General features: G+C 38.7%; 3 protein-coding genes across 4 annotated transcripts in view; 1 reads left to right on the top strand and 2 right to left on the bottom strand.

The window, feature by feature from the left end:
- The window catches only part of KLHL42 (kelch like family member 42), a 15155-nt gene extending 1367 nt beyond the window's left edge, over positions 1-13788 (bottom strand). The window contains exons 1-3 of the mRNA XM_042890210.1: positions 12920-13788; positions 5593-5786; positions 1-3736 (exon numbers count right to left, since the gene is read on the bottom strand). The exon at positions 1-3736 is cut by the window's left edge and continues 1367 nt beyond it. Of these exons, the coding sequence (XP_042746144.1) occupies positions 3294-3736; positions 5593-5786; positions 12920-13788 (1506 nt within the window). The 3' untranslated portion in view covers positions 1-3293. The remainder of the gene's footprint in view (positions 3737-5592; positions 5787-12919) is intronic.
- An 11573-nt stretch (positions 13789-25361) lies between these two features.
- On the top strand, positions 25362-39552 carry MANSC4 (MANSC domain containing 4). 2 transcript variants are annotated; one of them, XM_042890174.1, is made up of 5 exons: positions 25362-25506; positions 26590-26728; positions 31979-32317; positions 36795-36929; positions 37775-39552. In XM_042890174.1, exons 3-5 carry the CDS (start codon positions 32089-32091, stop codon positions 38431-38433), a joined length of 1023 nt encoding a protein of 340 aa, XP_042746108.1. In that variant the 5' UTR covers positions 25362-25506; positions 26590-26728; positions 31979-32088; the 3' UTR covers positions 38434-39552. The 2 variants fall into 2 exon arrangements, with proteins under 2 accessions (XP_042746108.1, XP_042746109.1); XM_042890175.1 differs by having other exon boundaries at positions 31918-32317.
- Positions 39553-43735: 4183 nt separating this feature from the next.
- Positions 43736-61719, bottom strand: MRPS35 (mitochondrial ribosomal protein S35). The gene is made up of 8 exons (XM_042890249.1): positions 61561-61719; positions 60801-60844; positions 59574-59741; positions 59113-59173; positions 56771-56910; positions 53513-53622; positions 51059-51128; positions 43736-44234 (listed from the first exon to the last, which is right to left on the bottom strand). Exons 1-8 carry the CDS (start codon positions 61691-61693, stop codon positions 43956-43958), a joined length of 1005 nt encoding a protein of 334 aa, XP_042746183.1. The 5' UTR covers positions 61694-61719; the 3' UTR covers positions 43736-43955.
- Positions 61720-72089: the final 10370 nt, after the last annotated feature.

Raw genomic sequence — 72089 nt, 5'->3', positions numbered from 1 at the left:
GTGACAGAAACAGAAGAAACAGATAGGAAATAGCCATCAGCTCAAAATGAAGATAGTTAGCAGAGACCAAAATGAGGTTACTAGTTTTCTTCTGTCTTGCCACTTTCTATCAAACAATTTTAACAACCAAGTAAATAGTTACTACAAGCAGGATATTTGTTCTTCTTCACACCTTCAAGAGATCTCACCAACACTGCCACACCACAAAAACCAGGTGTCCCTATATGATCAGCATTCCTACTCGGGTGTTGTCTTGGGGAATGAAGACACAAGCAGGTAGAACAATCTCTCCAAGGCCACACGGTAAGTTAGAATGTGGATATCAGGATAACACTGAAGAATTTTGTAGCTGGTAAGATCAAGTATATCTTACCAGCAGATAAGTGTAGAGCAACTTACCTACACTTCAACTGTTGTTTTTCAGATGCTTTTCTGTCCATAAAATAGGATTTTTTCTCCCCACCAAGAAAGCAAACACAGCACACAAAATCACTGAACATTTCCAATGGCTAAAAAGCAGCTATTAAACTACTCACTGCTAGTAACTCTAAACCATTTTTTCCTTGCCCAGAAGGGCAGAAACTGTTCAGCAACGTCTTATGTGGAACATTACAATGTTGGAAAGAAAATAAAAAGGGCAAAGGACAGCCATTACAGGTAGGATTTTTTCTCTGATTTACAATATCCATTGCCTATTTTTCTGTAGTTATTTTTGCTTAAAAACCATATTCATTTCAGCATATAGTTATACAGTCCACTTAGCTTAATTAGTTTCATACTACTCAAGTCAACATCAGTTTTGATTTGCTACTGTAGCACAGTTAATTGCCATTATTGATAAATTTGCTCCACAGATTGACTGCACTGTCTGATTGCATTTACTTTTCTTTAGAAAAGTTTGCAACTGCATTTATGCAGTTTAGAAAACCGTATTTTCCTTCTCTACATTTGAGCAGGTTCTCCACATTTTTGCACGGTCACCTAATTATCAGAAGCTGAAACCAAACAAATACATAATTCTGATTTCAGATGGCCTCTCATGAAAAAGACCACGTTAAAAGCACCATATCACAGCTTTTATAATAATGCCTGCTCTACAAAATAGATGAGTTTGAAAGGATTAGACATACTAAACTGAAAGTCTGGAAATGGGAGTTCTTCACAGATAATTTGCCAGGTGAGAGAATGCCACAACTCAAATAAGATTTCCTCCACTATTATTAATCTGAATTTAATAATGGATTATAGTAGGGTAGCATACACGTAAATGAAAAGGGAGGAAGTAAAATAATGTGGATGAAATAATTTATAACCAGACAATAGAACAGTGCTTATATTTATTGTAAAACACTTATAAAAGTTAAAAACAAATCACTTAAGAATTTTAGGAAAGTCACCCTATTTCTTCATTGTAGAAAAGCCATTTTTTGGTCTGATGCAACTGTCATAACACAGCAGCAGCTCAGTGCATGAAGTTTTCAAAGGAATGAAAACTAACAAATAGACAAAGGCTAAAACTCGTGAAATTCATGCATACAGATGAATGGCAGACACTATTTGGGGCTTAAGCATAACATGCTCTGCCAGACTGCAAAAATACCACCCAGAAGGTTAATTCTGGATATTCAAAGTACCTTGGTTAGTGTCCACACTAGACAAACAGAGTTTCCTGGAATTTTCTATTTGGGTTGCTATACATGATCAGAAGCATCAAAGTTATGCACCTAAGCACAAAATGTGTGAGAGATAACTGTCTGATAGTTCTTTTAGCTTCAATTTATTTCAAGACCATGGAAAAGATGGGAGTTAAAAGAACCTTGAGGGAACCATTGCAGTCTTTCCCTTCTCTGCACAACAGGCATCCATTTTCAAAAGTCAATTCAGATTCCTGAATTTCAAAAGGGGAAAAAAATATCTCCCCTTGATAGGAACACATTCAAGTGAATAACATATCATCATTTCGAGAAAGAGCTGGCACAAAATCAACATCAGTGCAATCTGTTCAACATATACCTAATCCGGTTCTCTCTTTCCCAAAGGCTGCAGTTGTGAAACCTTCCCATGATAACAACCAAGGCCTTCAGGAGGAAGGAACCTGTCAGCTCCAAAAAGAAAAGAGTCTCAAGCAATACGGAGAATCTAGGAAACACAAATGAGAATCTATGGCGGCTATCCCCTTACGTTCTTTGGAGAAACTAACAAACTTCAGGTAGCAAACTGGTTATATCTATCAGGCTACTGGTAAAACAAGAAAATCAACATCCACATGCACCTGTTAGAGCTGGTGTCATAAGGAAGTTGTTTACAAAATGAACCCTGCCCATCAAGTGATTCAGTCTCTTCTTTTGCCCTAGGTGACTGTTATCAAGCAGTAAGTGCCTGGTGCAGATTCACGTCAGTGTGTACTCATGTATATCTTCCTACAATGCAGCTTGTTGCTAACACCTGTTTCTTTGTTTCTATAATTTGATTTTTAATATTCAGCACTGCAGAAAACAGGATAACTAAAACTGAATATCTTCTGGAAGATGAGCGAACTCCTTCATTTGAATTTGCAGACTTTTTACCTTTGTCATAATGGCAACCATAAATTCTGCTAACTGCCATTAAAGCAGTGTGTAAAATCCAGACAGAAACCTCAGTCTCCAGGTAATTCTTCCCAGTCCCTCATGAAGCATTTTATGAAAAAAAAAAAAAAAACAGGGGATGTTTCTTGGTGATATCTACTTGCTAGAACCCTTGAAACTCTCACTTGTGACTGTAGAAGAGAGAATAACATGAGAGTGTAAGCAATTTTTAACATTATGCGTTCAACAGAAAACAGTTTGTGTAAAAATTGTATTTAAAAAAAATTCCTTTTTTGATTTCTCTTATATAAAGTATTTTACCTAGCATTTATTTTATTTAATGATATTCACTTTCACCATGTCTACTCTCTCTTCTGCGTTGTCTATAATGATGGAGAATAAAACGAGAATAACCAGTTTTGCCTTTGGAACTATATCCTTCATTAGTTACCAACATAAAAATTTATGTTTAAGTTGTAAACAATATTTGGTGAAATTTAAATACAAAATAAAGGAAAATTAAACTGAAACCTTAGAACCATTTCTAGAGCTATTGCTCTTAATAATGGATTTTGAAACCTTTTAAGAGAAGAATCTGTATTTTATACCTATGTTATGCAATCACATAGGTATTACATTCTGAAACTGGAATTACACAGAGGGAGTAATATGTCTTCTGAGAATGATTAATGAGCTGCAAAGAAAAACCTGATGCCATTACACATCTCACACATCAGGCAAATACATAGAACAGATCAGTATGTTCTGTCCAAAGGCTGGAAAGCGTCTCAGTGACTCCCAACTGTCTGTAAATATATTGTACTTCAGAAAAACACGGTGCTCCAAGCTCGTAGATAGAGTAATATCCCTACTCAATATATAAACTCCATCGTTGTGTAGAGTGCAAGTCAAGTTAAGACCCGACTTTGATGCGTTCTCTTTGAGGTAGAGCCATTCTTTGGTAGCAGTGTTATAAGACTGCACAGTTAACACATCTTCACTTTGGCTGGACTTTTGGTTTGGTGCAAGTTCATGAATACAACCTCCTACTAGATAGATCGTTTCTTCAACAGAGACCATCTGTTGTTTCCGAACATGGACATCACAGAGTTCAAAGTTGGTCCAAGAATCAGAAGTAGGACAGTATTGCAAGATGTTCATATTCCTGTCTGAAACAGAGGAGAGAGATTTACAAATAAATAAATGGCACTTATGGAGGAGTATTCTTTCTGTTCATGAACTGTACTAGCCATTATTATGGACAGTGCAAAAGGGTAAGTGACAGGGAAGAAACAGATTACTGAGAACTGTGAGTCTTTGTCCCTAGTGATAAAGCTAGGACATTTTATTCTACCATAGCAGGAAAAATTCAGCTGCTGCTGTCCTATTGAATGATGCAAATGATCTGGTAAAGTACACTTTAGCAGCACAAATCCTAGCTATTACCTAATAATTGTGATTTTGCCTCTGATTGACATGCAAGATATTTTTAATGAAAAGGTAAATTTGAACAACACTCTGCTTGGTGATCACAGATAAATCAAATTATCATAATAATTGTATGCTTCATTAATAGCTGTCAAGTGGCGATTTATCATCCAAGCTGAACTTTGCATTTCAATCCACAAATCAAAGTTTTAGAGAATAACATTCATAAAGCCAGCTATATTCCATCAAGAGGCATGGATAACCTAAGGGCTCATTTTCAGTACCTCATAAAGAGAGAAATGCACTAGGTCAAACTCATTTAGAGACCAGGTAATCCATGCAACAGTACCAAATGAAAGTAGAGAGAGAAGCTGAAGTCCTATCTCTGCTTCAGCTACAACTCATTGGATGTGTTTGCAACACTGTTATCCTGCAAAATTGTTACACTACCTCCCTGATTTTACTGCAGGGTAGTCCAGGGCAGCATCCTCATTGAAGGCTTCACTAAATTAACAAAGAATGCACTTGAGCTTTTAGCTAGTAAATTCAGTTTCAACCTCCAGAGACCAGAACTTAAATACAAACCCAAGTGACAAGTGGTAACAGGCTTGCAGACTCCAGTTTGGTTTTTCAATAAAATCCGCTCTGTATTACAAGCTATTCTGCGCAATGACCTCCAGACGAACTCCAAAGTGGAACAGCAGATGGTGACACACTAACAAGTTATGTAAGAGCACAGGTATAGATAGCCATAAATATAACTGTCATAAATGAAGTTCATGAGCAGCATGGCTTTGCAGGTGCTGCTACAGCATTTTCTTGCACTGTAATGACCTTTGGTCATTGCTTATTACTCATCTTCCTGTACACTTAATCCACATTAAATAAAGAAAAAAATAGGAAACATATTAACAGTGCTATATAAAAATGCTGATCAAAAATCCACATATAAATGATCTTTGCCTATAAACAATGAATAATTCCCTGACTCATTAGGGTGGCAAAAAAAAATTCCAACATTCCTGGAAACATTAAGTTCCCATGTCTTTCCACAGCAGTAAACTTCTGAGGAAAAAATGGGATGCTACTATTTGAGACAAGGCACATGAAATGGAACTCTGTGATGTAGCCCTCATTTACTCAGTACATAGCCCAAGTTTTTTTTATATGCACAGGAAAACAAAAACAAAAAACAAAATGCTGTATGAACTGTAACAAATATTTAAAAGTCTATATTGTTTATATTGTGCTTTTCATATTTTTCCACAAAGGTCTACCTGTTGAGACCTTTCTTTCTACTCTATGACCAAAATCTAAGAGGAGGAGGACTAAGCTGCATTCTGCAGTACCAACTGGTCTATTTTATCAAAGAGCAGAGTTGCAGGTTCAAATACCAGTTAGTCATATGGGAAATTACAGACAGCTATCCAGTTTTCAAGTACCTATGTTTGGCATGCAGAATTACAGCTCCTAGGTACAGACTGTGAAAAAACCCACAACCTGATGCCAGTACAACAGAACTAATTTTTTTTTTATTTCATTTCACAGGTTTGTTCCATGACACTAGTTGAAAATAATAATAAAAAAAGCTTTCTACCTCGTGTGGTGTATCCTCCAATAACGTAAATCTTGCCCTTGCACTCACAAGCTGAGAATTCTGCAAGAGGATTTGGCATGGATGCTACAAAACTCCACCAGTCATTTTCTGGGTTATAGCACTCCACATTGGAAAGGGATTGACCACCAATGGCATAGAGTTTTCCATTTACAGCCAACAGCTTAAAATTTGACCTGAAAGACAAAGATCACAGCACTGAAATAGGTTAAACAAATGTACAGAAAAACAGAAGAAAGAAACTTCTTCCCAATCAGGCTCCAACACATTTATCATCACATTGTATCAATTAATATTTTACAGAATCTGAAGCGTCCAGTGCATGTCCAAAATTCTGTAATTACACTTTAATTTTTCAGGACAGCAAACAGTGACATTTTGATATAAGCGATGCTGATGCTGAGACTAATTAATATTTTATTTTGGATTTCAGTCTATGGCAGTTTGAGCTGTAAATGTTTCGTTAACTAATCTGTTTGGTAGATGACTCATTTTTAATACTGAAATACATTTTACTGAAGTACCTTTAGCACAGACAAATATATTATGTATACAAACACAGTCAAGAAGATTATTTCAGTTAAAATTACAGAAATTTCAAACAGGACTATCAAGCGTAGGAATGCATACACATTCTGTTATACAGTCTCTTTAATAACCTCAACAAATAAAAATGTAATGTGGTAAACACTGAATTGCATCCTGCAATAGAGAAAAGAGAAACTCCTGTACCTCATTTAGCACTAATTTAGACTGCTAAAGACACTTTCCATCCCAATGAAGGAAGATGTATCTGTAAATTAATGTTCCATTCATAGCTGAACAAAATACACTGCACTTCATAGACGATGATCTGTTTTTATTTCTTATTCTACTTAATTAGTTTGTTATCTTTTATCCATAACAAAGGGTAACAGCCCAGTTACTGAAGTGCAAGAAGCCTTACGTCTCACAGTTTTAAGTCAATATAGAAATAAGTAGTCTGTGGATAGCAGAATGCAAGCATGGAGGATCTGAAGTTCAATCTGTCCCTTTTGGCTGTGGAAGACGGTCTCATAAAGTCTTTCTTCAGAAACAGTCCTGCTCACAAGTCTATGCCATCGTCTAAGCAAGGTTATTCCTTCTGTACTGCCCATCTCAAGCCAAATCCACGAGATTTTACCACACAGTATCCTGATTAACTAAGTGCATGAAAGTCATTGGTGTGCAACAGATTAACACAAAAACAAATGGGGAACTGCATTATATCTGCAAATCTGTGGTGCTTTAGCACTGCACTGGCCTGCTGAGCTGTAAAGTAAATTTCATTCCCCATGAATCCAAGATCAAAAACTTACCACCAAGCAGTTTTGCAGGGTTTTATCTGGACAAAACAAACCTCTAGCTGCAGACTGTTCTGCAACTTCTTTTCATTAAATGTATTCGGGGAAAAAAAAAAAAAAAAAAAAAAATTGTTTCCAGATGGAATCATTCTGTTCCTGTCATCCTGAGAAAGCTTTGAAAACTAAAAAGATTCTTTGAAGGAATTAATTGCCCTTTTTTTTTTTTTTTTTTTTTTTTTTAATGGTGATCAATTGTGGGCACAAAATGAGGATAATCATTTCAAAAACATAATTATTTTTAAAGTAATCTATCTCTTGTAAGACTTATGATGGAGAAAAAAAGTCCATAAATTAGCAGAGACAAAAAAGAACAAACAAACCACCACCACCACCACCAACAACAACCCAAACCATAGTAAAACTTCATTTTCCAAACATCCTTTAAAATCAACATTAGAAAGTCTGCAACTTTGTGTCCATGATGGAGATGGTACAGGGTTTTTGGCTTACAAAATGAGTTCGTACACACAGAGACGGTGTTTCATTATTAAAATTTTCTAGTAACATTTAATATGCTAATTGCTGCAAAAGTAATGCCTCCTGTTTATTTCTGTAGAACTGCAATAGATTCAAAGAGAACAATAACACTATTTGACAGAGCAAATTCTCAGCTACTGAACACCTTTTTTCAACATGGTCACCACCACTAACTATGCGCTCTCCAGCAATGAAAAGGAGCATGCATGCTGCACGTATATGGATTTTTATCCACACCAACAGAAGTGACACACTGTTGCTGTCACCACTGCTGAAACACACCACTCACCACCTCACCGTGCTAACATCCATTGTTTGGTCTCCATACGTTCAGCAACCCTCAATGGATGTCAACTAGGTGCCATTTTTTCCTGTGTGGAGGAATTCAGTTTCACACCTCTGTTTCATAGGCACTTCCATGCCAGATGCCATTTTTTCAAACTGTTTCCTTGCTGCCATCTGTCACACGGCAACAAAATTTAATGGCCTATTATCAGGAAGGTTCAACCTGTATAATGTCTCTAATATGAGACATTACTTTCAGAGTAGCACTTGTACATGCTATAACTTCTAGAAGATAAGACATGAAAAACAAGTGTCCAAATACATAAGAATTCAGGTTTCCTAATTGACACTCACTTCTCTGGCAAGCCAATAATTTTAACTCCTGCTCGAGTGATTCAACCACTTCCAACATTCATTAAAATGGATGACAATCAGTGCAAGTATCTCAGATTTATGGGATATGTTACTCAAAAGCTGCAACAAGTACCTATTAGCACGCTTTACATGAATGTTTGGACAACAGCCCAATACGTTATGAAAAACAACTCCCATTCACCTTTCCTTGCCAGTAACAGCAGGTGTTTTTATGGAGAGAGAATATTAAGAAATACTTTGTGTGTTTTTACACTCTTAATGTGGTGGAGAAGCTGGAAACAACAACAACAAACATGGAGCCAGCTCTCTATAACAAGCTCTCCGTAACAAGTGTTCCATGGACTACAGCTTGGAAACAACCAAGCTTAAAAGTTTGTCAGATTCAGCCGTGGTAACTCCACTCACTTATGTGAGTTACCTAAACTCAGGAACATGAAATACTCTCTAGTGATTATCCCTTCTTGTTGGGACATGGCTACGTCTTCTAAAGATGTTCATTTCCTCTTGAAAGTTGTCCCAGGAACACAATCAAGACCAGGTTCTACAGCAGTTCAAATTACAACTTTTTTCATTCATTAAAAGAAGTGCAGAGTGCTTCATGCAGGAAGGAAAAAGAATCTAATGTACAAGGACCAAACAGTCGGAATGCATAACTTTCCAAACATTTTGTGAAAAGTGTAGGTTGCTCAGGATTGCATTAACAACCATATAACCTGTCTATAAGAGACCACTGGCTATGAAGAAGAGAGCAAGTCCTATTTTGTTCACTGACAGTGACTTTACTCATTTAGTATATAAGAAGTTAGCTTAGAAATTTGAGAGGATTTTCTGATCAGGGAGGTAGCTAAGTATGGAAATAAGTTACTTCCAAAGCACTTCACATTTATTGCATGAACTATTCTTTATACATCCTTTATATGACTGCAGAACACATTGCTTCCATACTTGAGCTTTGGAAGCACGGATGATATATTTGCGATAGATGTGACATGTATATTTTTTACCTGAAAATTTTTGGAAAAAACTATTTTCACCCCCAGCAAAGTGCAATTTTAAAGGGGAAAAAAATGATTAAAAAAACCCACACAAACAAAGAAAGAGGAAGTCTCCTAACCCATTACCAACCCCTAGGAACATTCTCTCTTGCATTCCTGTAAGAGTCCCCAGAGTGGCAGCAGTTCAGGCAGAGATGGCTCACAAAAACCATATTCAAAGTGCACGTATATAATCTCAGCCAGGGGCTTAAAAGGGTCTTCCAAGACTAGAAGATTTATCTGCCATGAGAGTGCTGAAAGAAAATAAACATGAAATACACAGCTGTGACTGGAACATGCAGTAGAAATCCTATATTATTTCTACATGGTCAATTTAAGCTACTAGCATAAGAAAGAAAAAAAAAGAAAAAAAAAAGAGTATGGAAAGGTACTGAAATACATGACTTGAACCTCAAATTTCCTTATTACCTTCCTATCCCCAAAGACCCCAAGTAGTCTTAGGCAACCTTTACATGAAGTTTCTTCCTCAAAGAAGTCCATGTAGTTCTCTGAAGACACTACTCCAAGCACAGCAACATCTCTAGAATGAAAAAAAAATTAGAGATCTAGAAACTATGGTCTGTTAGGGATTAGCTATGGCTGGCATCAGATTTAGCCTCAGATGATGAGAAATTCTTGGCTCAGACACCAGCTCCCCATGAACCTGGGCAAATTATTTTATCTAATTTTTGTACGTAAAAAAAGGACATAATATTTTCTCGAATTTACATGGGCATTGCAGGAATAATATATGGGAGCTACCTATTATAAACAAATTTAAAATGATTGTAGTAAAATCCCTATGCCTAGAAAGAACTAAAAGCTACAACACCAGCCAGAGTATTCAGAATACATCTGACAGTTTTTTTCTATATAGAGGTAAATTGGGAATATTTCACCTATGCATGCATAATGGATCCCAACATCCTCAGTTTCTACATTATAATAAAGCAAATAGTTAAAGAGTTAAAGAGTTAAAGTTAAATTTTAGGATTCACAAGTTCTTTGAGGGCAAAATACTTGATTCAAATGAAATAAACACAGTTATATCCATAACTATATCCATAACTCTTATTCTTCTCATTCTTCTCTTAAAGCCAACACATGGTTCCAGTCACAAAGGCCAAATCTAAATACTGCTAAAATGCTGTCTGAAGTCAAACCCACTTCAGTGAGAAGTAGAACTTTCTCTCAAGGTATGTAAAAGACACACCCACAATATGTAATTGTATCAGCTGACATCAACTAACTTGGTAGACAGCCAAACAAGCCAATCACCTAAGCAGTATACTAGGCAACTGCCCTGCTTGTTTTTACTGCAGCACAACAAACTAAAAATGCAATATCAAGCAAACTACATCTCATCTAATCAGCAGACTGGAATCAGTGCTGCTCCTGTTGAATGTAAACACTGAGTACAAAAATTCCTTTCCCCTTCTTATCTCCCATAGCACAAGCCATCCTTTTTTGGATTTTGGCCACAAGCTGCTCAGCTGGTCAATCTGGTAGTTTCAGAGAGTTGAAATGTTAGGTTAGAGAAGCTAAAAAAAGAAAAAAAAGACTTCAGGGTTGAGACTCCACAAAGATGTTGAAGTTAACAAGTTTTATGATGGGATTAGTAGAGTTTCCATGAAAAAGATTTCCCCTACTCTTTATCCATGAAGCTACATCCTCATTAGCTGCCATCCAGCCTAGAAGGCAATATGATGTTTGCCCCTTTTAGCCTGCAATTGCCACACTGAAATGTAAGACTGGTGACTATTTCAAAAAATCTATTTGCATGCTCCTTTTCCAACATAAATTGCCAATATGAAATCCCATGCTGAGTAACACCTGCCAGGTGTTATGGGCTTAAAGATTGTTGGCAAGGTAGTGCAGATGAAAATATTAATAAAAGGAGAAATCAATCATTTATTTCTTTCATGTAATGACTATATATCCTAGAAAAAATGGGAAAGTGTGAAAGCAAAAGGCTCATCTAGAATTTGAACAGTCAGGTAATAAAGTGGAAAAAAAAAAAAAAAAAAGGGGCCTTTAACAATACATTTTTAAAACCTCTCTCATTTGCCATGCTGCAGAGTTATTTCACATAGTAACACCTACCTTGTTATGGACACCATGCAAACCAATACCAAAATTCATAATTTGATCAAAACAGGGCTTCTACACGAGACACTGATTGATTTGATCTGTCATTCTTTTCTACTGAGTCTAACGTGCTTTCTGCAATTTTGGCAGGCAATGCTGTATAGACCAGGCCTACCAAAACAGCTCAGTCCCCAAAGGTGCCTCCAGAGATTACTGCACGAAATACACACACAGAAAGAGGTGTTCACAGCGTTTAAAAGCTAAGCACCTCATAGCAGTTATTTGTACAGTGTCTTCCCAACAAACCAGACACACCCTATGTTTCCAATCAATTCCAATGACTGACCAGGTAGGCAAAATTTCAGCGAATTTCTCACAATGATAAACACAGGCAGTGAAAGAAGCTTGAAGTAGGAAATTGTTCATTTTAGGTCGAACCTCTGTTTTTGAAGCATTTTAGCATGCAAGCTCAACTGGAAGAGAAATTACAGATTTACTACACTAATTCAAAGCATTCATGCCAATGGTTGGGGTCTCTGGCTGCTACTTCAATTTGCTGGACAGAAAAGAGAATTTTCATTCTTAAGCAAATTCTAGACTCCTTACTTACTTCAGCTCTGATTCTGATACAGAAGAAAAAAAAAAAATTAAACACTTTTTTTTCTAAAATGAAATACCTAGAAAATTTATTTTTGATGTTTTGTTTCAGTGAAGCAAAAGCCTGTATTTTGATGACTCTTCAACACAACTAAGACCGAGCAGCCACAGCCTTTCCTGGGGAGAAGGACTCTTCTTGGGTCTTCATCAACACTAGCTCCCTAAACAAGTTTCTGAATAGCAACTTCATCAGAAACATTAAAAGAAAAATAAATAAATAAATCAAGATGCTGAATGTTTACTAGGTCCAAATAATCTCATAAATTGAGAAATTTCTGACTATCTTCCTGCCATTTTTTTCTGGCAAACACTTCACAACAATGCAGACCTACGAAACAATGAGATTTTTATAAAAGTACAAACTAACAGCAATCTTTTTCAGCAATCCCTAGCTCTGATGGACTGAACACCTCTATTATGAGTAGTAAAACTTCTTACCACGTAGAGCACTGAAGCTAAAATTTACAAAAAACCAATAGATTTTTCTTTTGTGTTGTTTTGTTATTTTAAATAGAATTTCAACTACCAGTACTGATGGCTGTTTGGAGAGAACGGAGCTCCTAGAACACTATGATTTAAAGGAAAAATGGGAATCCACCATTACTTTACACAGAGGTGAAAGTGACCACATATGGCAGATGGCCACATCTCAGTCCTCAGCTGATGCCTAATTCCCATTTCCCCACAGCTGTGGCTTCAATCACCTGCATTTGCTCACAGTCCCATTCTCCTCACCCTTCCTATAGCAGCACCCTGTGCCACATTCTAGGGTCACCAAGAAGCAGAGAGGCTGCTCAGCTGTGCCACAGCTGGGGGGCTGCTGCCAGCAAAGCCAAAGCCTTTAGACTGCCATGCTACTGTGAAACCCTTCAGTCCTTCCCATCACACGGTGCAAGAGACAGCTCTGAATCACTACTTGTAAGGTTGCGTCTGTCCAACTCCAGGTGACTCAGCAGTCTCTGTTTTGAAAACAGACAGGGACGCATGTGCACACCAGGGTGCAGAGGTTACCTCTTCTGGTTCATTGAAGCCAGCTGACTCCACTCATTTAGGCAAGGGTTGTAACAATGGGCAGCTGAGATTTCCTGACTGGTGGTGATCCGGTACCCCCCAATGATGAAGAGATAGTTGTCCAGCATGGCCGACCCATAGCCTCGCACGTTCACCAGATCTGGAGGTAGGTTGTTAGCCAGGGGTAGCCACTGCTCTGCTTCCTCGTTGTACCTCAGCATGGACCACGGGGCCTCTGGCTGTGGATGACAGCCTGGGGACAGGCCCAGGGATGAAGTACCCATGAAGTCCCCAATGGCCACCAGAGTGGCAGTGCCTCTCATCCGCCTCTCCTTCAGGTGCTGTTGAAGAGCGTGAGGCAGATGGAGGTGGGTATCGGGCCTGCGCAGCACCTGGTGGTAATGGGAAGCCATGAAGTCCAAACAGGCATCGTGCAGGTCCTGCAGGCCATAGACCTGAGCCAAGTGGTGTAGCTCCAGACAGTTGCCCAGTCGCACCTGGGAGAGCAGCAAGCGCAGCAGGGGAGTGACCTGCAGGTAGGAGGCAGCCTCCACCAGCTCCTCCAGCAGAGGGGGCTCCTCCTCACCCTCCTGCTCCAGCCAGGCCAGGCAGGAAGTGTTGATGAAGTCCAGCACCAGCTCGAGTCCCAGCGCGCTCAGCCCTCCGCGCAACAGCTGCTCTTCCTGGCCCTGCCCTGCCTCCCGCATGCCCGAACGGTACAGGGCTCGGAAATAGTCGCTCTGTTCGATCAGCTTCCTCTTGCACACCGGGTAGCACTTGTCCCCCAACCGGATCTGAACCACTTCCTCCCCACCGCCGACTCCTTCCCCCTCCTCTTCCTCCATTCGCTGTCGCTCCGCAAGGGACATCGCGACCCCCTACAACCCAACCCGGCCGCTGCCGGCCCCAGCCGGCTCCACCTCTGCCCCGGGGATCGCTGCCGGGTAGGAGGAGCTGAGGCGGAAAAAAAAAAAAAAAAAAAAAAAAAAAGCCCTAAAAAGGGAACGCCGCTGTGCTCAGCCGCCTTGCTCCGCCCCCGTGAGCCCGCTGCTGGCCCTCTGAGAGCCCGCTGCAGGGTGGGGAGCAGCTGCTCGCCTCCTTCTCACACTGCCTGAATTGGGCTGGTCGCGCTGCCCCAACCCGCTGCCATAAATGTCCCTGTGGTGAAGCCCTACAGCGGGGGGAATGTTCTGGAACGTGGGATGAAATGCGTGTGACCCTGAACAGCTAAGGGGTGGCGGCAGCGTGATTCGCTGCTGTTCTGCGTAACAAACACAACGAAAAGAAACATCTTTCACTTCTAGTTCCAGGATTTAGTAACTCTTATTGTGCTCCTCTTGTACAGGTACCAGCTCCTCCTTTGGTGTATAGAGGCACTATAACCTTTTCTGCTATTCTGTCTTTTCTATTTAAGCTAAGTTCCAGGAATAGGAAATACGTGTTAGTCACCAGAATCATCCCCAAGCAGAGCCCTGATCTTGTTTGAATAAGTAACCAAGGAGTTAATAGCTGAGCATCTAGCTTCATGTTTAAAGTGGCTGCTCTGGTGCTGGCCTTGTGCATGAAGCACAACGGAAGTGGTTGTTTTTTCTTTTTCTTTTTTAAACTTCTGAAACAGGTGATGCTGTAATAAGTACTCTTACATAATGACAATTAATATAAAAGGCTTTAACAATCTATTCTCCTTTATATATATATATATATCTATCATTTTCATTCTATGCATTTCTAGTCTATAGAGTTGTTTTTTTCCTTTCAGCATTAACGTGACTTATCTCCAGTTACTGCAGATTCTGTAGATCTTAGGTAAATCCCTTCTTGCTCTGCTCATTTCTCCCAGTTGATAGAACTCTTCAGAATGTCTGGGTTTGGTTTGGTTGATTATTTGCTTGTTGTTTTTTCATTTGTTTTAGAAAAACAGTTGTTTGCTTTTTAGAATTTCCTCTGAGAAATGATCCTCTCTCACTTTTTTTTTTTTCTTCAGCTACTTTATCCTAGTCCATACAGGTGATATCAATGCCAAGCTCAAGGTTAAAGGTGTTATTTTCTGCCAACTTTCACAAAAGCATGTATGTGTTGAAGTAGGGTAGATTTCTCTTCATTTTTATTTTCCATCTCAGTTCAAAAGCAAGATGATGCAAGTGCTTTAAATGGCCTTTTTTGTGATATGAAATCCTTTCAGTCCCAAAGCAATTTCAGCAGTTTCAGTGATATCATTCACAACAAGCTGAGGTTCCTACCTCTTCAGAAGAAATCCAATCTATACATCCTATTGCACTATAATTCCCAGAGCCAGACGTTTCAAGTCATTGTAATGGTTAACATCCTACATGTAAACAGAGAGCTCATGCCTGTTAAGGCCATTAAGATTCCCTCTGGAATACAGTGTGATTGCCAACATGGTGGTATGTTTGCCATCTTTAGACATCTGGTTTGGAATCTCATATGTTTGATGTACTGGCAAGTTAGCTACTAATTGGTGAGTGATTTTTTCCATGTAGTGAGTTATGATAAGTTCTGTTCCCTTCAAGTAAGAACACCAGCACCTAGATAGTATATTTCTGCTGCTGCCTTAGTGTCTTCCTGTGTGCTTTCACCTGTCACTCTGCTAGGGATTTCAAGCTCACCTTCCATGAGGTTTTTATTAGACAGCATTGCTTCTGTAATGTACTAATAGATGTGAGTACTTTCTTCCCACCACTTCTGAGAGTGCTGACTTCTGTAGTTCTCATTGTAGGAGTTGCCATATGCACAGTGAGACAGCAGCACTCCTTACTAAGTAGCCACTTGTGCAGAAAGCCTAAATCTGTTTCCTCAATCTATGGTTTTTCCTAGACTGAATCTCAGCTACCTATGTTTTTATCCATGCTTTAGGACTCGGCAACTGTGTTAAGTCAGAGCACACTGACAGGGTAGATCTTCTGCTCTCTTACTATATTAATCTGCGTGCTGTGTTTACGTGGTGCTAATGCTGCAGTTGTATCAAGGTAATGACTGCCTTTTTGTTCCACATTTGTACACATAATTTGATCTGTCTCCCAGTCCACAGCTATACTGTAGTATATATAGGTATATATATATATATATATATACTATATATATACCTATACTTTTAGGTATATATATATACTATATATACTATAATGTAGTATATTGTATATACTACAATATATATATACCTATATGTAATATATATCCTGCTATACTAGAGTCAAAGAAAAGGTTTTGCTGTTTCACTAGCAGTCATCTTAGTTGATCTTAAGAGAGTAAGCAATGTATTTTTCACAGCTGAAAATGGAAATCTCTAGTGCTAGAGCTACAAAGTCAAAATCTGTAGGCAGTTATAAAAACAGGCGTGATCTTTGAAGCAAATATGAAAGACTATAGCTCTAACAAGTTGAAGCATAGAACAACATGAAAACAAGTTTGGTAGATATTAAACGTGTGTGTAAAAAGAACATGACCCAAAGAACAAGACATTTACACAGAGAGGAAGACAAGTGTAATTATTCTTAGCTTTTCAATGCCAAACGTTAGGATTTGAGCTTCTGGAGTGAAATCTTGAAGCTTGTTTTAGATGCTTCAGGTCTCCATCTACAGTGTCTGAGAGACAAATTAATTTCTAGAAAAAAAAAAAAAAAAATAACGCTCGTGTGCCAGTAAATAAAAAAGGAAGTTACCAGTAATGGTCAGTAAAGGGCTCTCACCCTTGAGATGTCCATTTCTGCTTTGCATTCGCAAGCTAGACACATCTGCTTGTGTGCAGTACCTAAGCTATTCTCTTTACTTAATGCCTAAATTGTTTCCAGGACTGAAAAAAAGATCACTCTTTTCTATTGGAAAGACTCAGAAATGGAAGAATCTCTTTTACACAGCAGCCTTTGTAACAGACCATTCAACCATGATATGGGAAAACTAAGCTTCTGATCCTAACTGTGCCTGGGCAAACATTCTTATAGTTCTCTGACTTTCCTAGCATAGCAAAAATAAGGAAAGAGAGAGTCAGGAGGAACTGCTGCTGCTACAAATCAAAACAAAGTAAAGGTAGAGATAACAGAGAAGTGGTACTTGTGCGTGGCTCCCTTGCTTTAATCCCTCACAGAGAGCATGGATGCACAGAACAGCTATAAGGCTGGTGCACGCCTTCTGTGTGTGCTAAGACTGAAGCCTGATTAAACTTTAGGGTCACTTTAGGTATTTAACACCGCTACAATTTACTTAGTAAGCTATGGTCACTTATTTTATCTCAGCAAACCACTTGATGATTTTCTGTGGCAAGCTGGATAGGTCCCCAGTCTTTTTTCCTATGATATCTCTACAAAGTACCAGCAACCGAAGTATCAGTCAGAGAATCAGATTGACAAATGCTTTTCTTCACAGGAAACTTGGTTTACATATACATGAAATACAGCCTGAGATGATGGACATGGTGAGAGTCCCTCTCCATTCTGCATTTGTGAGGTGCCATCTGGTGAATTGCATCCAGGTTTGGGGACCCCAACACAGGAAAAGATGTGGATCTTTTGGAGAAGTTCCAGTGGAAGGCTATGAAGATAATCAGAGGGCTCGAATACCTCTCCTATGAAGACAGGCTGAGGGAGCAGGGCTTGTTCAAGAAGGCTGTAGGGAGGCCTTATTATAGCTTTCCAATATTTAAAAGGGAGATTATAAACGGGAAGGAAATCAACTTTTTGCATAGGTAGATAGTGATTGAACAAGGGAGAATGGTTTTAAACTAAAGAAGGGATTAGATGTCATGGGGAAATTTTTTTTTACAGAGTGGGTGGTGCTTACACAGGCTGCCCAGAGAGACTGTGGATGCCCTGTCTATGGAGGTGTTCAAGGCCAGTCTGGAGGCAGCCCTGGTCAATCTGAATTGGTACTTGATATAGTGGTTAGCAACCTTGCCTGTGGCAGGGGGCAATTGGAACCTGATGGTCCTTGAGGTCCTTTCTAACCCAAACCATTCTATGATTCTGTGACCCTATGATTTCTTTGTGAGTCTAGCCCAAGACTGCATAAAAAGTCTGCAGCAGTAGAGAACTGCATTGTTTTGTGTATGTTTTAAGCAAACCTTATCTTGATTTAATACAGAGACACTGGGTGATACATGGGAATTAATAAGAAACATCAAGCTGATTGTTTTAAGGACCGGACATGAAGAGGGCAAAAAACCCCCCAAAAACAACAAGGTAAACTCTAAATTCCTTTTACCATGTCAGTCTGAAATGTGAGCTGGAATCAGGGGTTGTTTAAAATATTAATGCTATAATATAAAGTGCCACATTCTTCCCTCTAGATGCCAGGGAATTGTACTGTACTGCCAGGGAACTGTATATTGAAAAATAGTAAATTACTCAAGAAGGGAATTAGTCTTTGGAAACAACTCACAAGCTGTTGCCATTATTTAGTATTTTCCTTGTTACGAGATACAAAGTAAGTATCTGTGGAGCATAGGAAATATCCTGCACTATTTCAGCATTAAAAATGTCAGTGTTTTAAATTATATTTGCATTTCTAAGAAAACCTGACTGGAGCATAATTATGCTTCAACTGAAATCTTTATCATTTGTGAAGAATGAGCTGCTGCAGCATCTGATGCATGGACTCAGATGTGAACGATCCAAATCGTTTATTACAATTTCTCACATCATTTATGTACCTTCACAAGTTTTCTTTTTCTAGCTTTCCCATCCACCCTACAACTTTCCCATCCATCTTTACATGTCAACAGAGCATTCTGCAAAACAATCTTCAACCGTTCACGCAGGCGCTTATCCAGTCAGAGCCGTGAGACATTCTTTCTTCTTCTAGAAGTGTCCTTGGTTCTCATGATGTTTAGTTTATTTTGCTCCACTGCTTCTGCTCTGAACAGTTTTTCTTGTATTCCCACAAGCTGCTAACCAAAGGCTTTTTTTTTTTTCCTCTCCATATTTGTAGCCAAACAAAGCATTTCTTAGCACTTCTTATACAATTCCATTGACAATATTATTAAGGAAAAAAAAAACACCAAACACTCATTTTTAATTTCACATTTTGATTTTATTCCCTATTCTTTTGTTTTATTTTTTTCTGCACTGAATGTACAATTTAGTATTTATTGATTGTAACACAAATGTTTTATAATGGTATTGAAAAAATGCTTGCATGACATTTTTGGAATCAAATTTAATGAATGATTAAGACTAGACTGTATGTCACAGGCAACAGAGGCTGTTCTAATTGTTTGTGTACTGTTGTTTTACGTGGATTGTGGTAAGTTTCAGCCACCAGACAGCAGAGTTGAGGTAGGAGTGTGTAAATAGTTAAAATGCTATTTAGTTGCTTTGAACAAATTCATTGGGCATGCCCAGGCCAGAATTTTCTTGCATAACTTTGTCTAGAGGAGAGTAAAGTGGTAGCTGTTAAAACATCACACACGTTTCTATCCTCACATAAACAGATGGAACCAAGTTTTAGTACAAAACAAGTGGGTTAGATAAACAGTATTCTGCATGGAAGGTTTTCACTATGCATCCAGCAGTATGAATTTTTTCACAATATTGAAACTCCATCCATTTTGCCTAGCTCTCTGTTCTGTCATAAATAAATGTTCATCATACATTGGAAAGTTTGCTAAACATTGTGCCCTTTTGTCATAAACCTGGCTCAAGTTTATATGTAAGCTAGTAGACTTATATTTGTATAAACTAATCTGTCTAAGCCTTATGTTACTCTTTGTTTGAACACAAGGACTCCAGCTTTCATATTGAAGCTTTGCCAGAATTATTTTGAGGCTAAGTTCTGAGAGAATCTTAGGGCCTGGCAGCCCCTTGGAAACTATGTTTAAAATATGTTTTCTTTTTTTTTTTTTTTCCACAATCTCTCAAGGATAGAAAATGTAAAGGTTTACCTCTTTTTACCAGAGAAGAAATACAGAGAAATGTGTTTATAATCAGAGTCTTGGATCCAACTATCCCAAAATTTGGAGAAAACTCAATTTATTAAGAAGTCAGTATATTGTTCCAAACCAAAATCTGACTGCTAATAGTTGTTTTTAACAGAAGTTATCTCAAGAAATCTAGGGTTTATTTGTTTGTTTACTTAAAACACTTCACAGATATATTTTGATTTCAAGGAAATTTGAAAGAAGAAAGTGAACACAGTTTTTTCCAGTAGTGTCAGAGATATTTTGCATTTACATTTGTTTCAAAGTATTATATTTAATTATTTCATGATACATCTACAACTTTTGGACTGTAAGAGTCACAGTGATATATTCTGACATTATTGAAATATTCAGGCTTAGGTAAAATTTTCATCTTTTCACTTCTGTAGTAAAATAAAAAACACATGTATGTACTTAAGTCAAATGAGATGAAGATTTCAGTCTTGCATCTCGGCTGCAATTGTCCACTTTCAGCTGCTCTATCAGTCTATAACACAAATGGATTAAGTCAGGCATATCCAATCTGCAGGCTGTGTGCAGCATCACACAACTCACTATGCATCCCACCCTCTGTCCTGCACCATAATGGCTGTGTCTCTGCCACACCAAGTGACCCAGCCAGCCCCTAAGCCCTAATCAAACATTAGGGTTTATTGCTGTGCAACAGATGGCAGCCAAGGGGCAGTCTGACAAAATGGCATCTGACATGGGTATGAGACAAAGCTGTAGAAATGAATTCCTCTGTGCCAAAAAAATTGCACCCACTGATGTTTATCAACACTTGCTGAATATGTATATAGACACCAAATAGTGGATAGCAGCATAGTGAGGCAGTGGGTAGTGCATTTCAGCAGTGGAGACAGCAATAATCGGTCACCTCTGCTGATAGATTTTTACAAGCAGAGTATGCCGGCTTTTGTTCATCACTGGCCAAAACACATAGTTAATGGTGGTGACTATGTTGAAAAATAGCATTGTGTAGATGTGAGTTTTCTTTATCAAACAATGCGACTGTGCTCTTTGTGTCTGTTGTCATTTCTGTGGAAATAAGTAGGAGATATTACTTCTTAAGCGACCTATGTAAATGCAGCCCAAGACAATTCCTCTTCAATTAATGCAGCCCAGGCAAGACTAAAGGTTGGACACACATAGAATCATAGAATCACTAAGGTTGGAAAAGACCTAAAAGATCACCCAGTCCAACCGTTCACCTATTCCCAAGCTCCTATTAAACCATGTCCCTCAACACAACATCCAGTCTTTCCTTGAACACCCCCAGGCTCGGTGACTCCACCACCTCCCTGGGCAGTCCATTCCAGTGCCTGACCACCCCTTCTGAAAAGTAATACTTCCTCATGTCCAGCCTGAATCTCCCCTGCCGTAGCTTGAAATCATTCCCCCTGGTCCTATCACTAATGACACGAGACAAGAGGCCGACCCCCAGCTCACTACAACCTCCCTTCAGGAAGTTATAGAGAGCAATGAGGTCTCCCCTGAGCCTCCTCTTCTCCAGGCTGAACATTCCCAGCTCCTTCAGCCTCTCCTCATGTGGCCTGTGTTCCAGACCCCTCACCAGCTTTGTTGCCCTCCTTTGAACACGTTCCAGGGCCTCAATGTCTTTCTTGCAGTGAGGGGCCCAAAACTGAACACAGTACTCGAGGTGCGGCCTCACTAGTGCTGAATATAGGGGAACAATCACCTCTCTGCTCCTGCTTGCAACACTGTTTCTGATGCAAGCCAGGATGCCATTGGCCTTCTTGGCCACCTGGGCACACTGTCGGCTCATGTTCAGCCGAGCATCAATCAATACCCCCAGGTCCATTTCCTCTACGCAGTCCTCCAGCCACACCGCCCCAAGCCTGTAGCGTCGCCTGGGGTTGTTGTGGCCAAAGTGCAGGACCCGGCATTTGGCCTTGTTGAAACTCATCCCATTGGCTCCAGCCCAGCTCTCCAGCCTGTCCAGATCCCTTTGTAGGGCCTCGCTACCCCCAGGCAGATCCACACTTCCAGCCAATTTGGTGTCATCTGCGAATTTACTGAGGGTGCACTCGATGCCCTCATCGAGGTCATCAATAAAGATATTGAAGAGGACAGGCCCCAGCACCGACCCCTGCGGAACACCACTCACGACCGGTCGCCAGCTGGATTTAACTCCATTCACCACCACTCTCTGTGCCCGGCCCTCCAGCCAGCTCCTTACCCAGCCAAGAGTGTACCCATCCAAGCCTCTGGCTGCCAGCTTCTGCAGGAGAATGCTGTGGGAGACAGTGTCAAAGGCTTTGCTGAAGTCTAGGTAGACCACATCAACAGCCTTTCCTTCATCCACCAGATGGGTCACTAGATCATAGAAGGAGATCAGGTTGGTCAAACAGGACCTGCCCTTCATGAACCCATGCTGGCTAGGCCTGATCCCCCGGTCACCCCGCACATGCCGCATGATCTCCCTCAAGACGATCTGCTCCATAACCTTCCCTGGCACCGAGGTCAGGCTGACAGGCCTGTAGTTCCCCGGATCCTCCTTACGACCTTTCTTATAAATGGGAGTCACATTGGCAAGCCTCCAGTCTTCTGGGACCTCACCAGTCAACAAGGAGCGCTGACAGATGATGGAAAGCGGCTCGGCTATCACCTCCGCCAGTTCCCTCAGCACTCTCGGGTGGATCTCATCTGGCCCCATCGACTTGTGACAGTCCAGCTGGAGCAGTAGGTCTCTGACTGTTTCTTTCAGAATCACGGGGGGTTGGTGTGCTCCCCAACCGAGATTACCAGGTCAGAGAGAGGGGTATCCTGAGGATAACTGGTCTGACTTTTAAAGACAGACGTAAAGAAGGCATTCAGAACCTCCGCCTTTTCCTTATCCTCAGTGGTCACATTCCCAGCCTCATCCAGCAAAGAGTGGATATTCTCCTTTGTCCTCCTCTTACTGTTAATGTATTTATAAAAGAGTTTCTTATTCCTTTTCACACCAGCAGCTAGGTTAAATTCAAGCTGGGCTTTTGCCTTTCTGATTTCACCTCTACACATCCTAACAACTTCCCTGTATTCATTTTGAGTGGCCTGTCCCTCTTTCCACAGGCGGTAGATTCTCTTTTTCTCCCGGAGCCTCAGGAATAGCTCCCTATTCATCCACGCCGGTCTTCTTCCCCGCCGGCTCATTTTGCAGCTCAGGGGGACTGCCTGCTCCTGCGCCCTTAAGACTTCCTTCTTGAATAGCAACCAGCTCTCTTGAACCCCTTTGCTTGCTAAGACTGAATGCCAGGGGACTCCCCCTATTAGTCCCCTGAACAATTCAAAGTCCGCCCTCCTGAAGTCCAAGGTAGCAGTATTACTATTCCCCCTCCAGGCTCCACCATGAATCACGAAGTCTATCATTTCATGATCACTCTGTCCAAGACAGCCTCCAACCTCCACATCTCCCACCAAACCTTCCCTGTTTGTGAACAGCAGGTCTAGTGGGGCAGTTCCTCTCGTGGGCTCTCTGACCAGCTGTATCAGGAAGTTGTCCTCTACGCATTCCAGAAACCTCCCAGACTGCTTCCTCTGTGCTGTGCTGTACTCCCAGCATACGTCAGGGAAGTTAAAGTCCCCCATGAGGACAAGGGCAGGCGACTGTGCAGCTTGTGCCAGCTGCTTATAGAATACCTCGTCTGTTTCTTCATCTTGATTTGGGGGTCTATAACAGACGCCCACCAGGGTGCCTGTCTTGTCAGCCCTTCCTCTGATCTTTACCCATAGGGATTCAACGTTATCGTCCCCAGTCATAATCTCAGTAGCGTAAAAGCATTCCCTAACATAGAGAGCTACACCGCCACCCCGCCTTCCTTGCCTATCTTTCCTGAAGAGTTTATAGCCATCGATTGCAGCACTCCAATCGTGGGAGCAATCCCACCACGTTTCCGTTATGGCAACTAGGTCATAGTTTGCCTGCTGCACAATGGCTTCCAACTCTTCTTGTTTGTTGCCCATGCTGCGTGCATTAGTGTAGACGCACCTCAGCTGAGCCCCTCGCCTCTCACCTAATCCCATTACCACTTCCCCAGGCTGCTCTCTAGCAGGCCTGGCTTTATCCCCCTCCCCCTTCCTATCTAGTTTAAAGCCCTCTCTACAAGTCCCGCCAGCTCCTGGGCAAGTATCCGTCTCCCTTTTGGAGACAAGCAATTCCCATCAGCAGACCTCAGGCCAGATGCCGAGTAGACCACCCCATGATCAAAGAATCCAAAATTTTTGCACTTGCACCAGCCTCTCAGCCATGCATTTATAAGATGGCTTTTCCTGGTCATCTCAGCATTCATCCCTGCCACCAAGGGAATGCTGGCAAACACTACTTGTATGCCCGCTCCATCAACTAACTTCCCCAGTCTCCTAAAATCATTTTTTATAATCCTCATGCTTCTAACAGGGATCTCATCACTGCCGGCCTGAACTATCAATAGAGGGTAATAATCAGAGGGGCGGATAAGGCTGGGGAGTTTTCTAGAAATATCCCTGACCCGGGCTGCAGGAAGGCAGCACACCTCCCTACGGGTAGGGTCAGGCCGACATATTGGACCCTCTGTTCCTCTCAGAAGAGAGTCACCTACAACTACCACTCTCCTTTCTTTCTTGGAGGAGGCAGTCTTTAAACGCAGAGCTGACCGCCTCACCTTAGGCAAGCTTGGTGGCAGTGCTCCCACATTATCATCAGTCACCACTCCCTCTGGTTTCAGGGTTTCATACCTATTACAGAGAGGGATCAGGGGAACCGAGGTAGGTCGAGAACTTGGGGGTTGCCTGCGACGCTGGGATGAGACCAGCTGCCATTCCTCATCTTCTCTCAAGCTGTCTCTCCCTGTTTGACTACAATGAGAGATAGGGTCCATTGTTCCCTCCGTCTGGGTAGTGCAATCTCTGCGCCTTTCTCGCAGAGAGTCACTCCACCAGTCAATCTCTCGCTCGCACTCTCTGATGGTCCGCAGTCTACCTACCTCCTCCCTAAGCTCCACCACCAGGTTGAGCAGCTCATCCAGCTGCTCACACCGCATACAGGTGGCATCCTTCCCATCCTCCCCCGGCAGCAGCAGGCTGAGGCACTCCTGGCAGCCAGAGACCTGAACCGCCACATTATTAAGCAGACCCTCTGTCTGGGTTGCCACAGTCTTTGCATGGGAAGCACGTTTCCTGGTGAGGACCATGACTGAAGGGGTGGTGTCAGGGCCTGTAAACAGGAGAGCCAGTCACCTGAGAAAAAGACAAGAGCACCCACCCTTGCTGACACAAGACACAGCCTCTGCTCCCCACTGCTGCCTTAATGAATGGGCAATGAAGTGCTAGTGGCCCTCACACACTGACTACCTCCACCCTAGGTGATCAGAGCAGCTTTCCACACCTTCTAGCTTGTGTTGTGTGTCCCTGGTCTCTTTTTATCCACACAACAAATGGGTCAAGGTCAAGCTCCAGAGATAAAGAGCAGGCAGTGTCAGCTCCACCCCTGGTGAGTCAGGAGCCTGCCCACAAGCTGCCAGCTGCTAGCCCAGGCACAGCACTGTCAATGGCTCCAAAAAAGCCTAAAAAAAGAGCTTTTTTGGTCACTTTTCTTCATTCCAGATCCCTTGCCCACCACAGTTTTACCTGCTCGAAGCTAGTCTCTGTAGCAAATGAAGCAAATGGCTGATGACTCATGGTAAGTACCTTGAATACTGCCACAAGGTGTCAGCTCTGCTTTTTTGGTCAGTCTTTTACTTGAGTTCCCTTGCCCAGTGCAGTCTTACCTGCTCTGATGCACGTCACCGCAGCAAAATTTAAGCTAATGTGTATGACTTCAGCTGCAGTAGAGAATATTTATATACTGGTTTCTATATTTAGCAGTGGTCAGTTCCTAAGCGTGAAAGAGGCTGGGTCTGTGTTTGCAAGAATAATTTTCTACGTATTTTCTACATTGTGTATCAACATGGCAGCATCAAGGAGTGATTCTTGGCTGCATATGGGCATTAAGAGCATCTCTTGCTTCTCTCCCATAACTTTCTACAGAGAAGGCCCGGACATGAGGCCCACCTGTTCTCTGTTGTCTAGTCTGCATCTACACGATGGATGCATCCATCTCTCATGCACCTCTGGTTTAACCAGCACTGACAGAGCAGAAAATGGGAAACTTTCCAAGAAAGGACCTAGTGCTGGTTGGGAAAGAGCAAGGTGCAACACTTTCTATCATAGCACTTCAAGCAGAAAAAAAGTGTAATGCCACAAAGCCACAAGGAGACATCTACTGTTCATCTGTTCCCTCTGAGCAGCCAGAGGGCAATTGTGAACAAAGCCAAACTATTTGTGCTCTATAATTTAAGATTGGCTGACCTGACTACAGAATCAAAGCCTTGGCACTTTTGATCACTTTCAGGAACGCTTCCCTGAACCATAGAGATCTTTTTTGGTCTTTACATATTCTAAGTACTAGAAACATATATTCCATATAAGCTAAATAAAAAAGCATATATATATTTGAAACTACAGGTGGAAAAGTTGTCTACTTTTATATAAATCTGGCAAAAAAAGAGTTAATGTCTGATGACTCCTTTGTACTAGTAAGCTTTTGGATTGTGCCACTATTCCTGCCAGCTGAGGTGGAACTCTTCAGGTGCTGTTTCTTTTTATAACAAGAAATATCATTCGTCTCCTTTGTGCCAGGTACACTTGTATCTCTTTTACTGAAAGACCTGCAAATGCATCTGTATTCTTACAGAAAACAGGTAAATGACAGTTTGTTTTCCAGGAAGAAATTTGAGAAGAATGGTGAAAAGAATTACAAATAGCATGATATCTGGCTTGATACCGGAGACTCCTTACTAACAGCAAAAGTCTCTTGATCCCTCCTTTCAGAGCACATGGAACAGTCGGTTACTAGTTTGCAGGTAAGATTCAGATATCTACTTCTTACGAAAAGTTTTAACTAAATTTCAGTATCAAATATGCATTTTCCATCCAAAAGTCAAAGTGAAAATTTGGGTAAGGTGGCAGAAGACTTTGAGCTTTAACAGAAAATACTTTTCAGTTTTGAAAGAATGTTGTCTACGTAATTTATCTATTTATTTCAATATCTTTATGATCCTTTAAACAAGTGCAGCTGTTCCTGCTCTCATAATTTAGTCAGAAACAGAGAAAGGAGAAAGAGTTTTGAGTAATGAGGTAGAAAATAGCTGCTTAGTTGAAGCAGGCAGTGGAACAGGATAAAAATGGGAAGGTACTGAGAAAGACTAGCAACATGTCTATTGCCAAGCAGTGGCAAACTAAATACAAATATAAAATATATTGCAGATACATAAATCTATACACAACTTGACTGGTTACCAAATCTCAATCTTGAAAACAACATAGTTAAACACAAGGAGTACTCTCACTTAACCGTGTTCGGTGACTGCATCAAAGGCAACAGCAGATATTTGAGTATTTGTTCCTTTAATCAAAATGTGATGCCAGATAAAGACTTAATGAACAGTCTGAAATATGATTAGATGTTCAGGCATGTTTCATATCCAGCGTTACACTTTATCCTAATGTCTAGAGACAGCATCATTGAAACTGAAGAAATTGTATATTTCAAGTCCTTCTAACTGAAATAGGGCACAAGGCTAGTCTTTAATTAATTATCTTTTCCTAAAAAGGAAGAAGTATATCTACATATATAATTTGCAAGGCATCACACTTATATAAAAGCAGATGATGAGTCATCACAATATTTAGTAACCATAAATATATACACCATTACTGTTAAAGTTACCTATTATATCAATTTTTTTGTCATACAAGTAGTCTAATTCAGTTCAGTGAACTAAAGACATATTCAGCTTTACCCAATAAAAATGCTTCTTTACTATGAGTTTAATCTTTATGTTCTACATTTCCCCATATTATTCAGAACTATATTATTCAGAAACTCTTGTCTTCTTTGAGAAGAGTTGGAGCAAAGAAAGCAGTCAAGAATGAATATTACTGTATATCAGTCTTACAGACAAAATTCATACTAAATGCTGGAGGTAAAACCACAATACAAGCATATTTTCAAAAAAGTGTGTCTCATTTCAAGCGGTGCGCTGGAATATTTGGAAAGCTTAAACCAAAATGTATCTCAGAAAAATACATTCAGTGATTCTCGTGACAGTGGCAGATGCTTACAATCACCTCTTTGCATTTCACTGACTGCAAAAAAGTATATTGAAACCTGTTCAAGGTTTTTAATAATGATGTTCAGGCAGAGATAAAAACAAAAATAATGCACAACAGACTACAGATAAATAAATCACAACAACAAGTAAAATAACAGAAATGCCAAAAGCTCATTTTAAGACAGATGCCTAAATAATTACTTAGGCTCCTTTTAACGATTTAATTAATGCTCTCACAATAGACATAGTCTGTATGAGAACATTATAATATGAAGGCTTCTCAGAATGTAATGTCTTCCATTTTACTGTGTTAGTCCACAACATCAGAGATGGATGTTGGTGTATGAAAGTAGAGGCTAAACCTTCCCACCAATATTCAGTTACACATTGTTGCCATGCAACAGATGGCAGCAAAGCGGCAGTCGGACAAAATGATGTCTGGTATGGAAGTGCCTATGAAACAAAGGTGTGGAACGGAATTCCTCCATGTGGAAAAATGGCACCCACTGGTATTTATTGATGCTTGCTGAATGTTTATGGAGACCAAACAGTTGATGTGAACACAGTGAGGTGGTTTGTGGTGCATTTCAGCAGTAGTGACAGTGACAGCGGGTCACCTCTGCTGGTAGATGGATGCAGATGGTTACAAGCACAGTATGCTGGCTCTTGTTCGTTGCTGGTGAAAATGCATAGTTAATGACTACACTGCAAGACAGTGTTCTGTAGCTGAAAATTTGCTGAACCAGACAGTGTTACTGTGCTCTCTGTATTTGTCATAGTTTCCATAGAAATAAATAGGTGGCATTACTTTTGGGGTGACCTACATATACATTATAATCATAGCCAGTATTTTAGCTGAAGAAATAAATCCTTTGATCTTGCTATCTGGTCAACAGGAGTTAACCTGTGCTGAGCTCCTTACCTTTTAAGGAGCTCTGTAAAGAATAAAACTCTGTACAAGCTGTCTCATTTCCAAAATGGGGGATCTGTTTTGCAAAACAAATGCTAGCAGTAATGCCTAAAGAATTAAAATGACCTTGAAACTCTCTATGCATCTCACAGGACAGTGCTAATCTTGAAGAAAAAAATTCCTGTCTAAAACACTGTTGTCTGTTTCACACATGATCTTTATGGTAGAAAACTGTATTTCTGCCTAATTCTGTCAGCACTTCTATGTGAGTGTATGTGAACACGTGTATTGTAGCATTTTAAATCCTTTCTGTATGTTATGTTATGTTGCACACGGCAGTGGGAACCAAAGATCAGATTGCATCCTTTTAAGAAACAATATGCACAGGAGTTTCAGGTTTCAGATCAGGTGCTTGAAAAGTTGCCTTCCTCTATGCCATCTGTAGTTTCTTACACTCTCACAGGCTTCTTCCAAGCTTTAACGTAAGCAGAAAAATTACAGAATCACACTGAATCACAGAATTGTAGGAGCTGGAAGATTCTATCTAGAGATTGCCTATTCCAACTTCTCTGCTAAAGCTGGTTCCCTACAGCAGGTTACACAAGAAAGTATCCAGGTGGGCTTTGAAGATCTTCAGGGAAGGAGTCTCCACAACATCTTTGGGCAGCTTGTTGCAGTGCTCAGTCACACTCAAAGTAAGGAAGTTTCTCCTCATGTTCATATGGAACCTCCTGTGTTCTAGTTTGTGCCTGCTGCTCCTTGTCCTGTTGCTGGGCACCACTGAAAAGATCTTGGGTCCATCCTCTTGACACCTGCCCTTTGGATATCAATAAGCATGGATAAGATTCCCATCTCAGTCTTCTCTTAATCAGTTACCTGCTATTATGAAACCTTCTTGAAGTCATCCATCACAAAACTGCTTAACTGTTTTTGACATAGTCTCTTATCAATTAAGTTTGAACCACCTGATTAATATAAACAAGCAATAAATAAATACTTTTAGAAGTCAGTATTTCCTAGAATACACTCCAGTAAGCTGGAGTTTTAACCTGCATTTTTAGTTACTATAAACATGTTAGATGTTACATGTTATTTTGACAGTGCAAACCATTCAGTATTCTTAAATGTGTGAAAGATTAAAGGCAGGACTGCAATTACTTCTCTAGTCTGCAGACAAATGTAGAGGATGATTTGGGAAACTACAGGCCAGTCAGCCTCTCCTCTGTCCCTAGAAAGATGACGGAATTTGCTCTGGATACTATCCCCAAACAATTGGAAAAGAAGGAGGTTTTCAGGAGTATGGATTCAACAGGGGGAAATCATGCTTGAGCAACCTGGTAGCCTTCTCTGATGTCTTGGCTGCCTGAATAGATGGGGAGAGAGCAGTAGGTGTTGTGTACTTTGACTTCAGCAAGACATTTGACACTGTCTCCCACAGTATCCTTGTAATGAAGTTTAGAAAGTACAGGATAGATGAGTGAACAGTGAGATAGGTTGAGGATTAGCTGACTGGAAGAGTTCATAGAGTTGTGATCAGTGGCATAGAGTCTAGCTGGAGTCCTGTAACTAATGGGTCCTGTAACTGACCCTAGGGGTCAGTACTGGGTCCGGTTTTGTTTGTCAGTGATCAGGATGATGGAATAGAGCCCACCCTCAGCAGTTTGCTGGTTATATGAAGCTGGGAGGAGTGGCTGACGTTCCAGAAGGCTGTGCTGTCATTCAGCAGGACCTAGACAGATTGAAGATTTGGGTGGAGAGGAAACTCATGAGGTTCAACAAAAGCAAGAGTCCTACACCTGAGGAGAAATAATTATAGGTTAATGAGCTGTCTGCTGATGAGTAGCTCTGCAGAGAAGGACCTGGTGGATAACAGGTTAGCCACAAGCCATTCATGACCTTGTAGCCAAGAAGTCCAATTTTATTCTGGGTTGCATTAAAAAGAGTAAGTTGAACAGGTTGAAGGAGGTGCTCCCCCTCTACTCTGCCATGATGAGGCCAGATCTGGAATACTATGTCAGGTTCTGGGCTCCCCAGTTCTAAAAATACAGGTATCTCCTAGAGAGTCCAGTGGATAGTGACAAAGATGTTAAGGGGCTTGCAGCATCTCCTATTTGAGGAAAAGCTGAAAACCTGCGTTTGTTCAACTTAAAGAAGACTGAGAAGGAATACGACCAGTGCTTATAAATATCTACAGTGCAGGAGTCAATTGCACAAGTCCAGACTCTTTTTAGTGGTGTATAGTAATAGGACAAGAAGCAATGCCCAAAAGCTGGAACACAGAAAGTTCCACGCAAATATATAGAAGAACTTCTTTACAGTGAGGATGACAGAGCACTGGAACAGGTCACCCAGAGAGGTTGTGGAGTCTCCTTCTTTGGAGATATTCAAGACCTGTCTGGGCACCTACCTGTGTGACCTACTATAGGAAGCCTCCTTTAGCAGAGTGTTGGACTTGATGATCTTCTAACCTCTGCAGTTCTGATTCTGTAGGTTACAGCCCTCTCTAGACATAGTTATCTATTGCTAGATCTTTGCAAATAAAACCATTCCACTTTTACAACAGAAGTTGAGTGGAGAAGAATAAATTTTCACCTCTGGCTGGTAGACATTATTAGATGCTTCAGTTTGTTACTCAAGAAGGAAACTAAATTTGCAAGAACCAGATAATTCAAAATGCATTAAGAAACTAAGTGGAGCTGTTCTTTCTGTACTGAGAGTAGCAGTGAGGATGAACTAAGTAGCAGACCCACCTGCTCTCAAATGATAGGGCTGCATACTTTCAGAGCTGAGGTGAAACGGAATACTGTGCTTACCATTATTTGTCACACACTAAGGCTGTCTGCATAGTTTGGTCTTAGAAGGACTTACTACAAACTTCAGATTACAGAAGCAAGATCTCTGAATGACTACAAGCAGCACATGCACAAGCCTGTTGTCTCTCAAAAACTTTCTCCAAATAATGCAGAGAAAAATAGTAATTATTATTATAATCACATGTAGCTCATAAAATGACTGCTTCCCTTGACAGCGGGCCAAACATCACCAGAATTGTTTGAAAAAAAACTTGTCTTGACTTCTTCCCCTGGCAGAATTGATAGCGTCCTTATGACTCAAGATAATGTCTCTTAAAAAGCTGGTCCAAACTTCAGCACTTCCATGAAGGAGAAAGCACACTCACTAAGCCAATTACACAGAAGAGATGGTTCTGCTGGTGGCAATATCAGAGGTGCTGTTGCTTCTGGGATTGGCAGTGGAGTCAGATTCTCTCTGCACACCCACCATGTTTTACAAGAACTGCTGGATCCGACGCTTTCCTGGTCTTCTGATCGACCTGCAGGAATCAGAGAAGAGAGGAGCCCAGGTGCTGAAGATTTACACAGAAGTCTCCTCCCAGCAGTGCAGCAGAACCTGCTGCCTTCAGAGGAATGGTGAGTGTTTATTATAAAGACTGTGGCATACATGAAAACAAGAACAGAAGTACAGAAAAATTCTACTCCACTGTAAATGGACACCGATTACAATAGGGTTCTTCCTTGGTAGATGAGGACATGGTTTGTGGAAGGGAGGGATCACACTACTTAGCCATCTCTGAGATACAACGGTATTCATTTCTTTGAGAGGAAAGAACACTCTCCTGCTCTGTGTTCACACCATATTTCATCTAATTAATCTTCCCTTTTATGATCCCAGTGCATGAATGTTATGGAAACTAGTGAGAATGGCTGCGAGGGGCAGGGGATAGAATCTTCACACAAGTCTGTTATGTTTAGATCTTCTTTCAATTCCTACAGTAGAAATATACTCTGGAGCCAACTTCTGTTTTAAATAAGGTGAATAAAGAATAATTATAAAAATTTTAGTAACATTTTTTCCTTTTTGGACAATAACCTTTTTGGTCATAAAATATGAGATGAAGTACGTAATGAAGGTAAGTGACGGTAATTGGAGTCTTGTTTTTATAACCTTTCACAGTCAAGTGCAGATTTGTTATAACCTTAACTGAAGTATGGAGATATCAGATGGCATTTCATAAACATGCTTTAAATCAGATTGTAATTTCCATACAGTCCAAAAGAGACAGATGTAGCCTACCACAGATGTCAATAAATGTCCTAATTAAGACTTCAAGAGATATTGACAATTGATAAGACAGTCTTATTTGCTGGATTCTCAGTAATAGTACAGTTACTGAAAGGTAATCATAGAAGATAAATACAAATTTTGAAATAATTTAAAAACAGACAATGGCATAGTTGGCTTGTACCTCCTCAAGGTGATGTGAAATATCTTATAGCATGCTTTTTACGTATTTTTCCTGACCAAAGAACTATTTTTTCTCACCCCAAAAATAGGTTTGCGATTTACTATTCTTACTCAATTTTATGCAATAAAATCTAACGCATTTACCAATACTTCCTCAAAATACTTCCTCAGAATACTCAGAATACTTCCTCAAAAGCCAATTTTTTCAGAAGCTATGTGTTTTTTCTTTTTAATATTAATGATATTTTCATAAAGCAGGTATACTAATCATGATGAAAAACTTCTGGAATTATGTAGTGCTAAAAATATGATTTTCTAACAACAACAGAACTTTGATCAAACTTTGAAGATAGAAAAGGATTTGAAATCTCACTCTTACCTTAAAACAAATTCATGTATTTTCATTTATCTTCTATTTTTTTAACTAAGAATTTATGTCCTTGCAATATATCACCAAACCTACACTATGTTCATGTATCATACTGAAAAACAAGCATAAAACATACAGATAGTACAAAATGTCAATTCTTCAACAAAATCCAGAACACTAAGTACTTGGGTTTCAAAGCAAAGTTATACGTTGCTATAACATACAAGGAAAGTGAAGAACAGTTTTCTGCTGGGAAAAAAAAAAAATCACTCTGAGCAAGCATCAGGATATTTTGATTTTTAAAAAAAAGATACTATTCATAATATTCTATTTTTAGTGTTTCCAGAGTGTTTAACATTCTTTCAGCAAAAGGTATCACAGAAAAGCAACTACTACACAGACACTTCATAGAAATATTTGAAGGCCTTTGTTATTTTTATTGTGAGTTCATACTAAAAGTGATACAAAATGTTTACTGATGACTAGAACTGTTTTTATATTCTTTTTTTTTTTTTTTAATCTATATGTCTATATTTTTATATTCTTTTTTGTCTATTTGTGTAAATGTCTATAGTTCTCAGGAAGTACATCAAGGTGTACTGGCTACAGATGTTTTCTGAACACTACATTGTGCTTGTAATCTTTTAAAGAAAAATGTAAACTAATTGGTACATAATAGAGTCAGAGTTTGTGTAATCCTTTTAAATTATTCTGTTTCTGGCAGGCACTGTTCTTCTATTGCTATAAATAGCCATAACTTTTTTGTACCAATTCTAGTTTTGTAAAAGCCTTCTCTAAGCTCAGCTGCTATTTTCATAACTGGAAACTGATGAAGCCTAGTTAGAGATAGAACATGGTCTCAGTGAAAGAAAAACTGTTGTTTAACCCCTTTGACTTACATTCAATATCAAGTAATGACTTTACTCGCTATTCATTACAGCTTAGGATTCTAGTTGTTCTTGCAAGTATTTTTGTTTGAGATATGCAGACAACTTTGAATACTTCATGCAAATAGGTAAAAAACATAGTACAATATACATTCAGTATTCCAGAAAGCTGCTGAATTTGTATTTTTCAGACACAGTGCATTTTGATTGCAAATTTTAAATCACATGGATCACACATCTTTTGAAAACAGTGTTCATCTCTGACATCTGATATGTTCATTATGATGGAAAAATATTTTCCAGTTGTGTTTACCGGGTTATTCAATGCAGTATTTAGATTACTAACTGAAAAAACACAGCAAATACAGAAAAGATTGCAAGGGTGGGTAGAGAGCATGTTCTTTCTTCTTCTCATTTGTCGATAAGATAGGGTTAGTTTTTTAGTTACACATACTGTGGAAAGAGGAAAGAGTTGCATTACTTTTTCACTACATGAATATTACAAGTTGGTATCATTACTTATAAATGCAAGGCAACATTTACAATAAATACCAAAGTAAATGGAAAATATTTTAAAGCTAGGTAGTTTCTTAACAATTCATGTAAAATAAAGCTTTTCCATTATTGTCTTGACATCATTACCCTGCAACTAGAATGATTTTATAATATTAAAAACAAACAAAAAAACCTTCATGTGACAAAAATTAACACTGATCCTACTCCAAGCACAGTGATATAAAATAAATTCAACTTTTGACTTGATATTTTGACTTTGAGTATAACATTTACCTTGAGTATTGAAGCATCTCTATGAGCACATAATATAACATTTTCAAGAGCGTTTAATTAAACTGACTCCTAAACCTCCATTTTCATGCTTTCAGCGATCTTAAACCACTAGCATTCAGGTATTTACATAGTTCTGAAAATTAGTTCCCAGTGACACTTTCCTCAGGTGGTAAGAGAGAAGCCAGTCTCCAAATACAGATGATGAATTGTTTAAAATATTATATTCACAGAAATAAATAGCCCAAAGCCAGACAAGATAAAGCAAGGCAGGATGCCAGTTACATATTGTAGTTCAGGATACGCCATCTGATGGTTGTTTAATAGTCTGAGGAAAGAAATGTTTGCTCTCCAGTCTCAAGTAGACAGGTATCAATTGCACAAGAGCCAACACCTCAAACTTGTACTGACAGCTTTACTTTCAGAAATAGTCCAATCACTGCAATAAAGATATAAAGGAAAGATAAGAGAGGACTGCAGGCTACAGCATATGGTTTTATTTATTCTGAGAATTCATTTAGAATTCATTTGGCTATCCTTTTCATCTTCTCTAGGTATAAAATATGAATATAGTTAAAGTTGTTCTACTTTTACATGTGGGTGCTTAAGAAGTTTGCATGATAATGAGAGAATCACAGACTTTATGTACTGTGCAACTAGTCAGTATTAATGTTTCTTTTAATGCTAAATAACGCATGTAGGTCACTCTGAAAGTAATGCTTCTTACTTATTTCCATAGCGATTACAACAGATATAAAGAGTACAATAACACTATTTCCTAGAGCAAATGCTCAACTACAAAACACTGTTTTTCAGCTTAGTCACCACCACTAGCTATGCATTTTTGCCAGCAAGAGCCTGTGTAGAAATCTGCACTAGTGGAGTTGGCCCACTGTTTCACAGCTGCTGTGACAGTGTGATTGCTAGGAAAATATTTCACATGCAGTCCATCTTCACAAACACATGGAATTCAGAACATGCTAAATCTGTACAGTGGGTATGGAAAGACAGTCCAGCCAAGACTCTATTTCTTGTGTGAGCGTTTGTGGGACCCACATGGTGCAAACTGTGATGCTCCAAAATTACCACCACAGGTTCCAATGCACTGAAGCCAATATTTAGTTCCATACATGATTCCATGGTTGTAATCTGCCAATTGACATGGATCAGCTGGCCAAGAAACTCCTCACTTAATGGTAGGAGAGCTGTACTTGGCTGTCTGGAATGTGGCTTGTCTTTTGCATTGCTGTCACCACTACCAAGACAAACCAATACTGCCTCACCAAGCTAACATCCATTGTTTGGTCTCCATAAACATACAGGGTGTGTTACAGTGTGATGATTGTGTGCCACTTTTTCTGCATGGAAGAATTCAATTCTACACCTTTGCTTCATACCCCCTTCCATGTCAGACACCATTTTGTCAGACTGCCCCTCTGCGGTCATCAGTCACATAGCAACTGCCACATCACTAACATCCTCTGATGTTATGGGCCAACAAATTAGGAGGCATTACTTTCAGAGAAGCCCTTGTAATAACATGGAAAATACAACAGTTATAGTGCTGATAAATCCAGCTTTGTTCTTTTTGTATTATAGTTTCCTGTAATCTAGCAGTGTTCTACCATGGAGCTACTAATGAAAATATGAATTGCTTGCACGTGTCTTGCCCAGCACTGGAAAGTTGCATACTAAAGGCTAGAATCAACGTTGTTTTGTACAACATCACAACAGGTAATCAAATATTGTGTGCATAAAGGCAGAAAACACAGCAATATGTATATATATAGTAAGTTGCTAAAAGACCTTTTGTAACAACACAAAATGATAAAAATGTGTAATACTTTTTTTTCTTTAATGTTCATACTTTTTGGGATACTTCCCCACTCTTTCTTTCATTCAGCATTTGAGAAAGAACCTTGAAGGTTCACCCTGCTGCCAAGATTTGTTCTTTGAATATTTAACGAATACTCTTGTTAAAGAAAAGTACCATGTAAGATCTGACAGAGAGAGGAGAGGCTGTTGCTGCTCTGTGCCCCTAGATTCACACAATAGCATGGCTAAAAATCTGTTCCCATTCAGAACATGCATATTGACCACACATACAAGTATATCACATGTGTACATATACATACATACACAGCTATCCACATAGGTAACACAGTGAGATGCATAAAGCAGACACATAAAGGCAGTACCAAGAGCCTTGTCCTCCATGCCGTGCAGCCACATAGAGAACTGCTACTGAAAATATACATATGTATATATAGTGAGAATATACAGTTTAATATGCGTGTATGTATATTTAATATATATATGTGTATATACATATATATATGACAATGTGTATATATAAATATATATTTAATTCATATACGAACTGTCTTAAAGCTCCAGTAGCTTGGCTCAGACACCCAGCATCTGCCCCTGGATCCCAGTCTCCTCAACTGGTAGCACCTGGATGCATGAGCCCTCAGGAGCACAATCACCCTAGAGCTGCTGGTCAAATGGATTCTCTTCTTCTCTTGTACGCAGATGAGCTTTTATCACATAAACTAATATTGTTTATGATTTAATAGGGATTGATCCAGACCTTCTTATTTTTGAAAGACTGAAATTCAAGGGGCCAAGTACTTACACCTCACAGAATAAATACGAAAGGCAAAACAGCACAAAGACCTCTGAGTGGGAAAGATGCCAGCATAGTAATGTTACGTCAAGTTCACTTCTACTCCAAGCTCCATCTTCTACCATCACCTCCAGCACAAGCCTGATGGCTGTAAAAACAAAAGGCAGCACATATTCCAGGGAATCAACTTCTCTGCTGGATAACCATTTGGCTAAGAGGACAAGCACAACTTCAGGAAATACTAGACTATTCACTGGCTCAGACAGAAGGACTATACACTCAACTTTGATACCTAAATCTGCAGAGGTGTTATCCCGCATGCCCACTCCTCCTCATCTGAACAGCAGCAAACAACACTTAAATGAAACCAAAGGTTACAGTGGCAGGAATTATACTTCAGACAATGAAGCTCCTGTTTGGGAAGCTGCAGCTCTGGGTGTCTGGCTGATTCCTGTTATTCTCTGCTCTTATCTCATCTTCCTTTGCTTTTGTACTGTGGCTCCTGGAGCAGGGTGCTGCAGAAGTAGGAAAGGTCACTACCAACCCATACAGAGAGGAAGAACAATGTCTAGGCAAATAAAATACGCTACTGTCCAAGGTGGCCTGTAAAATACAGTCACCACCCTTGTTGTGGAACAAACAGCTTTTTTAAAATGAATTGTATTTCCTGGCCTGATTCTTTTACAGAACAAAGAGTAAGTTTCAGAATCATTCAGCTATAATTTCACTCTCAACAATTAAACATATTTCCACTGTCTCTTTGGGTAAGAATTGCACACTCACAGGTCTCATTACATGTTCAAATCTGTTTGAGCATATTTTGGTACAAAATCTGACTCAGAATAACGCCTAACAAAAACAATACGCTTACCCTAATTTAAGAGAGAAGATTCACTGCAGCTTACGTGACCTCTGCCCTGACTTTGACCAGCCTTAGTAAAACTGATTTAAATGTTATAATATCATAAAAGATTTAATGATAGCATTTATTTAATTGCCCCAGATCTAGTTGTTTTCATAAAAACTGTATTCATTTTTTCCTGTTAAATTCTAGATTGTTTTTTACGATATACTCCTAATACTGGAATAAAACAATTTAACACGCACTGTTTACTTCCTCAAAGAAAAATGCCCATTAATAATGTAAGGCTCCAAAACTTCCATTAACTCAAACATCTGATCATCCAATTATTTATGCTTTGCTTTCACTTCAATCTTCTCACAATAACTTGAAATGTTTCTGAAGCCCTCCTAGACTAGTACCACTACCTCCTACTACCATTAGAATTCTTTTTAAAACTTAATTGCTGTGTGATGCACTGACAGATCCACTCTACTACTACTAAGGAAAGCACAAATGCAACCACCAACTGTTCATGAATTGCAGTTATGGTCAATTTGTACTGTCCACCTTCACTTGCTTTATTATGCCCACACATATTTATCATTTACATCATTTGCTTTTTTTAATACGGACATTTAATGTACATTGCACAGAGATATACAAAAGATTTTTAAAGCTTTAGAAGTTAGAATTATAATTAAAAACAAACTTTTTGTTTCTTCATCCTGTGTACTCTCTTCATAAAACTGCTACTCCTGAACATAAATCAAATGACTACATCAACAAGATGTTTCCTTGACTTACCTTGCTCAGGCGCATTGCTTAGGAAAGCAAACATTTTCAGCAGTAGTCAGGATTGTTCTTTCTCTTTTATATTTGTTGATGTCTCAGAGTTTCTCACTTTCTTCACTAGATATAAGAAGAAATATCTATATCCTAGACAAGTTTACACTCATGTTATTAAAGGAAACAAGCAACAATAAAATTGATTGTCATGTGTCTATGTAGAAAATTATGTTTAAAATAGTAAGATTTATGTAAAGCTTAATAATTATATTGATGAAGTTAGAAAGTCCCATGTATATCTAATTACAGTTGAACAGCTTGGTTTTAGAGGAAAAGACCACCCTAAAATTATATTTTAGGGCACACTGAGCAAACTGCAGTTTAAGGAGCTGAAGTTTGTAAGAAATTTTAGTTCTTGATAGAACATATTTACTAATTCACATTGTCACAAAAGAGAGACTGACATAGGATAAGAAGCTTGTCTGGTGGCTTGTCTTTCATGTCACTCTCACCACTTCCAAAATGCACCACCCACCACCCCACTGTGCTGAGATCCACTGTTTGGTCTCCATATGTTCAGCAAGCACTGATGAATGATAATGGGTGCCATTTTTTCCACATGGAGGAATTCAATTCCACCTTTGCTTCATATCCACTTCCATGTCAGATGCCATGTTGTCAGACTGCCTCTCTCTGCTGCCATCTGTCACACAGCAACAAAATGTAACAGAATATTGGCAGGAACTTTTGACCTCTACTACCATACCACCAACATCCACCACTGAAGTTATGGGCCCACATAGTAAAATGGGAGGCATTACTTTCAGAGCAGCATTTGTATAAAACACAGTTGTAGCAGGACTACTTTATTACAGACTAGTGCAGTAACAAGAAAGTTAGCACATACATTTTAGGTACCAGGGACTAGGTAGAAAGATTTTTTGTTCAGATAGCACGTCCCTTTTATAGTCCTTTCATTTCTTAGCTGTGTTTGTAGCAATGCTATGCACAAAAACACAATCGAAGTGTCAGCTCCTGCCAGGAGTATCAATGACTTCGCAGAAGTCCAGCAGACTGTCTATAACTGAGTTTTCAGACAGTCAGTCACATTTGAGTGAAACCCCAACCGGTTCTAACAACTATCCTCTCTGCCAAAGATCAAACCATGTCTGTCTTACAGCCTTTTTGTCAAATCTAAGAAGCAGATTATGTTTAGTGTCACTTTTAAATGGCAAAAGCATGACACAATGCAGACAATAAACCTCAAGAAAACATAGTGACAACAAAAATCTTACCTCACAATTCCTAACACAGTTTAGTAAAGACATCTTATGACAGTGCTTACAGCAGTTTCTAAGATGCAAAAAATTAGTCAGAATCCTGACAAAGCAAGTTCTTTTCCTGTTTGACCTAACATCAGATTTCAACTTTTCTTTGGAATGTTTATATGGGAGATAAAAGAAAAGTTAGGCTCCTCAACAGCACCAGTGAAACTATGCATCAGAACTCGTTCAGAGGGCCAAGAACTTAACTTCTGTGATTTTTTCCCATTGGAGGCAGCTTATTTTTCCCTTGCAGCAAAGAACTTTTCCAGTTTGCGGAGACAAGTGTTTGGATTTGAAATAAGGCATCTGCTACTTGGAGGTTAGAGAAGCAATGACCGCAGAGAAGTACATCTAGTAGCCTTCCTGTTCAAGTTTCAATTGGTGATGGACAGAGTTGCCTGAGGTCAGGGCTGTCAGGAACCTGCCATTTGGCCAGTAATCACCAGTAAAATAATTGCCCAAGGAGAGAGACAATGTCTCCAAATACTGTATATCGTTTTCTGCTCCACCTTACTTCCCAGTCTATGCACTGGGGAGTTGCCCTGATTCCTAATTTATATGTTAACTATCTTCATTGCCATTTAAAAGTAACATAAACCCTGAGCACTTCCCTGTACTAGAATGTGTACATACACTCGCACATAGATGTATTGAGGGATACAAATCTTAGAGTCATGCATTTGTATTATAACATATGATACAGACCACTGATAAAGATGTAGTAAAGATATAGTAGTAAAGTATTTACTACTATAACCTGCAAATCTATTACTCTTAACTCTTCACAGCTTTTAAACTACAGTAAAAGTCGGAAGGATTCACACTGGAGTTAAGATCCCAGAGTTTTACGTATTCTACAAAATCACAGCAAAATACTGTCACCCCTAAACACATAAACAATTTTGAGGGAGAAGTAAGAAATACTGAAGATGAGAGCTCAAAATATCATCCAGTCTACCTGTGATCCAGTCTACTGCATTACACAAATTCTGCACTGTAACACAGATCATTAGCTAAAACCACAAATGCAGCTGAATTTGATATTTCCTTTCTAGCAGTTAGACTGAGCACTTGCAGGATTATAAAGATCTTATTCTTGCTCATATGTTTCTTAGCAAGGAGAGGAAGTGACAAAGACATTGAAAAGCAAGTTGGAGGTCAATGTTGTAGATTTTTAAAGCCATTTGGCCAAGCATTCTGTAACCAAAGAGTCAGTAAGCCAGAAATGACTGGAAAATTGGTATCTTTGATTTAATGGTAAGTGTTGGATGTGTTAACGGAACATAGTGAATTAGTCCCAGTATTGTTCTAAGCAATTCCCATTAAATAGCTAGAATGAGAAAAAAAAACAAACACCACTCATGTGGGGTGTCACGATCCACCACTTTGATGCCCTGCCACTGAGATGTCAGCTTTTATCTTGTCTTATTTTCTGAAGCATTTATAGAACATAAATAAGCTTGGCTCAAATACTTCTGAGAGAACTCTAGAAGCCTGGTTATTTTTAGGTTTTTCATGAATTAGCTGCCAAGTTAATGAAATGCTAACGTAATAAAATGAAAAATCAATTTGCCTTCCTTTGCAGCTCTTTCTACTGGTATTATTAAGTCAAATTTATTTGAACTACAACTGTCACAGGCATCTACTTAAATCCATTTAAAGTCCATGATGAACAAAGGATGAAGTTAATTGCTATCTATTACAAAAAGGAATTTATTATTTATTAAGTGGGAAGCTACACATATTTTTTCCTTGCCAAATCTGAATACTACACACAAGAAAGAACACAGAAGGCCTCAATGTACTAAGACTCAATCCATTCCTGTTTAGGCAGTGTACTCACCTCACCACTCCACCAGCCCTCAATTTCAGCAACCCTCATTCTTTCTTCCCAAATAACTGTCAGTTCATCTTGCAATCCTCATCCCATTTTGTACCTTATTTTGTTGTGGGACAGTGAAAGTCATTACCTTGCTAAATGAGTAAACAAGCTCAGCAACTACGTGAGCCAGATGTAAACACACACAAGGTACCTGGTTCTACATGCGACCAAGTTGTTGCACAGGTATAAAAGGTTGTAAGCACATACAATAAAGGTGGTTCTTAGGTCTCTTGCCATATTTTGTTCCATTATTGTATCCTAATTTAGAGTATGTTAGTCCTTGTGATGTCAACCGAGAACCTCATATCACTCAGTGTACTTCAACATCTCTCCAACAGTTAAACTTAGGTAACACAATCTTTACTTTCCAGAAAGGAAGCTGAGGTAGAAAAAAATCTGAGATGCTTGGAAAGCATTGAAAAACTTTGGATCTCTTAATTAAGTTAATGGAACTTGGAACCCAACCCATTTCATAACTTGAAAGTTTTCAAAAATAATACATCAAAAGAAGTTGTGTGAGAAGTCAGAATGTGAATAAACACAGAAAACAGGATTTCTCAGGCTAAGAAACGGAGTCACGGAGTTGACTAGATCAATCTATGTCCATGACAGGGGGCAACAGGCCTCTGCCCTCCCCCCCACCCCAGTCCCACAAAAATGGGAAGGAAAGAAGGGAGGAAAAGAACAGCGGCAACAATCTATGGAGGAAAACTTATTTTACTATAATACTGGAATGCAAGATAACACAATATATACAATTTAATTGAAATTGAGATTAATAAATCAGACAAGATGAGAGTTCCCGGGACCGAGTCAAACCTGAAAAGCTTGGAACGGCTAGGAAAGCAGCCTCCAGCAGCCACTGCAAGGCAGCAAAAAGAGTGCCTCCCCCCACCCGGAAGGGCCAGATCCCGTGACTTCTGTAATGTACAGGGATAGGTACTTGGAATTGGGGCAGTGACACTTTAATGCCCCGTACACTACATGATGTTTTGATGTGGAATACTGAAACCCAAAAACAAAAAACATAGAACCATGACAAAAGTACCGAACAGAACGTTCAAGTCACCAATATATGACTTAAGGCATACTTTATTCAAGAACAAGATTCCTGGACAGTTATGTTTACAAGAAAATCTTAAAAAAAAAAAAAAGAAAAATCTAACTACTTTCAAGACTAACTCATCAACAAGTTTCATAGTTTTGGTTAAAGTTCCGAACCCATATCATACAGTAATATCAACATATTATAATCTAGTATTTCTGTAATAACTAAATGTACCTGCAGAATCTTTCATGGTAATGCTTGTATATTTAATAGTTTTTTCACGGATTCCTTATACTGAGACATGTTACTTTCTGTTTCACCTTCATTTTTAAGTGCAATTACAGAGTTTCTGTAATTTCTAACTACTTCAGATGCAAGAAGCTCTTCCTTAGTTACATTACTGACATTCTCCGTGGCTTTTATTTGAAGTAGTGTAGCCAGGGCATTTCTCTGCGAGGAGCTGTTTTCCCAAATATACTCTTCCATGTCTTCCTCAGTCTTCTCGCTCTCCCATGCCTCAGTTTTCTGAAAGAAAATGTACCTGATTTTAAAACTAAAAACTGAAACAAAGCCAAAATAATTTGTAGACTCTTTTTTCCTCATTCCAATTCAGGTAAAAAGCAAAACAAATCCCAATCCGTATTATTATAATTATTTTCATCCCCTGAGAATTTAATATGTTAGTAAACAATGTAGTAAGAGCCTTACAAGCAAGAGAATAAAACAATGAAAACGTAATGTAAGTGTGGAGCTGTGTAACATATTTCTAGAATTCACATTTACTGTAGTAAGTTAAAAGATCATGAACGTGTTCTTCAATGGACTAAATAAAATGATTTCTTGATTCTATCCCAGATAATTCAGAATTCCAGTTAATATTAACCAGTTTGGCTGATAATATGCTCAGTAGCTAATTTCAACTGTTTTTCTCACAAAAATTCCAATAAGAACTGGGGGGAATAACCCAAGGAAAAAACACCTCTTCATTTAAAAAACACAGTAACCAAAGTTAGTACTAAACAACAGGCACAGATGACTGTGATTTGTTTTTATATACTTGCTAATACAAATAAACATTTTTTTTTAACATCACAAACAGCATAAGGATTTATTTTAAAGCAAAACTTGCACTTTAAACACTGCAAAGACTTGGAAACTTTCCAAAATAAATGATTAATCTGACATGCTGAAAAAGGCATATACAGAGCAAGTGAAGGGTCCTACACCTAAGGAAGAACAACCACACATATCAGTACAATTTAATTGCTAACCTGCAAGAAAGGAGCTCTGCACTGAAGGATCTAGGTGCCCAGGAGGACAACAGGTTAACCACAAACCACCACTGTGCCAATGAGGCCAATGGTATTCTGGAATGCACTAAAAAGAGCATGGCCAGTAAGTCAAGGGAGGTACTCCTCTCTCTCTGCTCTGCCTTGCTGAGATCACAGCTGGAGTACTGCACTCCGCAGCTCAAGAAAGACAAGAAACTGCTGGGGAAAGTCCAGCAGAGAGCTGCAAAGCTGATTAGGGCCCTGGAACATCTCTTATGAGGAAAGTCTGAGACCCTCAGCCTAGAGAAAACTAGAATAGGAATCTTATCAGTGCTTATTGATATCTAAAGGGCAGGTGCCAAGAGGATGGACCCCAGATCTTTTCAGAGGTGTCCAGCAATAGGACAAGAGGCAACAGTAACAAACTGGAACACAGGAAGTTCCATACAAACATGAGGAAAAACTTCCTTACTTTGAGTGTGACTGAGCACTGCAACAAGCTGCCCAGAGAGGCTGTGGAATCTTCATGCCTCTGAAAGGTCAGTTGAAAGGTATTTATTTCACTCAATTGTTTCTTACTATCTGAATCAGAAAAGATTCTGATTTCACCAAAAACAGTGGTGATATTAATGGTCCCATTCTCTATTTTCTGTTGAATTTGCTAATACCTATCTCCTGTAAGACTTTCTCTCAAATATTTAGAATGACACAATTGTAAAAATATCTACGCATTAAAAAGGAGACTTGTTTCTCCAATAATTAAAAAAATTAAGGTTAAACAAAAGGTATGCAAAAAACTACTACAGTCTGAAATAGCACATAGTCAAGATTTAACTGAAACACTGCAAGCGACAGTATTGTTTCAATTCCAGCTTTGTGATAAATGTTTGCTTAAATATTCATCCCTTGTGGGATGAAGTCATTTTTCTTTCTCTCACTGAAGTGAGCATTTCCTGTCAGTAAAATTCCTTCTTTTGATTTTAAATGTCTGAATTCAGAACTTCAAAGAAAGTTATTAAATTATCTATTTATGCCACTTAGCTTTTCTGACTGACATTAATGGTAAAGACTCTTTGGAAGTTGTTAGATTTTGATTATGAGTGAGTTCATTAGGAAATGTAACATAAAGTATCACAGCATTTAAAAATCACCCCTACCTCAGCCTCAGTTTACATTATTGGTATAAGGATGTACTGAGAAAGAACAGTCAGGAATGGTACAATTCTATCACACTTTATTATTCTGCAATCTCAAAGCCATGAAATTTAAACAAAGTCTTAAAATACACTAAATGGTGCTCAGAGCTAGGTATCTGTCTTTCACTAATCACTGGGTTACAGCACTCCTTTCATTTTCTATGCATCTTGAGCCTTTTTCGCACTCAGGGAGAGAGTTCCAGCAAGATGAGAATGCCATTCTTCAACCTGCCATTTTAATCCTACAACCCACAGGTCACAGCATTGTGAGTGTTCACAACAAGGCCTGCTTAGGTTTCAGAACTTCATCTTATAATCCAAATAAAAATATTAAAATCCTACTATGAAAATCGCAATGTTCCATTGCTGCCAAATTCTCCTGATATAACCTGAAGTGATAAAAATATCTTGTAATGTAAATGACTAAAGAGAAAAAAGGCAATACAATGTAAATGTGAATTCGAGTCTAGAGGAAAACTACTATGGATATTGGGATAACCAATGATTATGTAAAATATTCATTCTGCTGCAAGCAAGCATATACCACCTGTGTCTTGTAGTTAAATGCTCTACCGTAAAAGGAACATAGAAGCAAGGTGGGATGTCTTCCTCAAATTTATTTAATACATAAAGCTTTGGGAGTTCACAGGCAAATTTAATTGTTTAGTATCACAATGTCCTGTACATTCCACTGTTTCCTTCTTCTCCCATCCACCCTCCTGCTTCAACTTCCCTGTTCCTTCAGTTCATCAAGTATTAACTGCAATGCAAACATATGACAAAGGAAAACACCCAGAAGACCTTTGGCTATTATTGTACATACTCTATCAGAAACCACTATCTAATTATGTCTACTCCTACACGCCTCCTTCCTTACTGTTCAAGTCTCAAATCTTTTATAATCATTCTTCTGTACTTACAACTTTAGAAAAAGCAAGATACAAGAAGTGTGCACAATGTTATTATTGTTTTTAGTATGCGAGATTACACTTTTTACTTTAAGAGATGCCCTTTCACTTTCTATTCCTGTGTAACTTTTCACTAATAATCTTTTAAGATCTTATCTGTGTAATTGAGAATTATATCCTCCATTCCGCATCATCTCTCTCTGTGCATGTTGAAAACCATGTCTATCCGGACCACGAAATACTGTTGCAACTTTTTTTAATCTTGTTTAAAACGATTTAATTCTTTCCTTCTCATCATTATCTTTTCCATATCCACCACCTTTATAGCTACTAGTAATGTTTTTTTCTTATTCAAAACTTAAGACTGTGTGCTCCACTTTGTTCTCCCTTCCACTTGAAATTCATACAGGACTTCACTTTATAGTGACAAACTACCAATCCCAATTATGTGCTCTTTTTAACCACGCGGGGGCAGGAAACCATTACTTTTTAAAAACCACTTAATACCTTAAAAGCTGAAGTTGCAGCATTCAAGAAGCACTCACATAAAGCAGCAGAAATACAACTATTTTATCTGCTGTTTAATAATGTACTTAATGTATCTCACTCTTTCATTTGCTGAATTCACTCCAGGCACAATCCTGGGAAATAATTTGAAAGGAATCAGAGAAAGTCCAATGAAAGAAGGTTGATTTTTACTACAGATGGTGCATGTCAGATATCTACTGTATACAACGCAGACAACTATCAAAAATGAAAGAAACCTCCCAGCATGTTAAAATAAGTATTTTTAAAAATAATTAACATTCTTAAATTCTCAAATCTGAGTATTTTGAACATAACTTGACTCATGTTTTGAACACCTTCCCATAGCTGTTGTGTTATGTACACCTTATTTGAAACAGCAATAATAGAATAGATTAAGAACCAAACAATAAAGTCACTTATTTCTTCCTCTCTTCCTTCATTTTCCCTACTAAAACAAATAAACATTCAAATGTATCCACTCGAAAGTAACAAAGACTATCAGAAAATACCAAGATACCTGCTGCCAAAAGGATGGGCTACACTATTCATTACAGGAACAAAAATAAACACCACAATTATTGCTTCCAAAGAAAGGGTTTTAGTTAGTGTAAAGTCAGGTAACACTTCTTTATGTTTTTAAGAAAACCCTCAACAAGTTTTTTTGTTTTTTTTTTAAAAAGCCTTCAGCTTTAGCAATATTTTGGTAAAGTTAATTGCTTACATTTGTGTGAAAGCTATAAGATACGCTAGCTTCAAGTGCAATATTACTTTTAACTACAAATCCCCAGGGCTTGTATTACCCCAAAGGCTATCCAGTAGTATTCTAGTTCTCCTAAAAATAATCATAGAATTGTAAAAGTTGGAAAAGATCTCTAAGATCATCTGGTCCAACAATCAACTCATCATCACCCATGCCTACTAAACCATGTCCCTACGTGTCCCATCTTCAATTTCTAGAAAACCTACACAGACACTGACTCCACCTCCCCTCTGGGCAGCCTGTTCCAGTTCTCGACTATGGCTCCTGAGAAGATTTTCCTAATACCCAGCTTGAACCCCACTCCCTCCATCCCAGCTGAAGAGTGTGGCTGTCACTAGGGTCAACCCCCCCCCCCCCCACCTCACTACAACTTCCTTTTAGGTAGTTGTGTAGAGTGACATGGTCTCTCTTGAGCTTCCTCCAGACAAAACAATGCCAGTTCCCTCAGCAGCTCTTCACAAGACTGGTGTTCAAAAACCTTTACCAGCTTTGTTATCCTTTTTGTGGCACACTCCAGGGCCTCAATGCATCTCTTGTAGCGAGGGGCCCAAAACTGAACACACTGCTTGAAACGTAGCCTTGTCAGTGCCAAACACAAAGGGATAATCATCTTCCTAGTCCTCCTGGCTATGCTATTTCTCATACAAGTCACTGGCCTTCTTGGCCACCTAGGCACACTGCTGTTCATCCACCATTGAATAACACCACCAGATCCCATTCTACCACAAAGCTTTTCAGTCACTCTGCCCAAAGCTTATAGTGATGCATGGGGTTGTTACAACCCAAGCAGAGGACCCCGCACTTGGTCTTGTGCTTCAGCCCATGAATCCAGCCTACCCAGATGTCCTTCCTATCCTCAAGCATGTTAACGGTTCCTCCCAACTTGGCAAATCATCTGTAGATTGCTCCAAAAATAATGTCTCATTAGTTTGCACGGAAACTACAACAGATACAAAGAGCACAATTAAACTACTTGATAGTGCCAACTATCTCTAAAGCCAACAGAAGCTGGGGATGATGTGTCCCTTTTCTGAGCTCAGAATAGGACTTTCAGTCCTCACTCCTTTCAGCTTGAGGAAAAATTTGAGAGAGTACTTTAAAAGCTGAATATTTCCAAGTCACAGCTGTGGTTTAAAAGAGATCATGAAATGACAGATCCTAATTATTAAGTAGGAGGAGCTTGGAATGAGGCTATATTTTACTTTCTGTAATTTTTTATAATTTCATAACTTCAAATACATGCTTAAAGATGTTTTGTTTATTTAAGATGAGCCACTTTATTTTTCAGCCACATAAATCATCACATAAATCACTGCAGATGACACCAAGCTGAGCAGTGCAGCTGATACACTGGAGAAAAGGGAAGCCATCCAAAGGAACCTGGACAGGCTGGAAAACTTAATGAGGCTCCACAAGGCCAAGTGCAAGGTGCAGCACTTGGGCCAGAGAAACCCCAGGTATTTATACAGTATGGGGGAAGAACTCCTTGAGAGAAGCCCTGTGGAGAAGGACTTGGGGGTCCCGGTGGACAAGCTGGACATGAGCCAGCAGTGTGTGTTCGCAGGCTGGAAGGCCAACTACATCCCAGGATGCATTTAAAAAAAAAAAAAAAAAAAAAAGGGGGGGGGGGCCAGCAGGGATAGGGAGGTGTTTGCTCTCCTCTACTCAGCTCTTGTGTGGCCGTACTTTGGACGTTTGGAGTACTGCGTCCAGCCTGGGGCCTCAGCATAAGAAAGACGCAGAGCTCTTGGAACGAGTCAAGAGAATGGCAACTAAGATGATCAGAGGGCTGGAGCACCTCTCCTATGACGAAAGGTTGAGGGAACTGGGCTTGTTTAGCTTGGAAAGGAGAAGGGTTCGGGGAGAAGTCATTGTGGCCTTCCAGTACTTGAAGGGAGCTTATAAACAGGAGAGGGAACAGCTGTTTACATAGGTGGACAGTGACAGGATGAGGGGGGAATGGTTTTCAACTGAGACAGGAGAGGTTTAGGTTAGATATTAGCAGGGAGTTTTTCACCCAGACGGTGGTGACACATTGGAACAGGTTGCCCAAGGAGGTTGTGGATGCTGCATCCCTGGAGGCATTCAAGGCCAGGCTGGATGTGGCTCTGGGCAGCCTGGTCTGGTGGTTGGTGACCCCACCCATGGCATGGGAGGCAGGGGGGGCGAAACTAGATGATCTTTGAGGTCCTTTTCGACCCAGGCCATTCTATGATTCTATGATAAAACAAACTCATTCACCTAGGGAGACTTTTCAAGCAAACAAACATCATTACGACACATGTGACTCTCAGTTATGTGTGAAACTTAGACTAATTGGAACCAGTCCATTAGCCAAGTCAGATAAATTCAAACACAATCTGTCTTAAAAGGGAATTTTAGAGAAGTTTTAAACTCTATGATGTAACATTTCAGGTACAGACATAAAATACACACACAAAATAAAAACAGCATAGGCCTTATAAAGGTAATTAAATGAAGTCTTAGTTAACTGTGGAAGTATGATCCAAGCATGATCATTTTTGTTGATTTTGAAGAACCGTGATGGGGAAAAGAATCTAAGGTAATATACTTTAAGCAGTTCAGTCAGAAACTTTTATTTAAGTTTCAGGTAAGTTTAGTTTATGTAGATGGGAGAGGAGGGAGAAAGAGAGAGCATGAGAGATTTTATTCTCCAACTGCTTACCCAAGATTCATGGTACAGAACTGTGAGGAGATGTATTCCATAATCATAATTCTGTCTTCTTAGTGGACATCTGAAAAATTCACAAAGCTAGTCTTTCTGAAATTGAACTACAGTAAAGATGTAAATATACTTGAAGAAAATAATAAACTTACCAAAATTTCTAATCTGTAAATAGGCAATTCTACGGAAATGTGTCTGTGTCTGATTCAAACATTTCTGAATTACACGTTATCAAGAATAACATGATCATAAAGACATCACAGAACATCTTCAAGTCTAAAGGAAAATGTACAAAAGCAATTTACAGATCTTCAGAACCTGTAAAAACCAGACTAACGTATGCTGCATTCCTCTGCTAGAAATAGCCAAAATTGAATCCAACATGCATTAGTCCATACTGCCTTAAGACCTGATTTTTTTTTTTTTAACCCTAGATCTAAAAGGAAGAAAAAGGTGAGCAAATCAATTCAATGCAGTTCAGAACAGAAGACCTAGTCAATAATCTAGACAGAAAAAGTCTCTAAGTCAATGTAGCTTTAAATCAAAATAGAATCACCAGCAACATTTGTCCAGATAAGGCACAGCACTGCACAAGCACTTCTTCAAAGAAGTAATACAAAATGCCTGCTGAGATTTTGGTGACATTATTTTCTCACGCTGATCATGAGTAACCTCCTCTTCCTCACACCTTTTCCAAGAGGCTGTTTTGTCTCCCACTTTTTTAATAGGCAAGAGTTCAATTCTCTCTCTTCTAGAATATTGTGTAGCAGATACACTCAAACTTCGGAAACTATTTGTCCTATACACCATATAGTATCTCAGTTCCAGCAGCTCTGCAGTAAACCAGATCAAGGACTGATACCAGTCAAAGCTGGTTCTTTTTTTCACCTTTCCTTCTGAGGGACAAACTCTTTCAGCAGCAGTACTGAATTACAGTAGATTACAGTGACTGTGAAACTGTATTCTTTAACGATGTAAGTTACACAAAACCCATAAACCATGAATTTTTTACTTGCTCTAAGGATCAACAGGAACCTTAAGTAGTAAGAATTACGATTGCCACAATGTATGAAACTTCTCTTTTGTCATTTTATGAGAATTTATGCTGAAATCAAGACAGTAAAAGGGTGTTCAGTTTTCCAGTTGAAATTAGTAGGTGAACATAGTTAACTTTGAATTAATTATGATTGTTTCACACTTCCAGAGAATAAATATTTTAAAAATATTCTATAATTCTACTTCCAGCCTTTACTGACATATAGTACTCATGGTATTACTTTCTCATTTAAAAAGCAGTAACAATTCCAGATGGGATTGCCTGCTATATTTGAAGTGAACAAGTTAATTAAAACACGAATTTCCTACAATGGTAGTTCTGAAAATTCAAGCACTGGTTGTCTGTTATAAAAGCTGTCATCAGAAATAAGCCTGGAAGCAGTTAGCATACTTTTTTTTTTTCTGATCCCTGATTTGTCTTACTGATGAATACAGAACAGATTGAATCATACAAGACTACATCTGAGATGCTTTGAAAACATTAATCTGAATGGCTAGGGACTGACTATTCTAGCAAATAACCTCTTAAAAGGGCTCAAACTTCCTGCTCAAACTTCCTTCAGTTTAGAAGTACTTCAAATACTAGCCTAGAACAAAATGGATACTGCGCAGAGATTAAGCCGCAGAGTTTACTAGAAATAAAGTGAAATATTAATAAGCACATTAAAAAATCCTCCAGGAATGATTCATGAGATCGTTCACAAATACTATAGAGGTAAAACACCTTTCAGCTATGCTAATAGCCACACAGTAAGTTTTGCCATGGATAAGAAACTGTAGCTCACGTGGACCCAGTAAGCCACCCAGACTTTCAAGACAAAAGGAATACAGTTTTTAATAGCAGCAATAAAACTGACTGAATGTCAGGAAATTAATAATGGGAAAACAACTCATTATATAATAATTTTAAAAAGCTAAGAGATAAGACTACCAATATTTTTTTTTCCTAGCAGTGAATGCAGATATGAAATAAAGCACATAAAGCAATACAAATGGATTCTCATAAGCGCTTCAGAATTCAAACACAGAAAACAAACTTCTCCAGTGCAGTTTTCTGAAAATGAATGTGAATAACTACCATCATCTTTTTAAATCTAGAACATCAAAACACTGAAAAATGTCTGAGCACTGATGTCCTCATTTTTCTTGTCCACACTTCTTTTGAAAATTGCTGTAACCTACAGAAGCTGTTTATGAACAACTGCTACTACTTATAATAAAGATTTTTAAATACAATATCTGATAATACTAAACAAAGATTATGGTTGGTATCATGTGATTTGTCCATAACATTTTATCACAGAACAGAAGTACTGGTACTGATTGAATTGGAAAAGATCTGGCCCCTTTCTATACTGCAACTGCTGAAACTGACATTTTTTCATCCTGTAATCATACCTGTCTATTACAATAGTGAGTACATCTGTATCCTTGCAGTACCGCGCTCCTACAAGTTTAATGAGCTTCTTCTTTGCATGGTCATCCAAATTCAGGTTAGAAAGTTTAACCTTGAAGTAGAAAAGAAAACACTCTTGTTTATTTGGAGAAATTCAATCTCTGCTCCCCCCAGAATACTTTTAGATATGATTAGACATATCTTTCATATCTGGACATATCTGAAATTAAAAGCATAGTTATTAAATATGCATTTTTAGAGTTTTATCTTCCAGTTTTATCACTTACCAAAAACTTTTAAGCACATGGCAAATTCAATGTGAATATTCAAGTAATAGATTTCTTCTCATTCAAATACCAGAGGGGTTGAGAGAATAATTCTACTTTAACTTCTTTCAGATGGGAATAAAAGCTGTCAGTTTCATCTGTACCTTCACTTCATACTCATATGAACTTAATGGGGAAAATAAATATTTTTAGCAAGTTTATGTTTTCTAGATACAGATTGGTAAGGGTAATACTAGGATATTTTAAAAATATGTGTACAAGCACCCAGAAGAGAAGACATCAACAGTCATCAACTCAGAATTCTCACCATCATTATTAGAAGATCATTAATATAAGTATACTAAAATACATGCAAACCTAAGGGACCACAACCATCTCACATAATTGGTCCAACTACTGTGTTAACAGCTTCCCGTTTCTTACAGTATCAAAAACAAAACAAAAAAACAAACATAAGGAAATAACTGTTACTTTTCTAAAAAGAAAAAAACCACTACAACACAGAAAACCCATAATGAAGTAGTTACTCTGAAGCTAATTTCTGAATATAGTTACAAGTATCATAAGTAAAGCTAGGTGTTTTTAGATATTCAATGTTTGTACAACAGCAAACAGCAAAGCTAGTGTCTGAAGGTACAAGGGTTAGAAATGTAAGCTGATGATGAATACTAAAAATTTTAAGACATTAAATGCCTTTCATGAATTGGACCATTGCTTTTTTTGTTCCCTCTATATCCTTCCTAACACATCACTGCAGTACAAAGGAACTGATCAAATTCAGGAATCTTGTATAAGAAGACTATCTGGTCTGTTATCTATGCTTCAGGAGCACAAAAAAAACCAATCCAAACTCATATTAAAGTGACAAATGTTTGCATGGCTTCTTACTTCAAAAACAAGATATGGTTTAGAGAGCTTGTAATTGTGACCTGGAATGTTGCATGCTATTTCATGTTGAATTTTAGACAAGCTAGAGCTCCACAAAAAATAATGATTGCTTGAAAAATAGTTTTCTTTTAAATCCTGTTGTTTGGCACAGTTCCGACAATTGCACTTGGGACCAGACTATGATAAACTTGGTACCAAGAAATACAGGCACTAGGCTACAACAGATGAAAAATGAGCATCTACAGTAAGATCTCAACTTGAAACAAACAAACAAAAAATCTCTTTAAGAATTTTTGCTTTTAATTCTTACAGTTTTCATTATTTTCTTAAAGAACCATGAGAAAGTGCACTGCAGTCTGTAACAGAACAAACAGAAAAAGCTCTCACTGATACAAACTCAACCTTATCTGACTTAATGTCATCTGCTTTCACTTTTAAATCCTTCTCTTCTTCCTCTCCCTAAGCAGTTTCTGCTGTCAGAGGATTAATCACAAAATACTAGACTATTAATTTATTAATGAATCTGAGAACACCTGTAACTGAAGAAGGCATACAGACAGTTGTTCCATATTTGTCTCCCACTCCAACCCCTCCTTTTTCTATAACACATGCATAATGGACAACCACATCAAGCCTCACAGGAATCAGGGCCAGCTAACATTAATGGAAGATTTAGACATGATAATACAAACTTATTTCCGTGTATCATTTTGAATTATCCTCTCTACTGCAACTTATCTGACTCCTACACCAACATCTTTTGTCTCAAGAACCTCAACTGAAAGAAGAGACTTATATTTAGTAACATTTTACATAATTTAGAAGGCAAGAAACTTGCACGCTCTCACAATCTACTGTTTTTACTGGGAGGAGACTGAAGGTTGCTTGACCAAGCAGCTGAGCTCTTTGCCCTACCTGAGATACCGTGCCCACCACTGTCCTGAGAATGCTTTGAACACAGGAGTGATGAGGGGGGTGGGAGGGCGAGGTCAAATGAGTGTCTCCTTCTGTAATTTACAGTCCGGCATAAAGCCAGAGGCTTACATTCTCATTCAATTTTCTTACATTTACAATACATACAAATCTGCAAAAATTTGGCCTTGACTAGAAATGTGAATTAAGAGACAAACAGTTAAACTCTAATATGCAATGACAAAAAAGGGAAACTACTGCTAATAGTTGGTTGAAATGTATATTTAAGTAAATGACAAACCAAATTAAATTTCAACCAATAACATTTCACAATCAAAAGGGAAGATGTAGCCTCCTATAGATAAAACGAATGACTGCTGTTTGGTTGCTTAATTAGATGCTATGAAGCTGCTATAATGTGGCATTTTAGCTTATGCACCAAAAGAATACAGCCATCACTGACTCCACTGATGATGCTTTTAGAATAGGCTTTTAGAATCTAGTTTCAAAAGGCATATTCAAAAGCCACAGTCCTAACATTTATACCACAAGGACAGGAAAACACCTCAACTGATTGCTCAAAGCGAGGTCGTGTATCAAATACATCCTATCATTTCCCAGAGTGCATCATTATATTGATTCCTACACATATTTCAGCATCTTTATTAAAAAAAAAAAGTTAAAACATGCCAAATCAAAAAAAAAGAATGAGCTTACGGTTCCAGATACACATTCCCAATGCATGCTTGAAAACAGAAAAATCTAGAGATGCTCTATTTATGTCACAATTCAGGACAGAAGACTAAGATTTCTCAACCAAAGAAAAGAGATGTCTGGAAAAAAAAACTAACACCCTTTTTAATAAAGGACAACATGTAGCTTCACACTGTTCAACATAGCACCTACTGTGTCTACATATGGAAAAGTTGATTTTTAAGAATGCATGCTGTTTTGTCTGTATCAAAGCTCAGAATTTACTTATAAATATATATTCACATCATTATAAGCTGAGTTCTAACATGCTGCAATATATAAGGCAATCCTCTGCTGCTTTTTTTTTGGTCATTCAATGAACCATTTCCCACATTCCCATACTTCTAAAATGTTTTAAAAGAAAGTCAAGTATCTGGGCGTTAAAAACAAAGGTGTTTGCTTCCCAAGAGTACTACTTACTCTTAAAGTCACTATTCTTGCTTTGGGATTACGAATAGATGTACCTGAAGAAACATAATCCACCGTCTCAATTTCAATAGGAAAATGCTGTTCGCATTTCTCATCACTGTCCAAAGCACTTGGCCATTCAGTGCAGAAATCTGTATAATGAAAGAAAACAACCCAAGTAATTTCTGTCTTTTCTCAAATTTACTGTAATTCGTGTTTTTAGGAGTAGTTCTAGAGAAACTATACTCTTTCACAGGCAATAGCAGCATCTCTGCTAGACTCCCTCCAGTATTTCAATGTCTTTTTTGGACTGGGTTCCTCAAAACTGGACACAGTATTCCGGATGCAGTCTCAGAAATTACAAAGATGGGGAAAAAAAAAAATAATTTCCTAAATACGTTGGCTACGCTTCTGCTAGTACAACCCAGAATACAGTTAGACTTCATCGTTGCCAGGGCACACTGCTGTTCCACATTCGACCTTCAAAAGCCTGCTGGGCTCTCCATGGTCTTGTCCACAAAGATGCTTTGTCCTTTGTAGGCCTCACATACAACTGGCATGAGCTACTCCATCCCAGAGACACGACTATTTACAGTTAATTAACTTCATGGAAGTCCTAGCAGAAGATTTTTTTCCCCCGCCTGTTAACATCCCTCTGAATGACAGCCTGTTTTACTCCCTCCCCTATTTGTTACTAATGTGAAAACGTGATAAAGTGGTGCTCTCTGTCATCACCCAGCTTGTTACAATGCACACTTCACACATACTTGGAAATGGTTTATAGGTTTGCTTCATCATCTTCTAAAGACTGCAGTGAGGCTGACTGACATGTTGTTTCTGACACCTTCTCTCTCACCTTCATGAAATTTTCACAAAAAATATCCTACTCATCCTGGGTAATCCTAAGTAATCTTTGTTTTTGTATCTTGGGTCACTCAGGAGTTCCCTGCTCACCCATGCTGTCCTTCTACCATACTTGCTCAAGCTTTTGCTGACCGGAATGGACTATTCTTGTGCTTTTAGGAGGCAGTTCTAAAAGCTCCCTTTCTCCCCGCTACCTCCAATAAGATCTGCCAAGCAGACTTCTGAATAAACAAATATCATTCTCCTGAATTTCTGGCTGCAGTTCTCCGAGGATTTTAAACTCCACAGTTTCATGATCATTGTTATCAAGGCTGCCCCTAACATTCTTAGGTGCAACCAGTCCTTCCTAGTTTGTGAATGACAAATCCAGCAGAGCATCTCTTGTAGTCAACTGGCAGATCATGTGCATCAACAAATTGCTGTTAATATGCTAAGTGTCCTCCTTACTTCTCTCAAGATCTTGAACTCCAACATCTTTTTTTCACAATCAAGAGCTGCCATCAGCTTTCAAATCCACAGCCAGTTCTTCCATACTTGTGACTAGCACACATAGAACAGAATTTTCTCATGGACAGTTTGCCCAGGATCTGAACACAATAACATTGATAACACTCAACAAGTCTCCAAGATTGTTTCTATCCCATTCTGCTACTTTTCTAGACAATGTTTAGATGGCTGCAGCTTCCCATCAGTACCAAAGATGGTAAGGGTTTTTCATCTATTTCAAGAACAGTTCATCTACTTTCACTTCTTCAGGCAGCCTGGCCCACCAGACTCTCAATTGGCTTGTAACCCATCTCACAGCAAACCTCCATATCCAAGCTGTTTCAGAACAGATAAGCAGCTCCTCCATCCTGCATGATTGTGAAACAGACAGGAACAAGATTTCTCCTTGCATTTCCATGACTCTTCAAACTTGTAATTCCTCCTGTAAATGCTGCATGTGTTTGTAAACAGATAGTTCAAGCCAGGTCTCTTAGCACCTCCTCCCTCCACTTCATTCGGGGCTAACCTTATTAGGAACTCCTAATTAGCTCTGGCTGGTAGATCCTCTGCTCTTCACTGAATCTCACACAATCTCTTATATATGGCTTTTTTTTTTTTTTTTTCTTTTTAAATTTAATTGTACACACGAACGACCATTGATTGGCTGTGATTAAACCAGGCTTTAATTTTCTGAGAACTGAGTCATATTCATCATCCATTTACCTTACGAGTCTAAACTATGAATTCTTCAGTACAAGCAGGGTCTAATAGAACAGTAAAATTCAAGTCTCACAGGTGTACTGGAAACCTCACAAGACCTATCTGCTTACCACGTGTATAATATAATGAAGCAAAACCAAAGCATACTATACTAGCCAAAGCCTGACAAAAAAACAGCTTCAGAGATGCCCACCCCAACACAAACACATCCACACATAAACCCCCCCACACACATCCCAACAAAAAAAAGCCTGAGAAAGTAAAACAAAGTAAACAAATCCTACCTCTGAGAGCTGCACAGTGTTTCTTAATTGCAGGAGGAGTAAGATGTAAAAAATTGGGAATCTAGAATAGACATACCAAGAGTTACCAAAATGACATCATTTTGCCTCTTAATAATTAAAGGGGCATAACTGAAATTTGGTTACATTTTCAGAATTTGTTAATGTAATTCAATACATTTAACAGAAGATAAAGGTAAGAAAAATCCTCAAGCTTCATTCAGGAAAATATTTTAAGTTCAATAATAAGTCACAGGCCTGATAACCCAATCAAAGCCTGCTAATTTGATTCACTTGTATTTCTTTTTAAGCTTTGTCTTGGTTACTTTTTAATCTAGAAATTATATAGAATATTATTCTACTTATAGAAAACAGTATCCAATAAAACTATTTCAATTAAAATAGCTCAATCCTAATGAATAATAATTTTCAGTGTTATCGCACACCAGTAGAATGTGACTTACCTTTATAAGCTCTAAGTTGCCTTCTTTTGGTGGAGGTACTCCTCCCTTCACTGGGTAGCCCATTCGAATTGGAAGAGGTACAGATGCAGGTTTAAATGGAGCTGCTGTTGGATAAACGCTGCTCCAGTCCTGGTCAACAGCCATCCTCTCAGTTCTGGGAGGTGCATGCTAACAAATTGAAGATTGTACAAGTTTGATGATTTGTGATATCAAGCAGGAACGTACATGGAAAGTTATTCAGGCATAAGTTCTCCTAACTAAAAATTTCATGACGCACCTTAATATAGAAAAAATTAGTGCTCACTTCCCAAGGAATTTTTAAAAGAGAAGCGATCAAAGGTTAAGATGCATGCCCTTCTCAGCCTAAATAATAAAAATCCATTATTTCAGAAATATTTCAAAAGAAGCCTTGGCAAGTTGGGGAAGAAGTGGGGAAGGGAAGAGTTCAGAAACCAAACTCAATTGCCTGAAGTGCCCAAGCGCTCACTGCAGGAGGCAAGAACATGAGTTTTAAGTTTTTTGAATTCCGAAAGCCTGAATAGTTTCATATTAAAAGAAATGGATATACATGCAAAAAAGTAAAGCAACTATTTCTTTTTCTAAAGCCTTAGGGTTTTTTTTGTTTGTTTGTTTTGTTTTTTTTATCATTTAAAAGGATAAAAAGATAAACATATATATGATGTCAGTTGCTTTTTATCATTAAATCTGTACTTGGGAACAAAAATTTACACCTGGTCCATTTTTAAGTATTTGCTTTTAAAACCACGTCACATAGTATTATATTGCTTTTAAAATTTGTGTGACAAAACTCCTAGCAATTACTTCCTTGGATATCAGACCAATTCTACTGTGGAAGAACAGTTTCACTTATACATGTTAACAGACGTTTTTTAATTATGCCAGAAAGCAAACACTACAAATCCTGCCAATCTGTATGTAACATTAAGGTACTTGTTTTGCTTTTAAATACAACCTTAAGTTACTTTCATGCTTAAATGCTACCTTTAATCACAAACATGGACTCTGCACAAGCCTTTTTTTCAGATTACAGATTGAAAAGAGGAGATTAAAGAAGGTAAGTGTACATTCAGGAATTGATTCACATTAAATCAGTTCACCTTGTTTTAAGGGGTTCCTATAGAAACTATTAAGACTATTAAGACTATTCGAGCATGGAAAATGCTCTCATCCATTTCTGAGTTAGCTGCAAACATACTCAATTCTTACCGATCTTATGAACTGTTCTGTCCTGCCTCTTCTCCTTGTTGAGTCTGAACGAAAAAAAATAAGAAAATTTTTCATAATACAAACTGTTATGTGGTGTTCTTGAAAAAATATCGCGCACACTGCACATTTTTTTTTCTCTTGCAAAATCAACATATACTTACATCATAAAGCAATTCCATTCTAACTCTTCCTACTATAAAGATATTTAAAATAAAGAACACATGCAGAGCTCTGCAACAACCACTATTACCTTGTGGAGCATTCATACACAGACACACACAGTTCATACTAGTCTTATTCTTTCAGTCACAAACATCTACAGTCTATGACTAGGAATGCCCCAATGAGCCCCACCACCTGACATCGCTCAAGGGCCCTTTTACAAACCTGGCAATCCGCAAATGACAAATGTCCACACTACCTCAGAAAAAATGCTGGTTACAGCCCTGATTAACGGGGCTCTGAATACTTTGGACTCATCTGGACTCTGAGGAGGCTCAATTGTTCAGCTTGGGGCCAGACAGAAAGCCAAACACACAGTGCAAGTTCATATCCCTTGGCAACTGCTAGATTCTAATTTCGACTACTTAAATTCAGGCACTGGCCTGCTGGGACAAGCACAATCCTGACCAGAAGGGAGGAAGGCGGAGGGCCGAGCTCCCCACCCGCCCTCAAGGCCTTACCGCCCGTAAACAAGCAAGGCCGGGATTCAGCCTCATGCCCGGCGGCAGCGTCGCGGAGCAAGCCGGACCACCCTTACCTTCCCTCTGCTGGGCTTCCCTGTTGCTCGCAGCTGGTGCAGAGAAGTAAGCAACCACCTCTGCCCGCCAGCAGCACCGGGCCAGCGCGGGCCAACGGCCCGAGCCACACACTGCCCAGCCCGCCGCCGCCATCTTCGGGAGAGGAGCTGCGTGCGATATTTCCCGCCTACAAAGGGGAAGGGCAAGCTTAGCAGAACACTCAAACCGATTCGTCTCCTAAAGAGAAGCAGGGTGGGTAAAGACAGGGAGGCGGTCGGAAATTGATTTGAGCTCGTTTATTTCCTTTGCTGTGTTGTCGTGCTTTGCGCAGCATTGTTAGTGCTCCGCGGGTGCAGCCGATCCCTAGGCGAGGAGTGTCGGGTGAGAGTGAAGCTCCCTAGGGATTTTTTTTCGTCTCATGAATAAAAAAATACGTACGAGTTCTTGTGCTCTTTGCCCCCCGAAAGGAGGGGAGGATCAGTGATAAAGAGAGGTGATAAGGACGTAGGCAGGTTCAAGCAATTGAAGGCATATGTGAAAGAGGAATTAAGTGAAAGAGCAGAGCTCCGCAAACTGGGTTGATTAAGTAACGTAGGTCAGTGTAAGTGTGCCTCCCGCCCGTAGTGGTGAGTCTATGCAGGATAGGGGTAGCTCTCTGTGTGGGCGTTTCAACTGCCCCTGTGATGGCACTGGATTACTGCGCAGGAACAGCATTTTAAATCTCTTTTAGAGAGAATGGGTTTCTTGTCGGTGGTGCAGTCAGGAAGTTGCATGCTCAACTTCTGAGTGTTTGGTACTGCAGAGATAGGGGCAAGGCTGTGTGCAGGTCAGTGTTTTTTTCATAGCACTTCTTCAGAAATTATTTCTCCTTTAGGCAAAACCTGAATGGGTTCTGCCCTGCTGGAGTATGAACTGGAAACCGAGGATCACACTGTCTTATATGTAAATAAACCTGTAAGTGACTAGTTAACGCTATTTACATGAGCTATACAAAATTACACTGAATACCATGGGATAAGTTCAGAAATATATCTTACATATAATACCTGCTTTTCCAATTTAAAGCATTACTGCATTTTTACTTTTAGGTTATCTGTGATGCAGATTCCATTGCCTTCATGTTACGCTATTGCCTAGGTTCAGAGAAACACTTCCTGAGTTTACACACACACCTATGCTCCTGCTGTTTTCATCATGGTAGAAACTTTGTAAGTTAACTTATTCATGTGAAGATAAAATGGAGGATAAAGTTTGTATTTAAACAATTTAATTTTTTTTTTTTTTTGTTATATTAGCAGTATATTTATTGAATTTTACAAATACAAAACAAAATTTAGGCAGCTGCACTGAAATTCTGCTATATATTCTTACTAGAGTGTTCTTACTTAATAGAAGATGCTCTGAGTTTTAGCTTATTATGTTTTCCATATTATGGTAACATAAGGAGAGAGCTTTTGTTGTTCAAAGCATGTAGTGCAGAACTAGATCCAGTTAACTGCAGGTTTTATATGTTAACTAGAAGTTCTTGGTTCATGACTTAAGCAAAAATCATTTGCATTTGTTGGACTGCAGTATGTAAAGTTATTAATTTATTTTAAGACCCTCTTCAAATTTTTTTAATGCGCTTTCTAAAGTTAGCCAGTTAATCACAATTTAAACATAACTGTTCTGTGTTCAACGCACCACTCGCTGCTGAAGTTAGATTTTCCTCAAGCCAAGTGAACATCTTACTGTCTACTTCAGAAGAATGTTTTAAGAAAGCATTTATAGGATCTTCTAATTGCTGTAATAAACAGTTCTAAAGAATCCCAGCTTCTTCAAGGACACTTATTTATGAGGCAGTTTTTTTCCATAGCTACTTGTAAGCAGATCAAATGGTGTCTTGTTACCGATCCCTTTATTATTGACTACACTGACTAAGCCAAGCTAAATAGTCTTGGATTTCTCAAAGGTAATTAAAAGTAGTCTGAAGTGCCTCATATGCAGATATTCCCTGCTGAACTCATCATGTTCATCTGATTCTTCACCCTCTTTCCACCTGTTTTATTAGTGATACTTTGAAAATTTCTAATGCAAGGGTAATGAGGGATAATATGAGTAGACTAGAAAATACACTAAAATTAAAAGAATCTCTACAGCCTTTCAAGTTTGATTAAAATCTTCCTTCAGAACATTTTCTTGATTTCATATTGCCTGGCTTATCCGACATATGTATACCTGAAAATAAATAAGTCTACACAATCACAGCTGATTTCTTATGAAAAAAAAAAAAAAAAAAAGGAGGAAAAAACCACCTATCAGCAAGTATGTGTGAATAAAAAACAAACAAGCCAAACAACAAAAATAACAACAGCGAAACTATTTAAAATAATGTTTTGTATTCTTTCCTGGTTTTGAATTATTTAGTTCTTAAGCATTTCCTTTGCTCTTTTTGCTTGTTTCCCTGAGATAACATGTCTTAGTTTCAACTGGGACAGGAACTGATTTCTTCTGAGTGTCTGTTACAATAGTATGTTTTAGTTCTAGGAGAAAAACAATGTTGATCACACAGAGATGTTTACAGTTGCTGCTATAAGCGGTGTTGTACAGAGTGAAGGCTGTTCTCAGCAAAGAGCATGAGGAGCTGAGATAGAACAGAATTAGGACAGATGACTTAAGAGGCCAAAGGGATATTCCATACCATATGACATCATGTGGAAGGAGTTCTGAAGGAGATGGGAGTTTGTCTCGCTCTCTCTGCTCCTTGGGAAGCTGGTTGGTCATCAGTCACCCCCCGGGAACAATTGCTTGTGCATCACTTGTTATATGGATTTGTATATTTATATGTGAGTATAAATATATGTATATCATAATTATTATCCTTTCCCACTTCTCTATCTTAGTGGTAGTTTTATTGCAACCCATCAGTTCTACTTTGTTTTTTTTTATTCTCTCCCCCATCTGGCAAGAGGGAGGCATGAGCAAATGACTGTGTGGTGCTTAGCCATCTCCTAGGTTAAAATGTAACAGGACATAAATCCAAATTTGTCTTGTAAGCTCAGTAACAATTGAGAAAATAATGTTATTTTTATATTGAAGAGTGAAGGGAAAAAATAGATTCAGAAGATCCGATTTTCCTGTAAGCGACGGTAACACAATACAGCTGCAAAACAAATAAAATATTATTTTCCATGCATCATCACAAATTATTAAAAATTGCTACCCAGAGAAAATACTATGTTTTTATTTATAATAAATGTTACTTTTCACTGCATTTTTGACCATTGCTACTATTTAATTAAGATGCGTCTGCTGGCATTTTTTCTATTGCCTTTTTCCATCCTAGTAAGCTTTTCCAGAAATATATATTTTAAAAAAAGAGATATAATCTGTAAATTCATAATTAAGAACTTCATCTGAATGGCTTTAGGTAAGATTAAACAGATATTCCTAAAACTGCTGCTCTAGTGATCAATTTATGCATACATTAAGTTTAGATGAAGAGATCTATGGATTGGCCTTAGGAACTTACCTCAGGATACATTATTTGTGCACCTATTATGTATGCAAGTGTTACTCCTTTACTTTGAGATATAAATTTTGCAAAGCATTTACAGTTTCAGTATGAGAAAAAGAATCTTTATTCAAAACCATGACTTTACATAAAAATGAGATGTGGAGAACGCATATTATTTACATAATACATGTTATTTAGAAACTCTGGCTAATCATAAAGGTATTAGAGATGTTAGATAATCTAATATAGTGTGAACATGCATTTAAGTTACTACTATTTTTGTTCTTCCTTGTGTTTTTGTGTTTTTCCATCTAGCATGACAAGCCTGACTCCAGTGAAAAAGCCTGCTCTGTCACCTCAGTCATTTTTTTAGCTAAAAGAGTGTCATACAATAACTGTTGTGATTTAAAATAGTGATTAGGCTTAGTAATACCTACACATTGTTGCACAACATTCTGTGATAACAGAGAAACTATTGGGCACCCCATGTATAACCTCTGTCTACAAGTTCAAGGCTCTGTTTCCCAGCTTTGTAGTCTGAATGGAAATAGTAAATTTGCATCTTTGCTGAAAGTCAAGAGGAACTCAAGCAACATGCAGTACTCTTTGGTGGCACTGGCTCCAGATGCCCTCATTAATAATGGATCTGCAATTCCCTCTAATCCCAAGGAAGGCGTAAAGGCCTCAGCCTTGACAAGTAAAGTCCACAGGGCCTGTACAAGAAATTGTTTCCATAACTGTTAGTTAACTAAAACCATACGCAGGTAGATGTCTTCCTGGAGAGGCCCAGTGGGTGAAAGAGTTTTGTTTATCATTTTACTGTGTAACTACATTTTTTACATAATCTTTGGTTTAAGAAAAATTTGAAGCTATCCCCTTTATCAATCAGAAATCACATTACTGTAACTCCAAGGTTGAAAACTTCAGTTAAGTGAATAATGCCATTCTAAAGAAAGAAAAAGCTGGTTTCACAAAGTATCAGTCATCATATTCATTAACATTTACAGAGAAGCAATGTTTATTCTCGATAGTTATCTTTAAAGATGTACTATATATACGTGATATTTGTGAGCTGAAGTCCTAGATGCTCATGACAACTCATATATATATATGCCTTAGCTGTTTTACATTTTCTGGCTTCAGATACTGCAGTTTTTAGCTTGAGGTAGAAAGTTTAGTTATGATCAGACTTCTGGCACTTTTATAAAAACATTTTGCTCATGCTGAAGTAATTTGTTGGAAAAACATTTAGTCATAACATTACTCATCTGAATTAATTTATAGGTGTGAACGTAAGTACAAATTTAGCAAAAAGTTTTCATTATGTCATGTTTATAGTACAAACAAAAAGAATATAAAGCTTATATTTACCTTTGTGAAGCAGCACTTAATAAATTAATACAGCTGCTACCATTTTCTCTGAGCTGCTTATAGCATCTGTCAAATTTAGCTGGACTTCAAGTACTATTTTAAATGCTGCAAAACAGTTTAATAATATGTCTTCTTAGTTGTAGAAAGAGTCCTGTTGTGCCCACCAAGATAGGAGGAAATTTCACTGGCTAAAGTGATTGCAAACTGTGCCAGAAGTCCTTGCCTTTATTAACACTCTTATGTCCTGAAGAAATGCAGCTCATTGGAATTACTCTGTTCATCTCAGATACAGATCAGTTATTGCAATCAGGATTTTAAGAATGAATCATAATGCTTCTACTTGGCACAAAATAGATGGTCCTACCAATATTTACTTCCATTTATCTCTGAAGATCGTCTTTGACTTTTTTTTTAAAGCATATTTTGATTCTTGAAACCTCATTCATGGAATAGGTTTATATTATACAATGATTCCTAGGTTTTACACGATGTAATTTGTGTAGATTGAAATATGTGAATGATCAGGATTTAAGCCTATTTCAGATTAGGATTTATTAAGCTTACAAAAATGCATTTGTTTCATTATTCGTGTTATTTAGTTATCTCAGACTGAAGTTAACCTGTAATACAGATCAGTCCAACCTGCAGCCTACCTCCTCCTGGTGCTATAAAGCTTCCCTGTTCAGTGCTCATGGCTCAGCAGCAATCAAACCGTCACTGTGCTATTAACATTGTCAACCGAAAGCAGGGCATGGGGAGGGCAGTGCTGTGCAGTGCTGACTCAAGTGATGGCACTTAACTGTATGCATTTTGTCTGACAGATCTCTGAACAGTGAAGAATATGCATCCATGCTTTCTATTTTGATAATGAAATTTGATAATAGAATGACAGAATCATAAAATCCTTAGAGTTTGAAGGGACCTTTAAAGATCATCTAGTCCTACTCTCCTGCAATTTGCTCAAAGCCCTATCCCGCCTGAATTTGAATGTCTCCATCCCTTGGATCATTTTTGTTGCCCTCCTCTGAATGCATTTCAACAGGTCTATGACTCCTGTGCTGAGGACTCCAGTTCTGAACTCAGTATTTCATGTGGAGTCTCAGGAGCTCAGAGTAGAGGGGCAGGATCACCTCCCTCAACCTGATGGCTACACTGCTTTGGATGTAGCCCAGGATATAGTTGGCTTTCTGGGATGCGATGACACATTGCTGACTCATATCCAGTTGGGGTGAGCTCAATCATTTAATTCCTCAGTTTGTATTAGTACTGGGACTTGCTTCAACCCAGGTGCAAGACCTTGCACTTGGCTTTGTTGAACCTCATGAGGTTCAATGTGCTTAAGCCTATCTAGGTCTCTGGATGGCATCCTATCCCTCGGGTTGATCAACTGCACCCGACAGCTTTCAAGACTACCAAAAAATCCCCATCAATTTGCATTTACAAGACCATTTTCAGTTGTTATAAATATATACTCTGCAGTGGAATTGAAATGGAATGTATAAAACTGTGATCAGATATTCAAGTCAAAAATCTGATCATTTCTCTTTATGAGACTTGCATAATCCCTATCTTAGCAGAGAAAAATATCCTTTGCTTTACAATCACACATTTTTTATATCATCACTTTTTGGCAGTACATACATTTGTGAAGAATTGTTGTCAAGAATGAAGTACAGGTGTGTTAGTTTCACAAAACCAGGGTCAAATACCCCAATAGTTTTATGCTTTTGTTCCTCCATCTTTTTTTTTTTTTTTTTTTTTTTTGTGTTGTTTTTAAATGCAATTTTTTTCTTTTTTTTTTTTTTTTTTTTTTTTAATGTATATATTAACGTATTGTATATTCTGTGAGAACTGCACCAAAAGTAATGCCCCCTATTTTATTATGTTGGCCGGCAATGTTGAAGGTGGATATTGATGGTACGGCAGTAGAGGTTGAACATTCCCACCAGTATCTGTTACATTTTGTTGCAATGCAACAGATGGCAGCAGAGGGGCAGTCTGACGAAATGATTTCTTACATGGAAGTGTGTATGAAGCAAAGATGTGTAATTGAATTCCTCCATGTGGAAAAAATGGCACCCACTGACATTCACCAATGCTTGTTGAATGTTTATGGAGACCAAACAGCTGATATGATCACAATAAGGTGGTGGGTGGTGCATTTCGTAATTGGTGACAGTGGGTCACTGGTTTAGATTTTGATGAGTGTGTCATGTAGGCTCTTGTTCATTGCTGGCAAAAAAATGGATATCTAGTGATGGTGGCTATGTTGAAAAATAGTGTTTTGTAGCTAAGAATTTGCTCTATCAAATAGTGTTATTGTGCTTTTTGTATCTGTTGTTATTTCCATGGAAATAAACAGGAGATGTTACTTTTGGTGTGACCTATATATATGCCACCCAAGGCAATTTCTGTTCACTAAATATGGCCCAGGCAAGACAAAAGGTTGGACACTCAGGCTTTAATATGTTCTTATATTTTTCTACAAACATTTAAATCCAGAATAAATAAAAGTAAATACATACTGCACACACACACACATGCATGTGCCCCACTCTATCAAACCCCATCCCATTCAATTCACAGTAGAGAACTGGAGAAAATATAGGTATTAGGGCAGATATATATATACATATATGTGTGTGTGTATTTAATAAAAATGTGTAAGGGTTTCTAACTTAAGAATATTTTAATTGTTCTGAAAGTTTTTCCTTTAGGATTGCTTAGAAGCTTTTAGACAGCATTTTGTCATAAGTTATTTGTCCTCATAATTATCACAACAGTTATGTCCATTTTTTGAGGCTAGTTTTTGTTTTGGAAAGAAGATGCTATACAACAATATTTATTTATTTATTTATTTATTTATTTATTTAAGCAGTAGAGAGGTGATCTAAAATACAATTTATTTTATAATGAGGATAAACTATAATTTATTTTTAAAAAGTTTCCCCTGTTACTTATTTATGCAATTTATTTAAAGTTGTTCTGTTGATATTTTGATAACAAATCCAGTCTTCCAAGTATGTAGCTGAATACTGTGTAGCCTGGGGGAGCAACAGAGTACTTTAATCATCATTTTGCCCTTCATATGCAATAAGGACCGTGTAAGTCATGTACAACTTATGGGAATTTTCTTACTAGGAAGGACTGGAGTCTCTTCTGATCTGGAGCCAGTTTTACTACAGAAAACCAAACTTTTCTGTAAACAGGCAAAGCGAGAAAACACTAGAGAATGATAGTGCTTTTGTATTCTGAAACTAGCAAAATAATCTCTTGTCTCATGTAATATTTATAGCTTTCCTGATACTTAAAGTTATTTTGTAAGGAGGTAAACTCATGCTCCTAAGCAACCTTGCAATTTTTGTTAGAAATAGGAATTATTTTTGTTTAATTTAATTTGTATTTACTACTGATTTTTTGTAGTTTTTCCAGGCTAAAATAATTGTTTCAGACCAAAATATTTCAAGAGGTGAAAAAAGTTTGTTTGAGAATTCCCTCTCCCGATCCCCAAAATCTTGTCACTTAGGTAATTTTCAGTTTCACAGAAAATGTTGTGAGATACTTAACTCCTTAAAGCCTCAGGAACAAGGTAGAGGACCACACTGACAAATTAGAAAGAGGGCTTCAGAGGTGAGGTCTTCAGGAACAGCTGTGACATGCAGTAGCAATACACCAATCATAACTAGGCAGTTCTTGCTGCTATGTAAGAGCCTTAAGGTACTGGATATCAATATATGTTAGAGTCCAACTGTTAGATGTGTAGTCATCAGTCCAAAAAAAGAAGTGGATGACTGGCTTGCATTTGGTTTGTAAGTTTAACTACACATTGTTTACATCACAGCCACATACGAATGTACTGGAATGGAAACCTCACATTTTATCTTCTGAATGAAAAATACAATATGCAAGTTCTTATTTATTGGTATGAGTCTTCTATGTATTCTTATATATTGGTGATGAGTAATGCATGGTAGTGAGCCTTTTTCATGTGATGAGTTTGCATTTCTGAAATACATATATTTATAATTACAACCAGAATGGCAGATGGCTTGATGGTAGTCTAGAATATGGTGCTCATTTGGCTAAAATATTTTATATTTTGTACACATACCTGTGTAGAGTAGAAAGTGATGACACCAGACAGTTTTCCTGATAGCAAGATTATTGACCACAGTTTAGATATCGACTATTATAAACCAAAAGCAGGATCCAGTGTATATGATTGAAGTGCTGATATGTAATTCTGAGTGGGAAATGTTGCCTAGCCTTTGCAGGCCACCTTGGCTGTAAACAAGGGGTGGAGATGGTCTGTCTTCTCTGCCGTGTTTACAAAGGCATCAAATAAGAAGCAGGAGGATGTAACTCAAGCTTCTGAAACTAAAGGTTCATTTCATGTGTCCTGCCACACACTTATACTTAAGTGGTAACTGATAGTTAAAGAGATAGAATCATAGAATCATAAAATCATAGAATCATGTAATCACAGAATGGCTTGGGTTGGATGGGACCTTTAAGATCAAGCTCCAGCTCCCTGCCATGTGCAGTTACCATTCACTAGATGAGGCTGCTAAGGGCCCCATTCAGTCTGGCCTTGACCAGCTCCAGGAATGGAGCATCCACAGCTTCTCTGGGCAGCCTGTTCACAGGATCACAGAATCACAGAATTGTAGGGGCTAGAAAGGACCTCTAGAGATCATTGAATCCAACCCCCCTTGCCAAAGCGGGATCCCTACAGCAGGCTGCACAGATAGGCATCCAAGCATTTCTTGAATATCTCCACAGAAGGAGATTCCACAGTCTCCCTGGGTAGCCTGTTCCAGTGCTCTGTCATGCTTACTGAGAAGAAGTTCCTGTGCCCATTTGTGTGGAACTTCCTATGCTTCAGTTTGTGGCCATTTCCCCTTGTCCTATCACTACGAACAGCTGAAAAAACTCCTGCACCTGATATACTCATAGACATTGATCAGATCCCCTCTCAGTCTTCTTTTCTCAAGTCCCTACCAACCCAGGTAGCTCAGCCCTTCCTCATTAGAGAGGTGCTCCAGGCCCTTTATCATCTACATGGCCCTCTTCTGAACTCTTTCCAGGAGTTCTCTATCATTTTTGCAGTGGGGAGCCCAGGTGTTCTAGCACCTCAACATCCTCTGTGAAAAAAATCCTCCTGACATCTAAATCTCCCCTCTTTTAGTTTTGAACCATTCTCTAATGTCCTATCACTATCCGCCCATGTAAAAAGTCAGTCTCCCTCCTGGTCATAAACTCCATCTAAGTACCGGAGGGCCACAATGAAGTCTCCCCAGAGCCTTCTCCAGGCTGAACAAGCCCAGCTCATTTTTAGGAGAGATGCTGCAGTCATCTTTGTGGCCCTCCTCTTGACATGATTCAGCAGTTGAGGTCTCACATGGGCAGAGAAGGAGACAATCAACCTCCCTCATCCTGTCGGCCACCCCTCTTTTAAAAGAAGTTCAGGATACTGTTGGCCTTCTGGGCCGCAAGCATACACTACTGGCTCATGTCAAGCTTATGGAACCATACGGTTTCAGTTGTGCTCAGAGAGAAGAGGTAACTGCTTCCTTTCAGCTATTAATTTGTTCTGAATGTGAGTGACTGAGGACACTCTGCCAACCCAAGGATGTCTGCATCATAGTGTAGCACTGTGCTGCACAGCTGCACCTCCTTGAG

This window comes from Lagopus leucura, unplaced genomic scaffold, assembly GCF_019238085.1.
Source record: "Lagopus leucura isolate 7727_CA_CO unplaced genomic scaffold, USGS_WTPT01 Super-Scaffold_100159, whole genome shotgun sequence".
NCBI lineage: Eukaryota > Metazoa > Chordata > Aves > Galliformes > Phasianidae > Lagopus > Lagopus leucura.
The sequence above is the reverse complement of the archived record's forward strand: the minus strand, read 5'-3'. Positions and strand labels throughout refer to the sequence as shown.

Bases quoted from the DNA above. Each gene is read 5' to 3' on its own strand.
- MANSC4 (XM_042890174.1), top strand. From the start codon at position 32,089: ATGGTTCTGCTGGTGGCAATATCAGAGGTGCTGTTGCTTCTGGGATTG. The intron at 32,318-36,794 runs GTGAGTGTTTAT...TTTGTATTATAG, and splicing joins CTGCTGCCTTCAGAGGAATG to TTTCCTGTAATCTAGCAGTG. The intron at 36,930-37,774 runs GTAATCAAATAT...ATGATTTAATAG, and splicing joins TTTGTACAACATCACAACAG to GGATTGATCCAGACCTTCTT.
- MRPS35 (XM_042890249.1), bottom strand. From the start codon at position 61,693: ATGGCGGCGGCGGGCTGGGCAGTGTGTGGCTCGGGCCGTTGGCCCGCG. The intron at 59,742-60,800 runs GTAAGAATTGAG...TCAATTTGTTAG, and splicing joins CAGAACAGTTCATAAGATCG to CATGCACCTCCCAGAACTGA. The intron at 56,911-59,112 runs GTAGGATTTGTT...TTCATTATACAG, and splicing joins ACACTGTGCAGCTCTCAGAG to ATTTCTGCACTGAATGGCCA.